We start from the raw sequence: 72,089 nt of genomic DNA, 5'->3' as shown, positions 1-72,089 counted from the left end.
TGATGTTCACTCTTCCTATGGCTGCAGCAACTTTCCATAAGTAAGTCTGTTGGAAGCCCTCATCAGACTACCATAAGTCCAGCAGAGTCCACCAGTCCATTTTTCCATTGTTCCAGGGTTTCCTGACCAGTCCTTAATATTCGTTTTAGTTCCAGAGATGTTACACATGATGTAAGCAGTCCCTCATACCAAAACTATAGTTTCTCTATCTTCCCAAGTTGCTGGATGTAAGATGGGTGGGTCAGGAACATAAGCCCAGTACAGCTCACTGTGGATCATCGGGAGTTGAATCCACATCATCAGGAGCAGAGGCATCATTCTTCTGATGTTCAGTCCCTGCGAACCAGACCAACATCTCTATTAGCCGGCTGGCATTGTCAGCATCCTGTGGGAAAACACAAACATACCCTCTTCCCCATATTAATACTGGTCCATCAATAGGGTCCTTCTATCTAATCTGAGCATAAGTGTCCAATGTCCTAAGGATGCCATAATCTGCAGCAGAATGACCAGATGCATCCACATTTTAAAAATTCAAAATAAAGAGTACATGATTTAAAGCATTCTGTGGTGACCAAGGATATAACTCCCCCTTTTTTATTTTTATTTTTTAATTTTTTTAAAAAAGTTTTTATTTATTTGAGAGTGACAGACACAGAGAGAAAGACAGATAGAGGGAGAGAGAGAATGGGTGCACCAGGGCTTCCAGCCTCTGCAAACGAACTCCAGACGCGTGTGCCCCCTTGTGCATCTGGCTAACGTGGGACCTGGGGAACCGAGCCTCGAACCGGGGTCCTTAGGCTTCACAGGCAAGCACTTAACCACTAAGCCATCTCTACAGCCCCCCCCCCATTTTTTTTTGTAATTGTAATTTTTATATTTTTTGTAATTGTAATTTTAAATTTTTGTAATTGTAATTTTAAAGCTTGATGAGCACGTTCAACAATTCCTTGTCCCTGAGGGTTATAAGGTATGCCTGTTTTATGAACGATTGATAACTGAGCACAAAAGCGCTGAAAAGATTGACTAGTGTAACCTGTAGTGTAATCTGTCTTTATAATTAATGGCATAACTGCTACAGCAAAACATTTGATGCAGTGTGCTATGACATGTTTAGTAGCTTCCCCAGTCTGTGCTGTAGCTATCAGAAATCCTAAGTCAAGTCTCAATGGATACATGAACATATTTTAATTTTCCAAATTCAGGAAAATGAGTTACATCGATCTGCCACAGTTGATTTGGTTATAATCCTCTAGGATTTATTCCACACTGAAGAATTGAGTGATATTCAGGACAGGTATTACATTGTTGCACAATTTGCCTAGGTAATTTGAAACTGTTTTCTTAAATTTTGACTAGTTTGATGATGTAAATTATGAGATCTTTGAGCTAATTCCAATTGAGATATACCCATGATCTGTGTGGCTTTATCTGCCATAACATTTCCCAATGCTAAAGGACCTGGAAGGTTCGTATGTGACTAACTAAACAAGGATGAGAGCGAGCCTGTATGCACCATTTGAGCTGATGCTGGGGGAGTAAAAAATGAATAAGACTGTTCTTGAATAACATATGCTGCTTTGCCATTAGAGGATCCATCTGTAAACACAACTAAAGCATCTTCAATAAGCTCTGCCCTGACTGTGCGGGGGAAGATAAAGGAATGAGAATTTGCAAATTGCAACAACTTGTCTTTAGGGAAATGATTATCTCTAATACCAGGATAATTTGCAAAAGCAATAGCCCAAGAGTCCACATTTTGAAATAGCCAATCTACTTGTTGCTTTGTAAAAGGAACCCCGATAATAGTTGGTTCCTTCCCAAAATATTTTCTAGAGCTTACTCGAGCCATTTGAATTAAACAATCCACTGTTTCATAATAAGGAGTCAACACTTTAGCTGGGAAAACAGGTAAATGTAGCCACAATAGATGTCCTTCTTGCATAAAACTGCAGTTGGAGTATGTTCAGTGGCCAGAACCATATATGCAGCCCATCCCCGAGAATAATCTATATATTGAATTTGTTATTTTTCAATAGCTTGTTCTACTAAGGTTAATGCCTTACATCCCTCATCTGTTAACTGACGTACAGACATTGGATTTTAATATGTCAAAGAGAGGCTTTAATTCTCCAGTACTAATTTTTAAATGAGGTCTAAACCAATTAATATCTCCCAAAAGCTTTTGAAATTCATTAAAGGTTTGTAACCCATTCTTCCTGGGTTGAATTTTTTGTGGGAATATGGTTTTTGGATATACTCTGTGTCCTAAATATGAATAAGGCTCAGTTTGAACCTTATTTGGAGCTATAATTAATCCTTAATCTTTTAAGGCTCCCCATAAATGCGAGTAAACTGTTAATAATAATCTGTCTTGTTTGAATGCCAAGAGAATATCATCCATATACTGAGTAATATATACCTGAGGAAAGGCCTGTCTAGTCTTTGTTACAGCTTGAGCCACAAACTTTTGAAACAAGGTGGGGCTGTTAGCCATACCCTGAGGCAATACTTTCCAATGATATTTTTTCATAGGCCCCTTAAAATTGATAGCACACAAAAGGCAAATCTTTTACAATCTTGAGGTGCAAGAAGCATACATAGTATAAAAACAATCTTTTAAATCCAATATAATTTTATACGTATCTTTAGGACTCTCAGAAGGCACAGACAATCCCAGTTGCAAAGATCCCATCAATTCCATTTTTTCATTTATCTAAGATCCTGTAATAACTTAGGTTTGCAAGACTTATTTTTTTATAACAAAAATTGGAGAATTTCAAGGTGAATTTGAAGAAGAACCTCCTTGATTGACATCCCTCAAAGGCAACAACCAACGTATACAACAGCCTTGTGTATAGGATGGTCCTATGTCAAAACATTGACTAGTATAATCAGTTATGTTCCCCTTTCTCCTAAATGGCTTCAAGGCCGCTTGACAAGCAGAGTTAGGATTCTCATAGGCTAATAATTTTACAAGTGCAAGAATCTCCAACCAGTCTGTTAGCAGATTTTTAATAATCTATCCACAAAGTTTTGATATAATTCATCAGGTCCTTGCCTAATTTTTGACAAATCTTCAGCCCCCCCCCCCATAGTCAAAGTTTAAGCCAAGCCTTTTAACTTGTGCATTAACCTGAGCATAAACTTCAAACTTCAATTGATTCTCAAGTTCCTGATATGGTCCCTCTCCTGCCAGCATATCAAAAGTAATAAGTACACTTTGAGCCTTATTCACCTCAGCAATAGCCTGACAATTCTCCGTATATTCTGTTTTCCACAATAGTCTTCTCCTGACAAACGTGCCTTTCCACTGGTACTTTACTTGGCCCGTGGGTATTATAATAATGTTGAAGCTCAGTTCCTACCCTTTCCCAAATTTTCAAATCGATTGTTCTTCCTTCTGGGAACCACGGAGAGACTTTTTCTATAAATTCCAAAAAGTAACTAAGTTTTTATAGACTTTTTCCCCCGGGTAGGCAACATATTTTTCAGCATATGAACAAAAAGCATACGATTACTACCTTGTCCCATTTTGACTTATATTGCCGCTTCCTTTTTTCTTTTTCCGAGCGCTCTCCTTTTCAATCCAGCGGTGTCCTTCACTGTGTCCCTGTCTCAGGCTACACGTTTGAGCACCACTTGCTGGAGCCTGCCTGCTGAAATGGTTCGAGCCTGATGGGAAGTGAGGATTAACGACAGAAGAAAGACTGAAAGCATGGACCACAGACCGGGGCTGAAGCAAGGCTTCAAGCCAGGACTGAAGATATGGTTTATTTCACAGCATTCCATTTTATATCTTTTTATAAACAGTTTTACCATGGACAAAGATTCTATGAGCTTTACAAGTTACAAGTTCCTAACAAAAAAAACCTTCCTGTTATAGAGTCTGCATTTCTATCACTTCTCAGTAAAAAAGACCAGCCAAATGGCTGAATATACATAATCTTGCTTACAGGTAGGCTGCAATAGTTTTGCTAATGTCTTGCTGCCAGAAGCCCAGAGCTATGGACAAGTCCAGCCAAAATGGCTCACAACAGGAAGAGATTGTATAAGAAGGATGGGGGAGGTTCAATCAAAATTCAAGACATTATGAATAAGACATATGAAAATCTTTCCTGTATAATGGCCTATCCAGAAGCCATAGATTGTTACCAGAAAATTTTCAGTGCCAGGAATAAGATGTCTTCTAGTGAGTTGTTGGGCGGGGAGGTCCTTGTTGCCTCCAAAATATTATAGGCAATTACTAAGGTCCTTGGTTTCCTGTGAGAAAGAAATGGTAAGATCCTCTTCCTGAAGACTTCATAGGCCTGAGCAGCAAAGTCACTGAGAAACCAAGCTGGTGCTGAGTAGAAAACCTTCTCCCTATAGCCCAACAAACTGAAAGCTGGAAAAAGCTGCACTGCATGCAGCCTTATGGGAGACAGAAATCATCAGCAGTGAAAACAGTGGGTCCTGGAAGCCTCAAATTTGGCGAGACAGGCCAAATGACTGAATGAGTTCAATAGTGGCATGTCTGCTCTGGAGGAAACCAACAACTCTTTGGTTGTACTGAAGGCCCACTCTATGGGAGGGAATACATTCCTGGTACTGAAAAACCTAATCAAGGCTGGCGAGCTGGCTTAGCAGCCTGTGAAACCTAAGGACCCCTGTTTGAGGCTCGATTCCCCAGGACCCACATTAGCCAGATGCACAAGGGGTTGTTAATTTGCAGTGGCTGGAAGCCTTGGCCCACCAATTCTTTCTCTCTTTGTCACTCTCAGATAAATAAATAAATATCAGCAAAAAAATTTTGAAAAACATCTATTCAAGAGCCTATGACAAGGTAGCTAATAAGCCTTAGGAGTATAAAGCCTGCTCCTAGCTCAATAAATGCATATTTTGCTCTCACCAAATTGCCCTGAATGCACTGTACTTTATGTTCATATTGATATATTAATGCTACACTCATTTCTGATTAGAGAAGCTTCTCTTTTCAGATGGCAATGATCACTGGGATGTTCCAAATGGCAACATAGTGCTGAGAAGAAGGGATGGAGGAGTGTCCAGCACTGAAATATCTCACACACTCCAAAGCTCAGGGTCCCTTGCAGAAGAGGTGACCGATACAATGTCAGAACCAAAGAATTGGCACCAGAGAGAAATTGGCCCCGATATCCAAGACCTCGCAGTGCCTAATACCTACACAAGACCCTCATAAAAGGAGAAAAAGATGATGACATCAAATTAAAAGAAAGACTAAGGGAAAGAAGGAGGGGATATGATGGAGGGCAGAGTTTATTTATCTGGGATAAATAAAATAATATATATTATTTTAGTATTTGGAATCCCTTGGCTCACTCTTGTTATATTTTCTCAAATGAGCATTTCTAAGTAAAACGGTAAAAAGCATTCTTTGTTGCACAATGTAATACAGACTTTGTTTCACAATATAAGATGAACCTTACCATTACCTTACATGATGAACTGAAATTTTTATGTTTACAGCCTGAAAGAACTGACTGTGAAATGAAAGCTATTTTTTAACTAGCTCTTTTCTACACAATTACAATGTCTTCAAGGCAAACTCAGACATGTAAGTCCATTGTATATTTCCTTCTTCAAATTCCTCAAATCTTTGTAAAGGCTTTCTAAACAAATCAAAATACATTGCTTGTGTCATAGAATATGAGGTACTCCATAAGTTATGTAGCTGAACAAATGAAAACAGCCAGGAAATGAATTTCCTAAGTCCTGTTAAAGTAACTAAAGATGACTTTTAGTCTTGTTCTTAGTCATTACTTTGAAAGAAATGCATACCTTTGGAACATGTTTTTCCAGTTCATTTTAAAGAAGCATTTCAAAAACCACAGTTCATAATCATAGTCCCATACTATAAGAGTTAGTGCAATTCTTGTGTTTTCTAAGGATCTAACTCCTAATTCAGTACCTAACTTGAATATGTGTTCTCAAGGAAACTTAAAGATACTCATAAGAGACACACAATAGTACCCTTTCTCTCTGAATTGCTTAATTTATAAGGAAATCTTTCTAAACAAATCGACTTGATTTCCAAGTGTTAAATATGTATGTACTTAGGAAACTAAACCAGTTGCATCTTTTCATTTTTTTTGCCAGGATGACCTGTCAATTGATGAGATTGGGGTGTTGAAGTCACCCACTGCAACTGTGGCCTCAGTTCTAATAGCGTTTTCTAAAATAAAATTGTACCTGTCCGGTACTTATATGTTTAGGATCTTAATCAGTTTAACATGACCATCCTTGTCTTTCTTAACTAATGTTGGTCTGAAGTCTATCTTGTGAGATATTCGAATAATGACCCCCTACTTTTTTTAGGCCAATTTTTTGACAAAAAAACCTTTCAACCTAAGATAATGTCTATTTTTTTAAATTATTTATTTATTTGAGAGAGAAAGACAGAGGGAGAGAGAATGGGCGCGCCAGGGTTTCCAGCTCCTGCAAACGAACTCCAGACGCGTGCACCCCCTTGTGCATCTGGCTAACGTGGGACCTGGGGAACTGAGCCTCGCTTCACAGGCAAGCACTTAACTGCTAAGCCATCTCTCCAGCCCGATAATGTCTATTTTTGAGGAAAGATGAGTTTCTTGGAGGCAACAAATGAAAGTATGATCGTGCTTTGTAACCCAGTCTGTATACCTGTGTGGTACAGGCATTGAGACCATTAATTTTAACAGTTATTATTGAAAGGTGTATTTATTTCTGCCATTTTCTTTTTTTTGTAAGTCCTTCCAGTTTAACTTTGCTGTCTAATATTAATTAATATTTGAATATGGCATATTTTTTCCAGGTTCCTTATGTGTGTGCTTTCCTTTCTCTCAGCATGAAAGATAACGTCAAGTATATCCTGTGGAGCTGATTTGGTCTTCATATATTCTTTTATCCTGTTTTTGTTGTGGAATGTCCTTATTTCTTCTTGGTCGACAGTTGTTATCGTTCCAAAGTTTGTGTTGATTAATCTATTGGTATCCTGATGGGCTTGCCTTTGAATGTGACTTGATTTTTTTTTTTCCTCAATCTGCTTTCAACATATTTTCTTTGGTTTGTGTGTTTTGTGGTTTAATTATAATATGATAGTAAGAGGCTCTTTCCTGATTTTTGTCAGTTTGACATACTACATTTTTGCTTTCTTTATTTGTATTGGCAACACTTTCCGTACTTGGGGCAAGTTTTCTTCCATGATTTTGTTAAGAATGCCTGTTATGCCATTAGAAAGAATTTCTTCTCCTTCTACTATGCCTTGAATTCTTATGTTTGATCTCTTTATAGTGTCCCAAATGTCTTGAAATTCCCATTCATGCAATCCTATTAGTTTATTTTTCTCTTTGTTGGATGTATTAGATTAATTAGTACCTGGTCTAGTTTCAATATTCTGTCCTCTCCTTGATCCATTCTACTGTTTTTTTGTTTTTTGTTTTTTGTTTTTTTTTTTGAAGTAGGATCTCACTCTAGCACAAGTTGAATTATATTGTGCCTATATTAAGAAATTATGAAGGTTGGCTGGGCTTTGTGGTGCACGTCTTTAATCCCAGCACTTGGGAAGTTGGGAGGTAGAGGTAAGAGAATAACTATGAGCTTGAGGCCACCCTGAGACTACGTAGGGAATTTCAGGTCAGCCTGAACTATAGAGAAACTCCCACTTCAGGAAAAAAAATAAATTAGAAAGGTTGCAAGTAAACAACTTAATACTTCCCCTTAGGATCTCAGAAAAAGAAGAGCATTGCAAACCAAAAATCAGCAGACAGAAAGAAGATTATGGCAGAAATGAATAAAATAGAAACCAAAAAAAAATAATAATAATAACCCAAAGGATTAATTAAACAAAGTTGGTTCTTTGAAAAGATAAACAAGTTTGCTTAAAAAAGTAACAAATATGACCCAAAGAGAGAGAAGAGACCCAAATTAATAAAATGAGAGGCAAATAAACACCATCACAACAGATACAAGAGAAATTTCCTTAATAATCAAAGGGACATACTATAAGAACATATAGTCCATTCATTTTTAAAATTTGAAAGAAATGGATGATTTCCTTGATTTCCATGATATACCAAAATTAGGTCAATATGAAATTAACCACTTAAATAGAACTATAACAAGTATAGAGCTCCAAGCAGTTATTAAAAAAAAATCCCAACTTAAAAAAAGCCCAGGCCCAGATGATTCAATGGTGAATTTTACTAGACCTTCAATGCAAAACTTAACACCAATGCTTCTCAAACTTTTCCATAAAATAGAAAAAGATATCCAACCAAACTCCTTCTACAAAGACAACATTAACCCGATACCAAAACCAGAGAAAGATAGAACAATAAAAAAAGACAATTACTGACCAATCTCCCTCATGAACATAGATGCAAAAATTCTCAACAAAATATTGGCAAACAGAATACAAGAATATATTGACCAAGTCCACTTTATCCTTGAGATGCAAGAATGGTTCAACATATGCAAATCAATAAATGTAATACAGTATATAAATGGACTGAAAGACCAAAATCATATATCATTGAATGCAGAAAAAGCATTTGACAAAATTCAATATCCATTCATGATAAAAGTCCTACAGAAACTGTAAAACGAAGGAACATATTTCAACATAATAAAGGCTATTTATGACAAACTACAGCCAATATAATGCTAAATAGAAACTTGAAGTTTTTTCCACTAAAATCTCAGGAAAAAGACAAGGGTGTGTACTGTCCCTACATTTATTTAGTATAGTAGTGGATGCCTTGCTTAGGCAAGAAACAAACATAAAAGTATATAAATTGAAAAAAAGAGATCAAGTTATCATTAAAATTCCAATGGCGTTCTTCACAGAAATAGAAAAAAAATGAATCTTAAAATTCATTTTGAAGCACAAAATCCTTGAATATTTAAAACTTTTTTTTTTAAGGTAAGGTTTCATTTTAGCCCAGGCTGACATGAAATTCACTATGGAGTCTCAGGGTGGCTTTGAACTCATGGCAATCCTCCTATCTCAGCCTCCCGAGTGCTGGGATTAAAGGCATGCGCCACCATGCCGGGCTCTAAAGTTTGAGTAACAAAAAAAATAAAGTTGGTAGCATCAGCATACCTGTTTTTAACCTATATTACAGAGTCATACTAACAAAAACAGTATGGCACTGGCAAAAAAGAGACATGCTATGGAACTAGAGTTCTTAAAGGGAGAAATAGAGATGGCATATCGAATCTAAAAAATGTTCTACATTCCTAGCCATCCATCTCACTCCTGTCAGAATGGCTACTATCATGAAAACAAATGAGAATAAATCATGGTGAGGATGTGGAAAAAGAGGAACCTTTCTATAATGTTGGTAAAAAAGCAATCTGGATATTTCTGAGACAGATAAAAATAGATTTACCATACAACCCAGCTATACCACTCCCAGCTGTATATCTTAAGGACTCAACTCACTACCTTAGAGATACATACTTGTTTAAACATGTTTATTGCCACTCTATTCACAATAGCTAGAAAATGGAACCAGCATAGATGTCCCTCAACTAATGAGTGGATAATGAAGATGTGGTACATTTATACAATGGAGTTTTACTCAGTGGTAAAGAATAATGAAATTAACAGGAAAATGGATAGACCTGGAAGGTGAGGTGACCTAGGCCCAGAAATCCAAACATCACATGTTCTCTCTCATATGTGGAATCTAGCTACAAATGATTGGACTACTATGTTTGTTGCAACAATACTCAGTAGCAGAGGCCTGTAAGCTAAGAAGGGGATATAATGGAAAGGGATGGAAGAGGCTACTTAATAGAATGGTATTGTAAAGAACAGGCCTGTGGAAAGGCCTGAGGTCCGGTGGAGAAATTAAGTAATGGAAAGGTGGGGGGGAAGGCTAATAAAAATGTTAGAGGGATGAATAAGTCATATGGAAACCTACTTTTTTGGACAATGGAACAACAGAAACCATAGATTGTTAGTAGAAAATTTTCAGTGTCAGTGATGGGATAACTTCCAGTGGGCCAGTGAGGTCCCTGATACCTCCAAAACATTACAGTCCATTGCTGAGGCTCTTGGTCTACCAAAAGGAATACATGGTAAGACCCTATTATAAACACTCCACAGACTTGGGTTACAAAGTCATGGAGAAATCCTGCTGGAGCTCAGCTGAAAGCCTCCTCCATGTAGACCAGCTGACAGAAAGCTGGAAACATCTACACTGCATGCAGTTCAGTGGGGGAGAGAGAGAAATCACCAATAGGATACACAACAGTAGTCACTGCAAGCCAGGGCAAATGAGCCAACAGCTGCAATAGTTGCGTATCTGTTATGGGGGAAACCAACTTCTCTCTAATTGGACTTGTGGCCCATTTCATGGGGGGAATATATTCCTGATACTAAAACCTAAGACAGATGTAGTCATGAGCCCTAGGGGTACAATGCCTGCTAGTGCATGGCTAAATATGCTTACCAAACTGCTCAATAAGCACTTCTCAATGCTCACATCCATATATTAATGCTACTCCTTCTCACATTTGGTTAGAGAAGCTTCTTCTTTCAGATCGTGGGGACCTTGGGATGATATAGAAAGTAACATGGTGCTGAGAAGAAGTGACAGAGGAGTTCTTGGCACTGAAATATCTCTATTACACTTTCCCGGGCACAAGGTCAATTGTTGAAGGCAGAAAGAGTGTAAGAGCTAAAGGCAGGGTTGGACAACATACCTCTCTAGACACAAAATGGCATGGATATCTTTGACCTTGTAGTGACTGACACAACCTGTACCATCTTGATAGGATGATGACATACTGATTGAGAGGAGAAAAATGTATGACGTAGCGTGGAATATCAAAGAGGAAGGTGGGGGGGAGGGAATTACCACGGGTTATTGTCTATAATTATGGATATTGTGAATAAAAAAGTTTTTTAAAATTGGCAAAAACAGATGAACTGCAATTTGTGTGTTATTGAACTTAGAGAATGAGCACTGAAATGAACATTAAATAGTATACGTAACTTGAATATGCGGTCTCATGGATGGTTAATGAAACTCATAGGAGAAACATGATAGTACCCTTTTTCTCTGAACCTCTTAGAAAGCTTTCTAACAACTATTTCTAACACTATTCTGCTTGGCAATCATTATGTTCCCTTACTTAGCAACCTAGCCAAAAAATGAAAAGTAAGAACTTTAAAAGAAACTACTACCTTTTTAAAACATGTTTGATCACTTTTGTTAAATGAGATTACTAACCAACATGGCTAAAAAAATCTTACTATCATCAGAAGAAATAGCAAGTATTATGTTACTGATTATGGAGAACACATTCTGAATTCAATGTTACTAACTTGTATCATACAGGGATGGTAATGCAAACTCACAGGAAAAACAAATTGAACTAAACTAAAACAGAAATGAAATGCACTTACAAACTAACTTCTAGTGTGAGAATGAAGTAAAGAATGACTTTTTTGGCTGGAGAGATGGTTTAGTGGTTAATGCACATGTTTCCATAGCCAAAGGATAGAGGATCAGTTCCCCAAAACTCACATCAGATGTCTAAGGTTCAGCATATATTCTTGGTATGGTTACTGGTGTATTTCTTTTTTTTTTTTTTAATGTTTTATTTATTTATTTGAGAGCAACAGACAGAGAGAAAGACAGATAGAGGGAGAGAGAGAGTGGGTGCACCAGGGCTTCCAGCCTCTGCAAACGAACTCCAGACGCATGCTCCCCCTTGTGCATCTGGCTAACGTGGGTCCTGGAGAATTGAGAATCGAACTGGGGTCGTTAGGCTTCATAGGCAAGCACTTAACCGCTAAGCCATCTCTCCAGGCCTACTGGTGTATTTCTAATAAATAAGGTTTACAATCTTTGTTTCATACTATAAAAGCGCAATTTGTACATTACCAAATTTAGGGAACTAATTCTGAAATGTAAGTTGCTTATAAACTAGCTCTACACGTAACTAGAATATGTATTCTAGAGGTGGTAATTTAAACTCATATGAGAAACACAAACACTTCTTTCTCTGAATCTCAGTTGGTAAAGAAGGTATTGTAAAAAAAAAAAAAATACAGACATTCCTGTGTCATGCAATATGGTGTTGTATTGTTTCTTTTATGTGTTTATAAATTGTATAAGACTTATTCTTCTATAGAACACACATTCATAAATAACTTTCATTTCAATCTTAGTTCTCTGCATTAAGTAACATACAAATTGCAGTTTCCCTACTTGGAGACCGAACATGGAAATGAAAATTATTTATGAATTACTCCCAGGTTTATTCTATTTTATATTTATTTATTTATTTATTAGAGAAAGGGAGAGAGAAGGAGCATGAGAATGGGCGCACCAGGACCTTTAGCCACTGGAAACAAACGCCAGACACAAGTGCTACTAGAGCATCTGGGTTATGTGGGTCCAGGAGAATCGAGCCAAGGATCCTTAGGCTTTGCAGGCATGTGGCTTAACAACTAAGCCATCTCTCCAGCCTTACTTCCTGGTTTTATAATGAAACTGAATATTTATTCTACGGAAGATACATAAGAGAATCTCAATAGTACACTTCATTCTTTAAATCTCTTATTTAGTCAAAACGAGTTTCTAAACAAACTGACTTACATTTCTTGTGTCATACAATGTGATTTTTCTGCAATCATTGTTACCTAACGTAGCAAACTAAAACTGAAATGACATTAACTTACAAACTAACTACCAGTGTTAGAAAGAAGGAAAGAATGGTTAGCAGACTTGTACATTTAATATCAAAACTTTGAAAGAAATTCATACATTTGGTACAAGTTTGCAAGGTTTGTTTAAGTGGAGATTTCTAACCAAAATTGGTTATAATATGTGTTGTATACTAAAGTTGAATTACAATTTATATAATACCTAATTTGGAGAACACGGTAATGAAAGTTACATATGAATTACCTCCAAGTTCTACACCAACCATGAATATATCTAACCCTAACATAGCAAGGTATATGTTTGCTTGATTAGCTCAAATAAGAATGTGTGATAACAATGGATTGCCATAATTGTTTCATACTAAAGATGAATTCAATTTGTATGTGACTTAATTTGGAGAAATAACACTGAATTTAAAATGACTTATGAATAACTTTCTAGTTTATGAAATGTATCTAATGTTTCTAAGCCTTACCCCTGTACCTATCTCTAACCATATCCTAAACCCTACTCTAACCATAACTCTAACCCTAACATTACTATTAACTTGGTAAACTAACAATGAAATGAGTTACTTACAATACTTTTCGTAGTTCTACACTGTGGGGGTTTGATTCAGGTGTCTCCCATAAACTTGTATGTCTAGCTCATGGCAATTTGGGAATTAAACCATTTTGTAGGCAATGTATTGTTGGGAGTAGGATTATGGGTGTTATAGCCAGTTTCCTCTCTTGCTGCTGTTGTCCATCTGCTGGCAGGGGAAAATGGTGGCATGAGCAGAATATGGACATCACCTCCTGGCCAACATCAAATGGACAACAGCAACAGGACACACAAACTTCTCTTGGTTGAGTGTTTTCTGCCAGCACTATGAACCTGACTGCAACATATACTAAGCCTGAATATGTCTTCCACAGATATTAATATAAACACATAGGAGAAACTAAATAGTAAAGCTGATTATGTGAATGTTTTCATTTGTCAAGAAGAGTTTCTTAACAAACCCACTTACCTTCCCTATGTCATACAATTTGATGTTCTGCAGTCATTATTTTAACTTAACTGGTTAAAAAAATAAAATTAAATTAAATTAAATTACAAATTAATTTCTAGTGTTAGACAGTAACAAAGAATGATTTAGACCTGTTACACACAAAATCAAAAGCTTGAAAGAAATTCATATATTTGGTACACTTTTGCACAGTTAATTTAACTCTTCTATATAGAACTAAAATATGTCTTCCAGGAGGAACAATAGTAAACATTCTTCAAATCCCTTGGTTCATGAGTGTCTAAACAAACCTACTTAAATGCATTGGGTCATACAATATGGTGTTCTGCAATTATTGTGAGAACTAAATTAGTGAACTAAAAGTGCAATGAAGTTAACTTACAATCTGCTAATGTATAAAGTACAAAAGGATTTTTAGTTGCTATACTTAAAGTCAAAACTTTGAAAAAAAAGTACATATTTGGTATATGTTTCCTCAGTTTGATTGAAAGAAGATTTCTGTGTTTCATGCGAAAGATAAACTACAATTTATATGATCACTTGGAGAACTAACACCGAAAAAAAAAAGTCACTTACAAACTAGCTCCAATTTCAATACAGTACCAGAACTTTTCTTCCAGAAATGTTAATTAAAACTTATAAGAGAAACTTAACAGTTAACTCCATTCTCTAAATAGTTTAGTTTGTTACGAACTTCTAAACAAAACAACATATATTCCTCTGGTTATAATCAGTTTCATATTAAACATGAACTGCAATTTGTATGTTACCTAAATTGGAATACTAAAATTGATATGCATGTTATTTGTGGACTAGCTCCTAGTTCCACACTGAATATTTCGACCAGAGATGTTAGTACAAATTCATAGGGAAATCTATATAGTAAACTTTATTCTCTGGATCTCTTAGTTCGTCAAAAAGTTTTGAAACAAATGGACTTACATTCTTTGTGTTATACAATATGGTGTTTTTCAAATAATGATAACTAACAGTGAACTAAAACAGAAATGAAATTAACTTACTAACTAACTCCCAGTATGAGAAAGTACAAAAGAATGGTTTTAAATGATTTTTATACTGGTTTTACTCAAAGTCAAAACTTTGACAGAAACTTGTGCAATTGGTACACATTTGTACTGTTTAAATGAAGATCTCTAACAAATCTGCTTATAATTTTTTTTAAATAGCATTCATTTATTTATTATTTTAGAGATAGTGACAGAGAGGAGGAGAGAGAATTGGAGTGCCAGGGCTTCATCCACTGTAATTGAACTCCAGACGCTTGTGCCACCTAGTGGACATATGTGACCTGTTTTTCCTTCACATTTGTGCATCTGGCTAACATGGTTTCTGGAGAGTAGAACATGGTTCATTAGGTTTTGCAGGCAAGCATCTTAACTGCTCAGCCATATATTCAGCCTTTTAAAAGTTTAATTTATTTATTTGAGAGAGAATGTGTGCACCAGGGACACCAGCCACTGAAAATAAACCAGATCCATGCCCACCTGAGGCATCTGGCTTATGAGGGTCCTGGGGAATTGAACCTGGGTCCTTTGGCTTTGTAGTCAAGTGCCTTAACCACAAAGTCATCCCTTTATCCCCAGTCTCAATTTTATATGAAAGATAAACTGCTATTTGTATATTATCCAACTTGGAGAAATAACACTGACTGAAAATTATTTATGACCTAGTTCCTAGATCTTTACAAAACCAGTATATGTCTTCTAAATATGGTAAACAAGACTCATAGAAACACAATAGTTCACTCTGTCTGAATCTCTTAGTTTAATTAGATTTTCTAAATAGTTACATTCCAAGTGTCATACAATATGGTGTTTTGCTATAATTATGTTTCCTAATTTGGCGAACTAAACTGAAATAAACTTACAAATGAAACCCTAGAGTTAGAATGTATGAAGGATTTTTTTTTTTTTACTCTTGTTATAGTAAAAATATGATAAAAACTTGTACCAAATTTGGCATTCATTTCCTTTATTTGGCTAAATGAGTTCTAACAAAAAAAAAATGCCTCTAATCTTTATTTTATGCTAAAGAAGAACTGAAAATTGTATGTTAATGAACTTGGAAAGCTAACATTAGAGTGAAAGTTATTTATGAACTAGCTCCTAATAATTTACTGAGCCATAATATGTGTTCTAGAAATGATAATTCAAACTCATAGGAGAAATTCTATTGTAGACTTATTTATGTAAATGTCTTAGTTTTTTTTTTGATTTTTTTTTGTCCCTTTTTATTTATTTATTAGAGAGAGAGAGTAAGAGGCAGAGAAAGAGAGAGAAGGGCGCGCCAGGGCTTCCAGCCACTGCAAACGAACTCCAGACGTGTGCGCCCCCTTGTGCATCTGGCTAACGTGAGACCTGGGGAACCAAGCCTTGAACCGGGGTCCTTAGGCTTCACAGCCTAGCACTTAACCGCTTAGCCCAATCTCTTAGTTTTTTTAAGAAGAATTTCTAAACACACCGACTTATTTTTTTGTGTCATACAGTATGGTGTTCTGAAAACATTGTTACTTAGTGAACTAAAACAGACATGAACTCACAAAGTAACTCCAAGTGTTAGAAAAGTTATACTTTTATATAAATAACTTTCACTCTAATGTTAGCTTTCCAAGTTCATTAACATACATAAAGGAATGTAAAAACACTTGTTTACAATCAGTCAAAATTTTGAAAGAAACTTGTAAAATGGTTACATGTTAGCTCTGCTTCTCTAAAGTGAGGGTTTCTAACAAGAACTACTTGTAAACTTGTTTCATGCTAAAGATGTACTGCAATTTGCATATTACTTGAGTTGGACAATTAACACTGAAGAGAGGGTTATTATGAATGATCTCCTAGCCTTTACTGAACCAAAAATGTCTTTTAGAGATTGCATTTCATTCTCTTAAGAGAAACACAATAGTACACATCTTTACCCAAATCTCTTAGATTATAAAATTTTCTAAACAAACTGAGTTGCACTATATGTGTCATAGAACATGGTGTCCTGCAATCCTTATGGTACCTGTTGTCGTCAGGTTCGTACTGCTGGCAGAAATCACCCAATCAAGAGCAACTTTTGGGGGGGAAAAAAGGGGTTATTTTGGCTTACAGACTCAAGGGGTAGGCCCATGGTGACAGGGGAAAATGAGGCATGACATCACCCCCTGGGCAACATGAAGTGGACAGTAGCAGCAAGACAGTGGATATACAGAAAAATGTTCTCATAAACTATCTCTTCATTAACTGGGATAAAGCTATATGTCTTCAGAGATGGTAATTCAAACTCATAGGACAAACATGGTACTTTCTTACAAAAAATGTTGCTTACAAACTAATTCTAAAGTGAACTAACATATGGCTAACTATAATACTAATTCTAACTCTTAATGCCCAAGCCATAACTCTAATGCTAACCCCAATTCTGAACTCTTTCTCTAAGCCTAACACTAACCCTAATACTATGAGTGTGAATTATTATTTTCAGAAGACATGTATTGTAGAAGACATTCCAGCGTAGATGTAAGACCAAATTTGTAAGTAACTTTCTTTTCAGGGTTTCCACGTTCAGTAAGTTTGCTAATTTAGGTAACATAATGATTGCAGAACACCATATTCTATGACACAAGGAATGGAATTTGGATTCTTCAGAACAACTTAGAGATTCTGAGAAAGAAGTGTGTTATTGAATTTATCCTATGAGTTTGAATTACCATATATTCGAGTTCAGTCTAGAACAAGCAGGTAGCTTGTTAGTAACTTTCATCTGATGGTTAGTTCTCCAAATTCTGTAATATACCAATTCATCTAACAGTAAGTTAAATTATATAATGATTACAGAAAGCCATATTGAATGTCATAAAGAATGTAAATCAGTTTGCTTAGAAAACTAGTTCTCCATGTTTGGAAACATAGGCATTACAGTTCATTTTACAGTATTCCATTTTTTTTTATTTATTAAATATGGACATATTAGTATGGATATGTCATGAATTGGTACCATCCTTTGCCTTGGCCCTGCCCCCATTCTCATTGAGGCCCTCCTAGTGGGAATGCAGGTATTATTCCCCATGAGGTTGTAAGTTATGTGTTATGGGAGCCGCAATCAGTTGTTGGGGAAAGACAATGCTACTGGGCATGATGTCAAAAATCTATGACTATTACCATCTTTCTATTTCCTCAAACTTCAATGAGACGTGTTGGGGGTGTGTTTTAAGTCTACTTCAGTGATGAGCTCTTAGGAGCATCTGGATGTAGAGCGTTGGAATGTGTTGAGACGCCTCAGCATCTGTTTTCTTCACCTTGGCACTGATTGTCAGGCTCACCATGGAAGCTGTATTTTTGCTCATTTCCCCAATTCTGTTGCTGGAACTTGGCTAACGTGCAAGGGGTAGTTTTTCTTTTGGGGCCTCACTGCCTTTTAAAAGAGTGCAGTACAGGTTAAATGGAATAACCTTAGTTTTTTTAGAAAGAATTTTGTGGATGTACCCCTCTTTTAGCCAAAGACTAGTGAGAACTTGACATTGGAAAATATAATCTTTGCCTCCTGAGGATTCTGACTTGGCTTCTTCTTTCAGATATTTCTTTTCCACTGAGTGGATCTCTTAGCCAATCCAAAGTCTATTGGTTACCCACCAAAGCTGTGTGAAACTATTGTACTTGTGTGTACACTTGTCAGGGTGTTTGCTTCTGAGTATCTTAGATCCCTGGTTGCTCTGAGAGTTGTTGGCAAATTTCACCAAGTAGCTTATGTAGTACTTTCTAGCACCAGGCCAGCTGTCTGGGGACTGGATCTAGACAGGTCACACTATGTTCTGGTAATGAAATGCTTTGACAGAAGCCTGTCATGTTTTGGTGACGATGTAGGTCTCCAGTGTTTTGATCTTGAAGTGCTATTGTGTTTTGTCAAAGGCCTTCTCTGCATGAGCTGAGATAATCATGTGGTTCTTATGATTAAATTTATTTGTGTGGTATATTAAATTGACCAATTTTCTCATATTGAGCCATCCCTGATTCCCTGAGATAAAGCTAACTTGAGCAAGGTGGATAATGGTTTTGATATGTTCTTGAATTCGGATATTGGAGGATTTTTAATCAGGATCTAAATTCATCAGGAATATAGGCCTATACTTTTCTTTTCTTGCTGTATCTCTGCCTGGTTTTGGTATTAGGGTGATGGAGTAAATGGAGTAAAGCAGGATTTTCTGCACTCTGATTATGCAAAACAGTTTGAATAAAATTGGCTTTAGTTGTTCAATTAAGGTTTGATAGAATTCAGCTGAGAAGCCAACCTGTCCTGGACTTTTCTTTTGGGGGAGATTTTTTTATTTCCTTTTCAATCTCCATGGATATGATTTTGTTTGTTTAGGAGATTAATCTGCGCTGAGTTTAGTTTGGTAGGTAGTATATGTCTAGAAATTCATCCATTTCTTCCAGATTACCCAATTTTGTGGAGTGCATTTTTTGGAAGTATGTCTTGATGATTCTTCCAATTTCATTGATGTCTATTGTGACCTCTCTTTTTTCTTGTCCAAGTTTGTTAATTTGAGACTTGTCTTTTTTTGGCTTGATCAAATTATCCAGGGGGTTTATCAATATTGCTAATTTTTCATACAACCAGCTCTCCATTTCATTGATTTTTAAACTGTTTTATTAGTTTCTAATTCATTAATTTCTTCTGTGGTCGTTATTGTTTCTATCCTTATGGAGCTCTTATGGTTGGATTCTTCGTTTTTCCAATGCCTTTAAGTGGACAGTTAGTTTATTAATTTGTGATCTCTGGCTCTGTTATGAAGGCAGTTAGTACTATGAATTTTCCCCTTAGCACTGCCTTCCTTTTGTCCCATAAGTTTTGGTATGTTGCATTTTTTAATGATAATTCAATTCTAGGAATTTTACAATTTCGTTTTTGATTTCTTCCACAACTCATTTAAAAGTGTGTTGTTCAGTCTCCAGGAGTTGGTGGGGTTCCTGATGAGTCTCATTTTATTTCAAGCTTTAAAGCATTATGATCTGATATGACACAGAGTTATTTCAAGTTTTCTAACTTTATGAAGGCATGCTTTATGGCCTATTATATGGTCTGTTTTGGAGAAGGTTCCATGGGCTGCTGAGAAGAATGCATAGTCTTAGAGTTGGGGTGGAAAGTTCTGTAGATGTCTGTTAGGTCTAGTTGATCTGTGATGTTGTTAAGCCGGGCGTGGTGGTACACACCTTTAATCCCAGCACTCAGGAGGCAGAGGTATGAGGATCACCATGAGTTCAAGGCCACCCTGAGACTACTTAGTGAATTCCAAGTCAGCCTGAACCAGAGTAAGACCCTACTTTGAAAAGCAAAACAAAACAAAAAAAATCTGAGGTAATTCCGTTGGGAGTTATCATTGTACGCAGTGAGCTGTTTCGGTCTTACTCCTTCTCTCACTCTCTCCTTGTTTTAATTGTTAAGAGGTTTAACAATGATGTGCCTTTGAGAGGTTGTTCTTCAGTCCTGTTTGGTGTTCTGTATGCTTTTTCTATCTGTATGGAACTCTCTTTTGAGACTTTTTTTCAATAATGTTTTTGAATATGTTCTATGTGCCTCTGGCCTGGATTTCCTCTCCACAATCCAGATGTTTGGTCATTTTAGAGTATTCTACACTTCCCTCATACTCTGTTTTTATGAGTTTTTGAACATAGCAAAGCTTTTGACCTCTTCATCAATTGCTTCTGTCTTGTCTTCTTGCCCTACTTTTTCCTCTAGAAGTTTTAGAGTTTCAGGTCTGATGTTAAGATCTTTGATCCATTTGGACTTAACTTTTGTTCATGGAGTAAGATAAGAACTTATTTTAATCCTTCTATGTACAGATATCCAGTTTTCCAACCATCATTTGTTGAAGAGGCTGTCTTTTCTCCAATGAGTATTTTTTGGCATGATTGTTGAAGATAAGTTGGCTATAGCTGTCCAGACTTACATCTGAGTTTTCTTTTCTGTTCTATTGATCTACGTTTTTGTTTTTCTGCTAGTTTTTGTTATTGCTTTGTTTTTTGCTGGATTTGTTACTGAGGTTCTGTAATATAGGTTAAAATCAGGTATGGTGATACCACCAGCCTTGTTTTTGTTGCTCAAAATTGTTTTGTCTATTACAGATTTTTTTTGTGCTCCAAATGAATTTTAGGATTTTTTTTTCCTATTTCCATGAAGAAGGCCATTGAAATTTTGGGTAAGATTAATATTTTCACAATATAATGATTATTTCAAACCACACGTGTGATGCCTTTCCATTTCCTAGTTTCTTCTGCAATTTCTGTCTTAAAAGTTTTTATTGTAGAAATCTTAAACTTTCTTAGTTCGCTTTATTCCAATGGACTTTCTTTTTGGTGGCAATTGTGAATGTAGTGATTCCCTGATTTCATCCTCTGTGTGTTTGTTGTTAGCATATATGAAGGCTACTGATTTCTATGTGTTAATTTTGTGTCCTGCTACATTGCTAAAAGTGTTTATCAGCTCTAACAGTTTGCTGCTAGAGTCTTTAGGGTCCTTTATGTATAGAATCATATCTACCAATAATAATTTGCTCTCCTTTCCAATTTGTATTCCTTTTGTATGTGTCTTTTGCCTTATTGGTATGTCTAAGACTTTCAGTACTAAAATAAATCAATAAAATCAATAAAAATGGGTGCATTGGACAGCCTTGTCTTGTTCCTAGATTTAGTGGAAAATTTTCAAGTTTTTCTCTATTTAGTAATTTTGACTGTAGGTTTATCATAAATAGCCTTCATTATATTGAGCTATGTTCCTTCTATTCACAGTTTCTGTAGGACTTTTATCATGAAGGGATGTTGGATTTTTGTCAAATGACTTTTCTGCATCTATTGAGATGATCATGTGGTTTTTAATCCTTTAGTCCATTTACATAGTGTATTACATTTATCTGTTTGCATCCCTACATCCCTGGTTTAATTATCTTTTGAGATATAAGAATATATTCTGCTGGTATACTGTTGGTCAATATCTTTTTGAGGACGAATGTTACTTTTTTTACGGTCAGGGTAAAGTTTGGGGATAGGCTTATATTTAGAGCTAGAGCTTAGTTTAGGATTAGTGTTAGGCTAGGTCTAAGGTTACAACTAAGGGTAGGACTAGGGATGGGTGAGGGTTAGCATTGGGGTTGTCCTAGGACTAGCACTAGGGCAAAGTATAAAGTTAGGGTCAGGATTAGGGTTAGAGTCTTGTTTAGGGCTAGGGTTGGGTTAGGGTTAGGATTACAGTTAGGTTTAAAGTTAGGGTTATGGTTAGAGTTAGAATTAGGCATATACCTGGGCTAGGGCTATGATTAGGGTTATGATTATGGCCACATCTTGAACCAGATCTAGGACTAGTATTCAGACTAGGTTAAGGTTATGACTAGGGTTAGTTTTAGGGTGAGGGTTAGGGTTAGGGCTATGCTAGGACAAGGGCTTGTGTTAATAACAGCTTGGGTTTGAGACAGGGCATTAGGAGTAGGGTTTATGTTAGGATTAGGTTTTGATTTATGGTTAAGGCTAGCATTAGACCCAGAGCTAAAGCTCATTGTTGGCATATGGCTAAGGTTTGGATTAGTCCTAGGTTTATGGTAAGGGATAGCAATAGGCTTAAAACGGGTAAATTTTAGGATCAAGATTAGGGTTAGTGCTAGAATATGTGTTATTAGTCCAGTTAGGCTTAGTGCTATGGGGTAGGATTGGGACTAGGCCTACTTCTCATATTAGGGAAAGGGTTAGGACTAATGTTAGCGTTAGGTTTTGGATAGGTTTTAGATCTAGGAAAGCCTTGGACTAAGACTAGGGTTAGCCTTAAGAAAAAGTTGAAGTTAGGTTTAATGTTAGGGTGCTTTCTTGTGTTATAATCAGGGTTTGGAATAAAGTTATATTCAGGACTGAGGAATGGGCTAAAGTAAGTATGGTTATTAGGGTTCTAAGCAATAACCTTAATAAGGTTACTGGTATTGGAGTACAGAGTAACAGGGTGATTGTTTTTAGAATGCAGAGTAACAGTGTGAGTCTGGTTGGGGGCTGCTGTATGGGTGCTTGGTTCTGCCAGTCAATAAGCATGGTTTGAGGCTAGAAAACTCCAGAAGTTTTCCAAGATTTTTATGTGTGGATGTGAATTATTCTTCACAGGTGAACACACAACATTGCTCACCTTTTCTATTTGTTAGAAGCATGCTATTTAAAAACTTATTCTTTTTCAAAATGGGAGCAAAGACTACCTGGTGTCTGAGTGTAAGTGCCACTTTAAAATGTGCCAGAGGAGTAAAGGTAGAGAGGCACAGGTGTAGTGACATCGTTCTCTGTTCTTGGAAAGCAGATGGTGTTCACATTGCTAATAAGGACAGTGGGCTCTGAAGTGCCAGAGAATGGCCATCTGCTGACCATTGGTGGGGCTGAAAAACCATGTGAAGTGTCTGTAGATATTAGTATGAAGATGAAAACGCAGATATATATATATATATATATATATATATATATATATATATATATAATTGTAGCTTGTCACTCAGAATACAATGAAACAGACAGCTAAGAGTTTTTGAATTTAAATTTTATAGAATTTTGATTTGAAATTCATGAAAAGGTGGGGTTTTTTTTCGATTTATTTCAGATTGGAAGGAAAAATCATGGGAATTGTCAGCTCCATTCCAGGATAAGCTCACCATATGACACAACAGAGCCTACATTCATAATCTTAATGTTAGAGGACAGAGGAGTGTCTCCCTCCTTTATAGGAATGCTAGTTCCTCCCTGGCATAACTGTGACCAGACACTCTACCCATGCTTCCCTTTGTTGTAGGAATCCCTGCACCTTCCTGCGCTGACTAGGTCTAGAGAAGACACTACCAGATGCCTAAGCTCTACTTGTTCAGGTCTTTCCTTGTGAGTGGCTTTTGTCTATTATATCACCTGTGGCCATGTCTCTCAAAGGGTGCAGTACAATTTTCCTCAGTGAACTCAGAACTGTTAGGCAAAATGAAACTCCAAACTAAACGAGAAAATGAAAACACAAAATCAATTCTAAATAAATCCTAAAGGGTAAATACAGGCTCTGTGTCACAATGACATTAAACACATCCATAGCACTTCCCAAAAGCTCTGGATGATATGAAGATCTAATATTACAGCTCTTGGTCTTTTCTTGGGAATATGACAAAAATAACAAAATCCCACTAAAAAGTTTTTCCACTCTACTTTCCCTGAAGCTTTATTTAAAGGGAAAGGACATCTACAAGCTGAACAATGAATTTTCCTCATCAAAGTCATAATTTTCATCATCATTCTACCCAACATAGGATGCAAGAGGCAGTCTCCACCCTGGATTCAATGTACTGGGACCACAAATTAATGTGTTTTTTTTTTTTTTAACAAAGGTTATGTCCTTATATCCCTGTTCTCCTCCCAATTACCCTGAGAGTCCTCCTTAGTCTGTGAATTTCAAAATCTTTCCACTCCCAGTCTTTTGTAATGGTCCCTGTGCTTTTCTGTAATGGTCTCTCTAGCTTCTGGGTTTCTGCTTCCATCAGTTTTCATATACCACAGTGTCCATCTATTTCCCTGGAGCTGCTTGTCAGGGTAGCAGTGAGATGAGTTCTCTCCCACTGAGCAACAGGCTTCATGTCCAATCAGAGGGCAGTTAATTATCTGCAAAGGCTGTGTGCCACTATTTCACATGTGTGTACTTTTGTACTTTTGGCCTTGCTGTTGTAGTGCATAGCTTGCAGAGTCCACTGCTTATTCACAGTACAGATGACAATTATGTCCCAGAAGATTCCATAGTATTTCCCAATATTGTAAGTGCTTGCCAGGAGAAAACTAGCTTCTCTTTTAGTTCCAGGGAGGTTTCTCAGTGTCCTGTGTTGGCACCTTGTGGTGTGTTCAGCCAAAAGAGTCTTACCTTTTAGATCTGGTGTGTAACAAGTGCTTTGGAAATGATCTGTGTTATCTTGGGGACAGCATGGGTCTCCCTGACCAATAGCTCACTGTAGATGATAAACCCAATTCTGGTCCTGGGATTTAGCCTGAGTCCATGGATTTGGGGTTAAGCTTTCTCCACCTTTTACAGGGCATTTTTGTCCATACGGCCCCGTACCCCAATATTGTGTTGTATCTTTTAGAATGGTATCCATTAGTAGAGTTTCTATGGTAATGATACACCTAGTTTTGTGTAATTCCTTTTCCCTTCCCTTACTTCAAGACCCTCCAATCCCATATATCCTTTCCCTCCAAAGTCTATCAGGTATGTATGTCCTTTCTTCCTTCATTTCCGCCTTCTCCTGGTCTCATTCTAGTTATATGTCCATATTCCTGATGTTTACACCAATTTACAACTCAACTCTAGCTGATTCAAGTTAAGAATGGCATATGAGTGAAAACAGGGGACATTGCAAGTTTTCATTCCCAACAGAAGTGAATAAAGACTGTACTTTCGCAACATTTGTCATTTAATTTTTGTTGATGGTTGCCATCCTGACTGGAGTATATTAGACTCTCATTTTATTTCTACTTCCTCCATGAATAAAGATGTTTAAATATTTCTTTGAGGTGAGTATTAGCCATTTCTTCCTTTGAGCGTCTCTTTTCAATTCTCTGCCCCAATTTTTACTGCTGTCTGCCCCAATTTATACTGGATTCCTTTATTTATTTACTTTTCGTGATTAGCTTTTTCACTTCTTTGTAAATTCTAAATATTAGACCTCTGCTAAAGGTATTGCTGGTGAATATTCTCTCATTCTGTAGATTATTGGCTCTGTTGATGGTTTGTCTGTACAATAGGTTTTTAGTTTCATGGGATCCCACTGGTTGAGTGACTCATTTCTTGGGATATTAGAATCTTATTTAGAAAGTCTTTCCTCACACTTGTATCTTGTGTTCTATTTTTTCTTCTTATTGTTTTAGAGTTTCGGGTCTTATAGTGAGGTCCTTAATCCATTTGAACTTGATTTTGTGCAGGGTGAGAAATGTGGGTTAACATTGATTCCTCTACATGTGATTATCCAATTTTTCCAGCGCTATTTGTTGAAAATTCTGTCTTTTCTCCAGTGCATGTTTTTGGCCCATTTGTCAAAGATCATATTCCTGTAGTTGTTTGAACTTAGACCTGGTTCTTCTATTCTATTCTATGTCTGCTTTTGTGCCAGGGTTTATCAATCTTACTGTATTTTATATTTGAAGAACTAGCTCTTTGTTTCATCAGTTTCTATTTTTGTAATATAGGCATTAGTGCTATAAACTTTTATAATTGCCTTCATTGTGTTCCATAAATTTTGGCAAGTTGTGTTTTCATTGTCAGTCAGTTCTATAAATTAATTTTTATTTCTTCAACAGTCTGTTAATGGCTTAATAGTGAGTTGTTCAATTTTTAGAAGTTTGCATGTTTTCTGTTGTTACTGTTGATGTCTAGCTTTATTGAATTATGGTGAGATTAAATGCAGGAGTTATGTCCATTTTCCTGAATTTGTAGAGACATGTTTTATGCCCTAATATATGATCTATTTTAGATAAGATTCCATTAGCTGCTAAAAATGTGTATTCTGTACAGCTAAGGTGGTGGAATGTTACAGAGATTTCTGTAAAGTTCAATTTATCTATGGTGTTGTTTGGTTTCCTTAGTTCTCCATTTATTTTCTGTTTAGATGATGTGTATATTGATGATAGTGAGATATTAAAGTCTCTCACTATTATTGTATTGTGGTTTATATCTGGTTTATTGTCTAGTAGATTTTACTTTATAAACTTAGGTGCCCCAGTGTTTGGTGTATATAAGTTTATGATGGTAGTATCCTTTTATTGAATTTTTCCTTTAATGAATAAGAAGTTCTTTGTTTGGCCTTGTTCTTTTGGTTTAAAGTCTATTTTGTCAGATAATAGTACAGCCACACCTGTTTATTTCTTTTTACCATTAACTTCAAATATCTTTTTCCATCCTTATATCCCAAAGTATTGTCTATTTTTAATGGTAAGAGAGGTTTTTTATGGATGAATGGATCCAATTTTCTGGTCAAGGCTGTTATCCTGTGTCTTTTGATTGGGGAGTCTATTAAAGTTCAGTTATAATTGTGAAGTATGAGTTAATACCTGTTGAGTTGAAAGCTTTGTGGAATTTCGTGTTTTCTTTATCTTTATATGCTTTTATGCCTGTTTTGGTTATTTCTTTTTTTTTTAATTTTTTTTGCTTTTTCGAGGTGGGGTCTCACTCTAGCTCAGGCTGACCTGGAATTCACTATGTCGTCCGCAGGGTGGCCTTGAACTCACGGCGATCCTCCTACCTCTGCCTCCCGAGTGCTGGGATTAAAGGCGTGCGCCACCACGCCCGGCGTTTTGGTTATTTCTTTTACACTCCTGTAGCCTTGTGTGTTTGTCCATTCCTTTAGTGTGGAGTATTCTATGCAATGTTCTCTGACATATTGTGGAAAGTTTTTCTTTTGCCTATTATGAGAGAAAATTTGGAGCGTATACTAGCATTGGTTAGCAACCATGGTCTTTTAGCTTTTGGAATACTCTAGTTTAAGTTCTTCTGCCTTTTAGATTTTCCATTAAAAAATCTGGGTTAACTCTGGTGGACTCACCATTGTATGTAATGAGCTGTCTCTATCTTGCAGGGGTTTTTTTTGTTTGTTTGTTTGTTTGTTTTGTTTTTGTTTTTTTTAATTATTTAAGACCTTTATTAACAGGTGCTTGCAGTTTGTTGCCTTTTTAAAAAAAAAATCAAGTCGTAAACTTTTTATTACAAATTAAAACTGAAATTCTCAAAAATCTCAACTTGACCAGGTATGAAACAATTTAAAAACCTTTAAAGGTATGTTGAGGCAAACCAGGCTTTTTAAAAAACACGTTTGTCATTACCAAAAAGTGACAACTTTAGGTAAAAATAATAAAAACCCCATGCTGCATAGTCAATGCAGATAGTTCTAGTTTATCTGGTCAATGGGCAAAAAGCAAGCACTTAAGGTCTTCAGCCCCAATCTTTTGTTCATTTCTTATTGCTGGAATTTCATATTCAGTTCTTCTTGTTGGATAACTAAACCGGATGATGGTATATATGGTAAGCCGGCATTTACTCAGCCCCACCCTGCTCATCTTCCTGAGGGGAAGAATTTTCAGCTGGTGGATCGGCTGCTTTTGTCTCTTTGCCATCTTGTTGTTTAGGGTTCTCTGGGCGTCTGTGTTGGTAATTGAAGTTGCCGAGGTACCGACGTTGAGGTGGCTGCTGACCTTGGGTGTCATCTCCTTGATTTTCCTTGCCCTCTTCATTGCCATCCTCTCTGGGCTGTCTTTGGGGAGGAGGACCCCTGCGGAATCGTGGTCTATAACCCCGATACTATTCTGTCTCACTGGTCTACCTTGCTCTCCTGCACCCTGGTTGTCAGCACCCTCCATCACTTCTCCCTGTACAGGAGGGTTGGAATACTGTGGTCGACGCCCATAGGGCCTCCTCATGTTACTACATGGGAACGTTAAATTAACGAAGGCCTGCGGTAGGGTCTGCGTTGTGGGGCCTGTCCTTCAGGAGTGCTCTCCGATCCTTCATTCTTTTCCCCACTCTCACTATTCTGGTAATTCTGCTGGTAATTGCGTGGAGGACCCTACGACGTGGATAGCATCTATAATGATTAAGGTCTGCTGCATATTTACTGCCTTGAACTGGACCTCCACCAGGGCCTGTAACATTTGCTGTTTCTGCACCCTTTTCTCCTTCAACAACATCAAACTCCACAGTCTCTCCATTTCCTGCACTGCGAAGGTACTTCCTGGGGTTATTCTTTTTTATGGCAGTCTGGTGTACAAACACATCTTTCTGTTGATGAAACCATATCCATACCTTACATTGAACCATTTTACTGGTCCCCAAACCTTCGTTGCAATGACCTTCTTGTCCCCGCCTGCAGGCGCCGCCGATGTGAGGCCGCCCGGGCCGCCGCTCCCTGCGCCGCTGCCCGTAGTGCGGGGCTGGGTGTCGGCGGCGCTGAGGGCCGGGGCGGCGGGGCGGGGGCGGCGGCGGGCGGCTGCTGGGTCTCGCCTCGCTGCTCATGGTTGCGGTGAGGTGACTGGGGCCGGCTGCGGCAGCTGCTGCTCCTCCCAGGGTGTGATGGTTACTAGGCCGGCAGCGGCCGTGGGGCTGCTCAGGGCTCTCTGGGGTCCGCTCTCCGCTCCCGCTACCTATCGAACTCTATCTTGCAATTTTTAGTGCACCCATTCTTATCCTTTTTTTAAATTTAATTTTAATTTAATTTAACTTAATTTATTTATTTCAGAGAGGGAGAGAAATAGACAGGGAGGGGGAAAGAGAGAGAGAGAGAGAATGGGTGTGTTAGAGCCTCCAGCCACTGCAAATGAGCTGCAGATGAGTGTACCTCCTTGTGAATCTGGGTTATGTGGGTCCTGGGGAATCAAATGTGGTCCTTTGGCTTTGCAGGCAAGCCCCTTAACCACTAAGCCATCTCTCCAACCATGGTGTTCTAATTATATGATATGGGAACCCTCCCCTGGTCCTGTCTATTTGGTGTTCTATGCAAAATATTTTTATGGGAGAGAGAGAGAGAGCGCGAACCCACACCAGGTCCTGAAAATGAACTCCATATGCGTGCACGCCTTGTGGTGCATGTGTAACATTGCTACTTGGCTACATGTACATGGATCGGGAGATTTGAACATAAATAAGTTCTTAGGCTTAACAGGCAAGTGCCTTAACAACTAAGCCTTCTCTCCAGCCTTACTGCTAAATTTTAAGCAAAATAAAATTATTACCTTGTGATAGGCAAACCCCAATCCTAAGAAAGCAAGACACCAAACAAAGAAATCTTAACCAATAATTCATAGTTCCATAATTGAAGCAGCTATTGCAAACCTGGAGGAAACTTCAACCGTAGAATTAAAAAAATGAAGCCCTGATATGCATATTAAACAAACTTAATGAAGCCATGAAAAAACTGGCTGGATGAAAAAATAGAAGAAAATCAATAAAAACAGCCTACAATAGGATTTAAAGCATGGGTGAATGAAGAAAATCAACAACAGGAATTTAAGAGATGTGTTCAAACGTGGCTGAAGGAAATGGAAGCAAATCATAAAAATTCAATACACATTAAGAAAATTGAGGAAAATCAAAAAAGAACTTTCTTGTAGATAAGGGAAATTGAAAAGAATCAACAAAAATGAAGTGGAACAAACTCAACAATGATATAACCAAATACAGGCAAAAATTCCAAGAAACAACAAGCAAGTCAAATCAAGCAAATGAAATGACTCTTTTCAAAGCCTCTTAAGAAACACTCACTGATAAAGAAGACCATGTGGAGAATGGACTGTCAGACCTTCCATGTGGAGGATGGAAATTCTGGCCAGGCATGGCGGCGCTTGCCTTTAATCCCAGCACTTGGGAGGCAGAAGTAGGAGGATTGCCATGAGTTTGAGGCCACTCTTAGACTACATAGTGAATTACAGATCAGTCTGGGCCAGAGTGAGATTCTGCCTAAAAAAAAGAAAAAGGACGGATGGACATTCTCAACTCCCAATAGAAGATGGATTATCAGAACTCCCATGTACAAGATGCACTATCACAACTTCTGTGTGGAGAATGGATTACAAGATCTCCTCTCATGTTGAGGATGGACTATCAGAAATTCTCCATTGTAGAACATGGACTACCAGAACTCCCATGTGGAGAATCATCTATCAGAAACCCTACGTGCAGCATGAACTATGTGGACTCCCATGTGGAGGCTGTACTATAAGAACTTCCATAAGGAGGATGGACTATCAGAACTTCTGTGGGGAGGACTGAGAATCATAGTTCCTGCCATGTGGATGATGAATTATCAGAATTCCCATGTGGAGAGCAGCGGCTTCTTATCAGAACAGTAACTCTTCTTCTCACCAGAAAGTTCTGCTTCTCCATAGGTGCCTTCTGTGTGCTTCTCATGGAGCTGATTACCAGCTTCCTTGGAAGAAGAGTAGACAATATTTATAATGTGGATAATAAGATATAATTTATTTAACTTCAAAAACTAGGTTTTAATGCTACACTTTTACTTGAATCTGGTATATGAATTTACACAACAGAATTTGAATGGCCCAAGAACATGATGCCATCTTGCCTTACCATGAAGTGATGAAAGCTCTGGAAGAGTCAAAGATTAGTCAGTTCAAAACATCTTGCTTTTGATACAATTATAGATTTCTAGTTTGGCAGTGATGAAGTGATTAACACAGTCATTGAGCTCTATGATAGTGTAAGTTAAATTTGAAATATGTGATAAAGAAATAGAGTCATATAGTCTTTTTATTTTGTCTTATATTCAGTGTTATGATTAAGGAGTTCATATATAACATATATTTGACAGAATACTATTTTCACTGATGTGTGAAAAGTTTCCTTTGTCTCACATTTTCGCCAACATGCATCTTTTATTTTATCTAGAACTCTTTAGCTGAGTATTATAAGATGATATATATATATATATGTGTGTGTGTGTGTGTGTGTGTGTGTGTACATATATGTATGTATGTATGTATGTATGTATACATGGCTGGAGAGATGGCTTAGTGGTTAAGCACTTGCCTGTGAAGCCTAAGGACCCCAGATTGAGGTCTCCAGAACCCATGTAAACCAGATGCGCAAGGTGGCACATGCATCTGGAGTTTGTTTGCAGTGGCTAGAGACCCTGGTGTGCCCATTCTCTCTCCCTCTTTTTCTGTCTGTCGCTCTCAAGTAAATAAATAAAAATAAACAAAACAATTATATATATATATATATATATATATATATATATATATATATATGAATGATATGTAACTCTCATATAATGTGATCATATGGCATGTAAAAATTCTTAACATAGTGTAAATTTCTATACTATGTATTATATTGAATTCTAAGCAACAATTTTATTTATAAATATTAGATTTGAAAAGACAATTTTGCTGGGAATATTAGTTTGGATTGGCAGCCATGGTCTTTTAGACTCTGAAATACTTCATTCCAAGCCTTTCTGAAAAAGATAGCACAGAAAGTTTCTATATACTCTTATGTAGTTTCTGTTAATGTAAGCATATTTGTCAAAATGAATTCACTGTTAACTGAATTGTAGACTATTCTGGTTTCACCAGTGTCTACATCCACACCTTTTCTGTTCCAATATACCCCTTGGACCATAGGGATTTGAAGGATCTGAGCAGTAGATATGCATTATTTCTAGATTTTAGAAGTCCAATTAGTAAAACAACAGAAAAGTCACCAACAACTGGAGACTGAGAAATTCACTATTAAACAATGAATGGATGGTCAAAGAAAGTCCAAAAGGAAGTCCATAACTAGAGCAGAATAATTCCACCAAAAAGCTCCTGAAAGTGAAAAATTCTTTCAGCAAAGTGGTAGGATGTAAAAATCAACACACAAAATCAGTAACCTTTACAAATGCCAATGACAAATATATGGAGAAATAAATCAAATAACAGCTGGGCATGGGGGAGGCAGAGGTAGGGAATCACATGCGCTTAAGGCCAGCCTGAGACTATATAGTGAATTCCAGGTCAACCTAGACTAGGACTAGACATTACTTTGAAAAAAAAAAAATCAAATATCTAGGAATATCCTTAGCCAAGGAAACGAAAGACCTCTACAATAAAAACATAAAAACAGAGTGTGCCCAACTCCCAGATCCCCAGCTCTGGAGAGTACATGTGCAGGGTCAGAGCACCCTGGTCCCTTTACCACCTCCCATTTCCCTGGTCCCAGTACCCTTGCTGCTGGCTTGGGGCTGCCTGGACTGTGTGGGCATGCTGCTGAAGCAGGCACTTTGCTATGCCTTACTGATTGACTTGCTCCTGGGTCCCCCATGCGTGGATTGCCCGCCATGGAGGGGGCATGCACAGAGCTCCTGTTTCTTTCCACACTTCCCAGTTCCCTGGTCTCAGCACTACTGCTGCTGGCTTGGGGTGGCCTGGTCCCTGTGTGTGTGCTGTGGAAGCAGGCTTTTTGGTCTGGATTAGTGATTGTCCTTTCCTTGGGTCCCCAAATCCTTGCTCCCCTGAGCACAGACCACTGTAGAATCTAGCTTTTGCCTCTGGCTCCCCAGTTTCCTGGTTTCTGGTTCCTCAACTCCCGGTTCCCTTGTGCTTTGCACGTGGAGTGAGTAGGCCAGTTTCCCACTTCCCAGTTCCCTGGGGACCTTTGATGTACTTGCAATCTCCACAATCTGCACATTCATGGTTATGGGCCCATCCTGTTCACATTTAAAATAGACCACTTGGGGACTTCCAGGTAAGATGGCAACGTAGGAACCACGACAAAGCAGCCTGGGGCAGGGGGGGGGGTAGACCAAAGAAACCTCAGCAAAATACACACTTTTACTAAAAAGTGAGGTGTATAGGAAATTGAAGCAACAGTGGAGAAGTAGAAGAGATCCAGAGCATGCAGAGCCCGCACATGCTGGCAAAAGCAGCACTGGCAGCTCTGCCAACCACAGCAGTGGCACACCAGAAAGCCGCCAGACTGGGATCGAGCTGCAGGAAAAGCCAGGTACGGGGGGTTTTCCACTCATACTGGTGCTCTCTGCAACTCAGGAAACGTGAAGGGTGAGCAGCAGAGAGCAGCGGAGGAGCAGACCACGAGGTAGAAGAACACGTGGAACAGCAGAAATCCAGAGCAGCTGCAGCTCCCTCCCCTCCCCCACCACCTGAGCCCAGCTCCAGCAAACAGAGCAGGGGTCCGAGGACCCAACCATGCCAACTTGGGCCGACAGCGGGACCCAAGCAGGAGCAAAGTTCAGCAGCAACATCAGCGGCTCAGGCACCGGTAACAGCGGCCCCAGCAGCAGTAGACCCACTAGCGGCAGCAGCAGCAGACCCAGCAGCAGCAGCTTCAGTGGCAGCAGTGGCAGTAGACCCAGCTTCAGCAGCAGCAGTGGTTCCAGAAGTGGAAGCTACAGCAGCAGCAGCACAAGCAGCAATAGCGGTGGACCCAGCAGCAGCAACTTCAGCTGCTGACAGACCCAGCAGAGGCAGCTTTAGCAGGAGCAGTTCCAACCAGCAGTGGTGCTGATCTGCAGGGCCACAGTTACCAGGCTCGGTTTGCCCCACAGGAAAAGCCAGTGCTCAGCTCCAGAAATCAGAACAGCAGCCCGACGACCCAGGCAGCAACTTTACTGAGACCAAAATCATCCAAGGTAACGAACAAGGAAGGGTCTCACTTGGTCACAAGCTGACTTGGATCCCTCAACAGACCAGAAATTTTAAACTCTATGTTGATAGAGGATGTGGTTGTTATAATAACTACTCTGACATACATTATTTGGCCTGTTTTGATTTGAATGGGTACAGTGTTTAGAATCTACCTGTATTTTATTCCACTCAGCCTACTCGAATACTCCCATAGCAGGGAAACTCAACCCCTAGGAGCACCTTTGTAGATACTCTGAGAGTCTTAAGAGCCACACCTAACACCTTAAGCTCCTACCCTGAAAATATATAACATCAAATCAATTGATACAGCTAAGAATACCCAGCTAGCTAGAAAATCCATGCATTAACTTAATCCAAGATGCAAAAATATATATATTTTCACACAAGAAACATTAAAAAGCAAGATGATATAAATCCACCTAAAAGTATTAATGCATCAGAAATTACCTCCAGTGAGAACAAGTTAGAGGAAATGCCTGAGAAAGATTTCAAAAGAATCATTGTAAATATGTTCAAAGAAGTCAGAGAACAACTCAAAGGAGTCAAAGAGGAACTTAAAGAGGAAACCAAAGGAATCAAAGAAGATGCAGGACACCAATTTCATGAAATAAAGAAGACAATACAACACATAAATAAGGAAATAGAAATAATAAAGAAAAACCAGTCAGAATTGCTAGCAATGAAGAACACAGTTAATGAAATAAAAAACTCTGTAGAAAATCTCACCAGTAGGATGGATGAAGGAGAGGACAGAATATCTAAGCAAGAAGACCAGGTGGCAGGTCTAATGCAGTCCAACAAACAGAAAGACAAACTTATAGAAAAGTATGAGTGGGAATTTCAAGATATTCGGAACACTATGAAAAGATCCAATATAAGAATTCTGGGCATAGTAGAAGGAGAAAAATTCCCCTCCAAAGACATAGTAGGCGTCTTTTACAAAATGAAAGAAAATTTCTCCCAAATTGGGAAACAGGTGCCAATGCAGATACAGGAAGCCTTTAGAACCCCAGAAAGACAAAACCTGGAAAGAAGCTCTCCTTGCCATATTATAATCAAACTTCCAAACACACACACCAAAGAAAAAATATTGAAAGCAGTTAGAGAGAAAAATCAATTACCTACAAAGGCAAGCCCATCAGGATTATTCAACACAAACTTTTAAAGCCAGAAGGGCTTGGAGTGATAATATTCCAAGTTCTGAAAGATAACAATTGTCAACCAAGGTTACTTTATCCTGCCAAGCTATCTATTCAAATAAATGGAGAAATAAGGAAATTCCAAGACAAAAGCAGGCTAAAGGAGTATTTGAAGACAAAACCAGCTCTACAGAAAATACCTGATAGGATCCTCCATGTTGAAAAAAAAGGGAATCACACATATAAGGAACCTGGAAAAAACAAGCAATACTCATATAATGGTTAACACAAGAATGCAAAGGTAGAACCGGAACAACAACAACAACAAAAAATGGCAAATATAAATACATACCTTTTAGCAATATCTCAATATCAATACCTCAATGCCCCAACCAAAAGATATAGGTTTGCAGACTGGGTTAAAAAGCAGGATTCTACAATTTGTTGTCTCCAAGAACATCCTTTCTATAAAGGATGGACATTATCTTAGGGTGAAAGTTTGGAAAGAGGTGTTTCAAGCAAATGGGCCTAGAAAACAAGCAGGGGTTGCTATCCTAACATATGACAAGGCAGACTTCAATCCAACATTAGTCAAAAAAGATAAGGAAGGTCACCTTTATATTGATTAAGGGCACACTCCAACAGGAGGACATTACAATCCTAAACATATATGCACCTACCATGAAGGCTCCCAAATTCACCAAAAAACCCTATTAGAACTAATGTCACAGATAACACCAAGCAGAGTGGTGGGTGACTTTAACACCCCACTCTCATCAATTGACTGGTCATCCCGGGAAAAAAATAAACAGAGAGGCATCTGGACTAAATGAGGTCATAGAAGGAATGGACTTAGATATATACAGGACATTTCATCCAAAGGCTGCAGAATATATATTCTTTTCAGCAGCACATGGAACATTCTCTAAAATAGACCATATATTAGGACACAAAGCAAATCTTAACAAATTCAGGAAAATTGAAATAATTCCTTGCTTTCTGTCTGACCACAATGGAATTAAACTAAAATCAGTAGTAAGAAAGACTATAGAGCATGCACAAAATCATGGAAACTAAAAAATACACTACTAAAGGAGGAATGGGTAAATGAAGAAATCAAGAAGGACATCAAAAAATTTATAGAGTCAAATGATAATGAGAACACAGCATACCAAAATCCCTGGGCACAATGAAGGCAGTTCTAAGGGGTAAATTTATAGCTTTTAGTGCCTATATTAAGAAATTAGAAAGGTCGCAAGTAAAGAACTAATGCTTCACCTTAAAGCCTTGGAAAAAGAAGAGCAAGGCAAACCAAAAGTCAGTAGATGGGAAGAAATAATAAAGATTAGGGCAGAAATCAATGAAATAGAAACTAAAATAGCAATCCAAAGAATCAATGAAACAAAGAGTTGGTTCTTTGAAAGGATAAAAAAGATTGATAAACCCTTAGCAAATCTGACCAAAAGAAAGAGAGAAAAGACACAAATTAATAAAATCAGAGATGAAAAAGGGAACTTCACAACAGATTCCAGAGAAATTTTAAAAAATCATATGAACATACTATAAAAGCATATACTCCACAAAGTATGAAAATCTGAAAGGAATGGATGATTTCCTTGATTTATATGACCTACCTAAATTAAATCAAGATGAGATTAACCAGTTAAATACACCTATAACAAGCATGGAGCTACAAACAGTTATCAATAATCTACCAACTAAAAAAAGCCCAGGCCCAGATGGATGCACTGCTGAATTTTACCAGACCTTTAAGGAAGAGCTAACACCATTGCTTCTTAAGCTTTTCCAAGAAATAGAAAAAGAAGGAATTCTACCAAACTCCTTCTATGAGGCCACCATCACCCTGATACCAAAACCAGTCAAAGAAAGACAATTACAGTCCAATCCCCTCATGGACATAGATGCAAAAATTCCCAACAAAATATTGGCAAACAGAATACAAGAGTATATCAAAAAGATCATTCACCCTGACCAAGTAGGCTTTATCCCAGAGATGCAGGGATGGTTCAACATATGCAAATCTATAAATGTTATACAATATATAAAAGGGTTGATGGACAAAAATCACGTGATAATCTCATTGGATGCAGAGAAAGCATTTGACAAAATCCAACATCCCTTCATGATAAAAGTCCTATAGAGACTGGGAATAGAAGGAATATATCTCAATATAATAGCTATTTATGACAAGCCTACAGCCAACATATTACTAAATGGGGAAAAACTGGAAGCTTTTCCACTAAAATCAGGAACAAGACAAGTGTGTCCACTGTCCCCACTTTTATTTAATATAGTTCTGGAAGTCTTAGCCATAGCAATAAGGCAAGAGACACACATCAAAGGGGTACAAATTGGAAAGGAAGAGATCAAGTTATCATTATTTGCAGATGACATGATTCAATACATAAAGGACCCTAAAGACTACTAGCAAACTGTTAGAGCTGATAAAAACCTACAGCCACATAGCAGGATACAAAATAAATACACAGAAATCAGTAGCCTTCATATATGCTAACAACAAACACACAGAGGATGGAATCAGAGAATCACTCCTGTTCACAATTGCATCAAAAAAAATAAAGTATCTTGGAATAAACCTAACCAAGGAAGTAAAGAATCTCTACAATGAGAACTTTAAAACACTCAAGCGAGAAATTGCAGAAGACACTAGAAAGTGGAGAATCATCCCCTGTTCCTGGATTGGAAGAATCAATATTGTGAAAATGGCAATCTTACCAAAATCAATCTACACATTTAATGCAATCCCTACCAAAATTCCAAAAGCATTCTTCATGGAAATAGAAAATGCAATCCAAAAATTCATTTGGAATCACAAAAAACCTCAAATATATAAAATAATACTGAGAAGCAAAAATAAGGCTGTTGGTATCACCATACCTGATTTTAACCTATACTACAGAGCCATAGTAACAAAAAACAGCATGGTACTGGCACAAAACAGACATAAAGATCAGTGGAACAAAATAGAGGACCCAGATGTAAGTCCAGATAGCTATAGCCACCTGATATTCAATAAAAATGCCAAAAATACTCATTGGAGAAAAGACAGCCTCTTCAGTAAATGGTGTTGGGAAAACTGGATACATATCTGCAGAAGGATGAAAATAGATTCTTCTCTCTCACCATGCCCAAGAATTAAGTCCAAATGGATTAAAGACCTTAACATCAGACCTGAAACTCTGAAACTGCTAGAGGAAAAAGTAGGGGAAACCCTTCAACATATTGGTCTTGGCAAAGACTTTCTGAGTACAACCCCAATTGTTCAGGCAATGAAACCACAGATTAATCACTGGGACCTCATGAAATTGCAAAGATTTTGCACTGCAAAGGATACAGTGAAAAAAGTAAAGAGGCAACCAACAGAATGGGAAAAAAATCTTTGCCAGCTTCATATCTTATAGAGGATTAATATCTAGGATATACAAAGAACTCAAAAAGTTAAATAATAAGGAATCAAATAAGCCAATCAAAAAAATGGGCTTTGGAGCTAAGTAGAGCATTCTCAAAGGAAGAAATACAAATGGCATATAATCATCTAAAAAAATGTTCTACTTCACTAGCCATCAGGGAAATGCAGATTAAAACTACATTGAGATTCCATCTCACCCCTGTCAGATTGGCCACCATCATGAAAACAAATGATCATAAATGTTGACGGGAATGTGGAAAAAGAGGAACCCTTCTACACTGCTGGTGGGAATGTAATCTGGTCCAGCCGTTGTGGAAATCAGTGTATAGGTTCCTAAAACATCTAAAGGTTGATTTACCATATGACCCAGCTATAGCACTCCTAGGCACATATCCTAAGGACACATCTCATTTCCTTAGAAGTACGTGCTCAACCATGTTTATTGCTGCTCAATTTATAATAGCTGGGAAATGGAACCAGCCTAGATGTCCCTCAACTGATATGTGGATAATGAAGTGTGGCACATTTATACAATGAAGTTCTACTCAGTGGGAATGAAAATTGAAGCTATGAAATTTGCAGAAAAATGGATGGACCTGGAAAGGATTACTAAGTGAGGTAACCCAGGCCCAGAAAGCCAAGCGCCACATGTTCTCTCTCATATGTGGATACTAGCTACAGATGATTAGGCTTCTGCATGAGGGGATTGGTCTGTAATTTTCTTCCTTTGCCTGGTTTTGAGATCAGGGTGATGATGGCCTCATAGAAGGAGTTTGGGCTTCTGCATTAGTAGCAAAGGCCAGTAAATTAAAAAGGAGACATAAAGGGAAGAGAAAGAAAGGGAAGCAGGTACTTAATCGGTTGATATTGTATATATGTAAGTATAATGATGGAGATGGGGAGGTAATATGATGGAAAATGGAATTTCAATGGGGAAAGTGGGAGGGGGGGTGGAGGGAATTACCATGGGACTTTTTTTAATAATCATGGAAAATGCTAATAAAAATTTAAAATAAAAAAAATAGACCACTCACTGAAGATCCTACAGGGACAAATAGTTCCTCCTCTCTATCTGGAGAGCTTAAGGTTGAATTCTTCATGTTCTTTCCAATGATTTTAGATGGACAGTTAGACCACAACACACACATCAAAAAAAAAAAAAAACAAGACACCAAAAGTCAGAAAACTGTGAGATATCCACTAAGGATCCCTAGTCCCACAATGGAAGCCTCCAAAGAAATCAGAAAATGAATCTGAAAATGAAAATACAAAAAGATATGTGAACATGATCAAAAGAATTGCTGAACTGGAAGCAACTGATCAAAACAACAAAAATTACATAAATGAAATTGAACAGAATCATCTCTTAAAACACTCAGCTTTTGTCACTAGACTTAACTTAATTGGAGAAAGCCAGAGAAGACATGATCAAATGTGAGAATGACTTCCAGGAAGCATCAAGAATAGACCTTGAACTGAAATTATACCTCAAAAGAGATACTGACATAATGTAAAATAACATAACAGAAAATAAAAATCAAATAGAGCCTTTAAAAACCTCTTTAGAACCCCTCACTTACAGAGTCATTCATGTGGAAGGTAGAACTTCTAACCTGGAAGACAAGGCAGAACAAATTGTTCAGGAGTCCAAAAACTGCTATGTTCAAATAAAAAACAAAACAAAACATGCAAACATAACATGAGTGAACTGTTGGATATCTTTATGTATGTAACCAAATATCTGGATCATCGGTATACCAGAAGGGGAAGAAATCCAGGCCAGAGGCATAGAGAACATATTTAACAAAACTATTGAAGAAAAATTTTCCCAATCTTGTAAAAGAGGTCCATCCAGATACAATAATTCCAGAGAACCCCAAACAGACAGGACCAAAGAAGAATCTCTCCAAGACACATCATAGATAAAACTCTTAACAATGAAAACAAAGAGTACTTTTAAGCAGCAAGAGAGAAACAAACTCACTACATACAAAGGCAGTTCCATCAGAATTACTCCAGATTTCTCAATTGCAACCCTGAAAGCCAGAAGGAACTGGAATAGAACACTTTAGAGTCTAAAAATCAATAGCTTCTAACCCAAGCTACTGTATCCAGCAAATGTATCCCTCATAATAGAAATGAAAACTTTCCATGAAAAAAAGCCAGCTTTATGAGTATATGAACACAAAACCAATCCTATAGAGAAAACTTCAGGAATAATCCACACAGAAGAGTCATACAACCAATCTGAAGAGGTTACAAGAAGATTACAGTAAACAAAACTAAACCAGACTCAAAAAAGTACAAAACCCACAAAAACATCAAACTCCATAAAGCACTCCATAATGAAAGGGATTAAATTGATCCTCCCAGTTACAACCTTAAACATTAATGATCTTAACTCACCCATCAAAAGACACAAGATAACAGGGTGGATCAGAAAAATGGGATCCTCCTACTGTCTTCAAGAAAACCATCTCACACTAAAGACAGACATTGCCTCAGGGTGAAAGTGTAGAAAATGATATTCCAAGCAAATGGAAGTAAGAAACAAGTGTTGCCATATTAATACTTGATAACATAAACTTCAAACCAAAAGTAAACTAAAAGGACAAAGAAGTCCACTTCTTACTCATCAAAGGAACAATCCAACATGAGGACATCACAATCACAAGTCTATATGCACAAAATACAGGTGCACCACAGTTTATAAAACAATATCTACTTGATAACAAAACACCAACATCATCATAGTTGGGGACTTCAATACCATCAACAGATAAATAATAGAGCTGAAAAAACTATAGATCAACTAGACTTAACAGACATCTACAGAACTTTCCATCCCAATTGATAAAATACACAATCTTCCTAGAAGCCATGTAACCTTCTCCAAAATAGATCATACTGTATGCCATAAAGCTTTCCTCCATAAATTCAGGAAAATTGATGTACCTTCATGCATCATATCACATCACCATGCTTTAAAGCTAGAAATTAACAGGAATTCCACCAGCCCCTTGAGACTGAATAACATACTTTTAAACAATGAATGGGTTATAGAAGAAATTAAAAAATAAATTTCTAGAATGGAATGATGATGGAAACACAACTTACCCAAACTTATGGGACACAATGAAGGCAGTCCTTTGGGGAAAATTCATAGCACTAAGTGCCTTCATAACAAAGACAGAGAGATCCCAAATTAATAACCTAATTTTCCACCTAAAGACACTGTAAAAACACGAGGAACCCAACCCTAAGATCTCCAGGTGGAAAGAAACAATCAAGATCAGAGCACAAATTACTTAATTGGAAACTAAGAAAACAATTAAGAAAAAAAAAATCAATGAAAGAAAGAGCTGGTTCTTTAAAAAAATAAACAATATTGATAATCCCTTGGCAAATTTGATCAAATGAAAAAAAGAGAAGTCTCAATTAATTTGAGAAAATCAGAAATGAAAAAGGAGAGGTCACAAACAGACATCATGAAATTGGAAGAATCATTAGGACATACTTCCAACCTCTACTCCATAAAATTGGATAACCTGGAAAAAAATGAATGAATTTCTAGACATACCACCTATGAAAACTAAACTCAGAGCAAACTAATCTCCTAAACAAACATGACTTTCATCAAGATTGAAAAGACAATCAAAACTTCCCCCAAAAGAAAAGTCCAGGACTGGATGACTTCTCAGCTGAACTCTACCAAACCTTTATTGAAGAAATGAAAATAATTTTTTTCAAACAGTTTCACATAATCAGAAAGCAGGGAATCCTTCCCAACTCCTTTTGTGAGTCACCCTAATACCAAAACTAGACAGAGATACAAGAAAAGAAAACTATAGGTCTATATCCATGATGACCTTAGATGCAAAGATCCTGAATAAAATCCTCATAAACCTATTTCAACAACACATCAAATCCATCCACCTTGATCAAGCATGATTCATCCTAGGGATGCAGAGGTTGTTGAACATATGGAAATCGGTCAACATAATATACCCTATAAATAATTTTAGTCACAGGAACCACACAATCACTTCAATAAATGCAGAGAGAACCTTTGACAACATACAACATCAGCCAGGCATGGTGGTGTACACCTTTAATCCCAGCACTTGGGAGGCAGAGATAGGAGGATCACCATGAGTTCAAGGCCACCCTGAGACTACATAGTGAATTCCAAGATCAGCCTGGTAAAACTCTACCTTGAAAAAGCAAAACAACAAAACAAAAAATACATCACTTCATAATAAAACACTGGGGAGAATGGACGTGGATGGGTTATATCTCAACACAATAAAAGCTATATGTATAGCACCTAAAACCCAAATAATACTTAATGGGGGAAAGACTCAAGGAGTTCCCACTGAGATCAGGAATAAGACAGTGGTGCCCACTATCACCACTTCTCTTCAACATAATGCTCAGTGTCCTAGCCCAATTAATAAAACAATAGAAAGAAATAAAAGATATACAAATTAGAAAGGAAGAAGTCAAATTAGCCTTATTTGCAGACAACATGATCCTATATGTAAGTGACCTGAAAGTCTCCATCTCAAACTTCTGAAGGATGGGCTGGAGAGATGGCTTAGCAGTTAAGGCACTTGCCTGCAAAGCCAAAGGACCCAGGTTTCAATTCCCTAGGACCCACATAAGCCATCTGGTGGTACAAGGTGGTGCATGCATCTGGAATTTGTTTGCAGTGAATGAAGGCTCTGGTGCATTCATTCTCTCTATCTGCTTTTTTCCTTCTCTCTTAAATAAATAGAATAAACTTAAAAGTGATTAATTCTTCTAGCAAAGAGGAAGGATACAAAATCAACACACAAAAATTAGTAGCCTTTCTATATGCAAAGGACAAATACCCAGAAAAAGTAATCAGCAAGGCTGTTCCATTTTCAATACACACACACACACACACACTTTGGAATAAAACTAACCAAGGATATTAAATACCTATATAATGAAAGCATAAAAGCACTCAAGAAATAAATTGAGGAGGACTTGAGACCTCCTATATTCTTGAATAGGCAGAATTAATATTGTGAAAATGGCAATTCTACCAAAAGCAATATACAGATTTGATGCAATATCAATAAAGATTACAGCATCATTCTTCACAGAGATATAAAAAGTGATCTCAAAATCCATATGGAATGGCAGCAGGCCTCAGATAGATAAAAATATCCTCAGTAAATGAAATGCCCCTGGAGGGGCATTTCACCATACCTGATCTGAAGCCATACTACAAAATCATAGTAACAAAACATCATGGTACTGGCATAAAAACAGAAACATAGGGCTGGAGAGATGGCTTAGCAGTTAAACGCTTGCTTGTGAAGCCTAAGGACCCTGGTTTGAGGCTTGATTCCCCAGGACCAACTTTAGCCAGATGCACAAGCGTCTGGAGTTCATTTGCAGTGGCTGGAGGCCCTGGTGTGCCCATTCTCTCTCTCTGCCTGTTTCTCTCTGTCTGCCACTTTCAAATAAATAAATGAAAATAAACCAAAAAATTAAATAAATAAAACCGAAACATAGATAAATGGAATAGAATTGAAGACCCAAACATTAGCTCAAGTAGCTACAGCTCAATATAAAACAGGAAACTCTTCAAAATAGGAGGAACTGTCTATGATATCAGAGTGGGAAAGACCTTCCTGAACAACACTCCAGTAGCCCAGGAAATTAAACAATATCTCAACCAATGGGATCTCATGAAGCTAAAAGCTTTTGCATAAGCATGCCATAAGCAGAGCCAATAGATTACCTATAGAATGGGAGGATGTTGCCATACCACTGGCAGAGGCCTTATATCTAGAATCTACAAAGAACTCAATAAACAATAAAAAAAATCAATCAATCCACTGAAGAAATGGGGTAGAGAACTGAATAGGGAGTTCTCAGACAGAGAAATACAAATGGATAACCCACACTGTTCAATATACCTAACCATCTGAGGAATACAAATTAAAGCAACTGTGAGGGCCAGAGAAATTGCTCAGCAGTTAAGGCATGTAGCCAAAGGACCCAGGTTTGATTCCCCAAGACCCACATAAGCCAGATGCACAAGGGACACATGCATCTGGAGTTCATTTGAAGTGGCTAGAAAAAGATATAACAGGGTTATAAGGGGAATGCTTGAAAAGAAGGGCTGTGGAGAGTATGAGATGAAGCTTAACCTTAAAAATCTTTGGCTCTGACCTGTATCTCTCAATACCAGAAATGGCTGCTATCCACATGGAGCTGATGATTGGAGAGATCTAAGAGGTCCCCCAAATAAGACAGGCTTCTGTCAAAATACTTGATTACCTGCCTGAGGTAAAAGATAAGACCCTATTGCTAAAAATATCATATGTTGCTGGCACAGAACACTGGGAGACCTGGCTGTAATCTGGAAGAAAGCCAGTTTCCAGACAGCCTGTCCAATTCTGGAAAGTGCTGCATGAGACTCTGTGAGCAAGCAGGGGATCTAAGCTAATCAGAAGCAACCAGCCTGACAAGAAGTACAGACAAATGCAACAGTGGCACACAGCCTTAGTGGGTAACCAATGGCTTTCTGAATGGCTAAGAGGTCCACTCAGTGGAAAGGAGCCCACATCTGGAACTAGGAACCAGGATTGAATCCTACGGAGACAAAGACTATGCCCTCAAATGTCAAGCTCTTCATAGTCTTTGGCTAAAAAAGGATATATCCATCAAATTCTCCCTAAATCAATAATGTTCATGCAATTTAACCAATGATGACATTACACCCTGTTGGCTTTTCGGAAAGTAGCAAGATCCAGGAGATAAACCACCCTTGTATCTCAGTCAAGGCCCAGGCAAAACCACATAGGAAGTGGGGAGATGAGCAAGAGTGTTTTTTCCATGGTAAGCCTGACAAGCAGCACCAGGATGAAGGAGATAGATGCTGAGGATACTCAACACATCCCAAAGCAGAGATCTAGAGACTCCTAAGAGCTCATCATTGAAGTAGTCTTAAAACACACCCACCAAGGCTCAGAGTATTTGCAGAAGATGGGGTGGAAGGATTGTAAGAGTCAACTGTTGGAATATCATGCTCAGAGGCACTGTCTCCCCTTAATAACTGACTGATGCTCCCACAGTGCACAGCCTACAACCCCATGGGGAATACCAGCAACCTCAGAGGAGGACCCCCTTCGGAATAGGGGCAGGAAGGAGGGAAAGAGTGGAACCAACACATGATGTATCCACACAAAATATGTTCTTAATATAAGAATTTTAAAAAAAATCATAAGACTAAAGAAATAACTGGAGGAAGACACGAAAACCTGGAATGACCTCCCATACTCATGAATCAGATGAATTAATATCATTAAAATGGCCATCATATCAAAAGCAATATGCAATTACAATCAAAATCCCAGCAACATTCTTCATTTAGAATTAGAAAAAAACAATTTCAAAATTCACATAGAAGGCCTTGAATAGCCAAAAATGTCCTCAGCAAAAGGAATGTCCCTAGTGGTGTCATGATACCACTAGAGAAGCTGGATTGGAAAAACCGGAAGGAGTAGCTGCCTTGATCAGTGGCGAGGAGTGGCAGGCAGTAAACCACAGTTACCATGTTGTGCTGGGACTAGGGCTTAAGTGACTTGAATTTCGGGAGAGTGCCAAGAGTTTTATGAGCTTTCTCTAATAGAAAAGAGAAGGGGAAGGGACCGAGGTGGTGCTTGAGGTGCTGCTTAAAACCTGTCAGCCAAGCTAGGTGTGGAGGTACATGCCTGTACTCCCAGTTCTTGGGAGGATGAAGGAGGAGGATGCTCATTGTGAAGCCAGCATGGGCTCCATACACAATGAGATCCTATCTCAGAAAAGGAGAAGGGGAAGAGAAAAGAATTAAAATCCTGTCAAGGCCATGAGATCAAAACTGGGATGAAGGCTAGGAGTGATACAGAATGGTGGAGCACTTGCCTAGAATTTCTCTTTAAATTTTTTTTTTTTTTTTTTACTTTTTATTTTGAGAGAGAGAGAGAATGGGTACATCTGGATGCCTTGCCTCTGCAAATGAATTCCATGCATATGTGCCACTCTCTGCATCTGGTTTTACATGGGTATGAGGGAATCAAACCTAGGCAGTCACTTTGCAATGAATGTGTTTAACTACTAAGCAATCTTCCCAGTCCTTGCCTAGCATTTATGAGAACCTGGATTTGATCTCTATTAACCTCTGTTTGAATAGTCATGTTTGCTTTTTGTGGTGCTGGGATTCAGTCTCTCCTCCTTGTTTGTATGTACTAGGCCAGTGCCCTATTACTGAGCTTTCTGTTCATTTGACAACTGCAGTTGGTGGGTACATCAGTTAAGCATTGTACCCCTCCTTCAGAGAAGGACACAGCTATTTCAGAAGATGATGGTACTTCCCACTGTCACATCCTTTCTGTTCCAGGCAGCCTGTGCTGAAGGGGACCTCTATTCACTGATGGTGCCTCAGCTGCAGGTGGTCTCCAAAGTGACTGCATTTCCTCACACTTCTGTGAGTCTCGACTGCTCTCCAGACCAACAGTGGGTGTGCGCAGCTGCACAAGGTTCAGACTTGGGCCCAAAGGTAAGTGCTAGGAGCCTGAACCTAGCTCTGTGGGAGGAGGCTAGAGGGTCTGGAGACTATGAAGCAGGTTCTCAAGTCCTTCTTACTTAGAATCAAATCTGGGAGGAGGGAAGGAGAAGGCCCTAGTTGCTGGCTCCTTAGAGTGTTTCTCCCTCCTGCAAAAAAGCTCTGTCTCACACCAACTCAGCTCTTTATCGGCTGCTGTGCTGCCTGTGAGTTAGAAAGGGCCAATCCACTGCTGGAAAACAATTGGTCAGTTTTGAACAGTTTTGGGGTTTTACAAACATCCCAGTGGAAGTGCTCAAGAGCCATTTGGTAGACTGAGGACCCAGTGAGGACGAAGGTGAGCAGAGAGGCCAAGTGGAGATGCTAACAGAGTATCTGGTACCTGGCAGGGGACATGGCACAGCTGTGCAGTGTGTCATATAGCATGGTCAGAAGGGACACCTTCTGACAACTTACAGGCACAGAGATATCCCGTCAATTGCCAGAGATGAAGCGCCTGCTCAGTGTCTGAACTGGAAGTCAGACCGCAGTAAAAAGCAGCGGTCTTGTGGAGTGGAAGAGCAGGGAAAGAATAAGAGCTGTCAGTGTGGGTAGAGACCTCGAGCGTGGGGTCTGGTAGCTAGGGTTGCCAGTGGTCAGATAAGAGTAACTGTGCTGAGATGCCATGAGATGGGGCCACTGCAAAGGCAGGGAGGGGCTTAGGAGAAGCATAAACGGACAGGAAAGGAATATTCAGAGGGACTTGTGAAACATCAGCACAACCCTGACGATACCTGATCAAAAATAGATACACTAGCCTTACAGGGAATGGCACACCAGAATGTTTCCAGCTAGGCCACACATGGCTAGCATTTAGCCTTAAAAATGCCTCTGAGCAACCCAGAGGCCAGAAGAGGGACTTCCAGATATCCTGGGCTGCCCTGAAAGACCCAGTACATGGGAGTGGATGTGTGAGCAGAGCCAACTTGGCTGGTCAGGCCCTGCCAGAGAAAGGAGTCAGCTTGGGGGTGAAGGGTTTTCTGAGCTCTCAGAGTTGGAGATGTCCCTCCCTCACGTGCACTGTGACCATGCAGGTATGTTTCCTCAGGTGTACTACACTCGGTCTTTGCTGTATCCATCAGAAGACAAACCTCCTGTCTTCCTTCACGACCCTCCCCATCAGGCTGAGCTGCAGAGCCACTGGGCCCCCTGCTGAGGCAGCCAGGCTGATGGTGATGCACAGAAGTGACCTCAGCACACAGCTCGTTGTTACCACCTTTGAATTATAGGCAGAGAAGTCCAGGGATACAGTGAAGTTCCCCATACTGACCAGTGTGTGGGTCACCACCACTGCAGAAGATGCTTCAAGGATTTTTTTTTTGGGGGGGGTTGGGGTTTTTTGAGGAAGGGTCTCACTCTGGCCCAGGCTTACCTGGAATTCATTATATATTCTCAGGGTGGTCTCGAACTCACAGTGATCCTCCTACCTCTGCCTCCCAAGTGCTGGGATTAAAGGTATGCACCACCACGCCTAAGGATTTTTTAAACAGTTCTTTTGGGACACTTTCTTGTCTTGAAGTTCCCTTGAAGTGTCCCACAAATAAGGCACTTGTTGAGTGATACAGTTTTTCCATGGCAGGTCCTTTGTGTGGCTCTGGGATTCAGACGGTAAATTAATTTTTTTTAAAAAAAAATTCATTTTGATTTATTTATCTGTGTGTGAAAGAGAGAAAGAAGCAGAGGGAGAGAGAGAAAATTGGCACTCCAGGGCCCCTAGATACCGCAAACAAACTCCAGATATCTGAGTCACCTTGTGCATCTGGCTTATGAGGGTCCTGGGGAATGGAACCTGGGTTCTTTGGCTTTGCAGAGAGGCACCTTAACCACTAAGTCATCTCTCCAGCCCCCAGACAGTAAATTCTGTTCCATACCCTAACATCCACCTTCTCTCCAATCTCCCAGCTTCCACTCTGTTCTTCATTTTTTCTGACTATATCAAGGTTCTGTTGTCTGCACTAAATGCAAATGTGAGTAAGAATTGCAAATATGGGCCAGGTGTGGTGATGCATGCTTTTCATCCCAGCACTCAGGAGGCAGAGGTAGGAGGATTGCCGTGAGACTGAGGCCACCCTGAGACAACATAATGAATTCCAGGTCAGCCTGAGGTAGGGTGAGACCCTATCTCGAAAAAAAAAAAAGAAAAGAAAAGAAGGAAAAAAATTGCAAGTATGTCTTCCCCATGGAGTATGAAGCCTAGTAGGAAAGTAAGATCCACAATATACCCACCTCCCAACAGTCTCCTCCAAAAGCCCACATTATCCTTACAGGCAGAAGCTTTTTTTCTCTCTCTCTCTCTCTCTCTCTCTGTGTGTGTGTGTGTGTGTGTGTTTCAAATAAGTTTGCTATATTGCCAGGGCTGGTATTAAATTTATGCTTTCAAGTAATCCTCTTGCCTCATCTCCTGGATAGCTGAGATTGTGGATATGTGTTACCACATCTCACTCAAAGGCATGTTTTTAAAAGAAAAATTGTAAAGAGTATTAATAAGACTTAAGAATCACAAGCCCAGGGCCGGGTGTGGTGGCGCATGCCTTTAATCCCAGCACTTGGGAGGCAGAGGTAGGAGGATTGCCATGAGTTCAAGGCCACCCTGAGATGACAGAGTTAATTCCAGGTCAGCCTGGACCAGAGTGAGACCCTACCTCAAAAAACAAAAAAAAAAAAAAAAAAAGAATCACAAGCCCAGCCTTATTAAATGAGTCCCAACGTGAGCCACTTTTTACATTGTTTCCTCTTTTGTTAAAAATTCAGATTGTTTAAGGGTGTTATCAACAGCTTTCAGATTGAATTTTATGTCCCTTTTCCGTGGAAGGAAAACATACCAGATACTGAAAACCTAGTCAAAAGCTTATGGCTGTGGAGGCCACAAACACTTAAGGGGGAGTTATTACTTTTGTTTGCCTACATGGATATATTATGTCCACAAAACTTATTTCTAAATCATTATGTATATATCATATATTAATGCTACTCTCTTGCTTAGGGAAGTTCTTTTTTAAAAATATTTTTTGTTCTTTGTTTATTTATTTACTTGAGAGTGACAGAGAGAGAGAGAGAGCAAGAGACAGATAGAGAGAATGGGCGGGCGTGTCAGGGCTTCCAGCCACTGCTAACAAACTCCAGACGTGTGCGCCCCCTTGTGCATCTGGCTAACGTGGGTCCTGGAGAATCGAGCCTCGAACCGGGGTCCTTAGGCTTCACAGGCAAGTGCTTAACCGCTAAGCCATCTCTCCAGCCCTGCTTAGGGAAGTTCTTTTTACAGATGATGGTGCCTGTTGGAGAGACTCAACTCTCATCAGAGTGCTGAGATAAAATGACTGTTGAGTGATCAGGATTAAATGAGACATCTCTATCACATCCTCCAATAACTCAGGGACTATGGTGGAAGAGGTGGGTAGAAACCATGCTCTTGCAAAAAGGTTGGGGAGGAGTGCTTTGGAATGCTATTTTTTAGACACAAAGAGGCTGGTACTTTCATGACCTCACAGCTGCTTTCATTACCATTATCTGTGAAAGACCTTCATGTTATTGTGCCCATCAATATGTGTTGGTGGATGATGAATGAAATTTAAAAAAAAAACACAAAACACTATTAAAATATAAGAGGGAAGCCAGGCGTGGTGGTGCACGCCTTTAATCCCAGCACTCGGGAGGCAGAGGTAGGAGGATCGCTGTGAGTTCGAGGCCACCCTGAGACTCCAGAGTGAATTCCAGGTCAGCCTGAGCTAGAGTGAGACCCTGCCTTGAAAAACAAAAAACAAACAAACAACAAAATATAAGTGGTAAAAATAAGAAGAAGAGAGGAGTTCAGTGACAGGTGTGGAGGAGGAGTGCCAAAAGAGTGTGGTGGAAATCCCCTTCTTTGATGTGTGGACCTAAATGAATTTGTTACAATTGGAAAACATCAATCCCATGCTTCCCCCCCCCTCTTTTTATTTTTTTTGTTTTTTGAGGTAGGGTTTCACTGTAGTCCAGGCTGACCCAGAATTCACTCTGGAGTCTCAGGGTGGCCTCACACTCACAGTAATCCTCCTACCTTTGCCTCCAGAGTGCTGGGATTAAAGGCATGTGCCACCATGCCTGGCTCAGATAATGTAAAATTTTTAATCAAGCTTTTTATTTCAAAGATACATATATATGCATGTATATTTAATATTTTATTTATTTGAGAGAGAAAAATAGGTACAGAAAGGAAAAAAGAGAGGGGGACAGAATGGGCACTCCAGGGCCTCGAGCCACTGCAAACAAACCCAGAGGCACACACCACCCTTTGAATCTGGCTTTATATGGTCTCTGGGGAATCTAAATCAGGTCCTTAGGCTTTGCAGGCAAGCATGGTAACCACTGAGCAATCTCTCCAACCCATATGGATGGATGGATAAGTAGATAGATAGATAGATAGATAGATAGATAGATACATAGATAGATAGATAGAGATATAGATATATATGAAAGGACTGCTTTTTCTAGCTATGCATTATATATGCTATATCATGTAATATACAAACCCACATGTAGTTAGCATCACTGACGCAATGAGCTGAGAGATGTGAAAGTTTGTCCAAAATCTCACAGAGAACACGCGGTGTTGACTGACCTTATGGAAAAATGACTGCACCTGGGTGCTCGTATATCCTCTTCATCAATGGAGAAGTGAGACTGACCATGAGAGGACAGTTAATTCTAAGTTCTGGGGAGATGACACAGATTTTCCTGGTTTAAGTTAAGCATTCCTCTATCAGAAGCTTCTAAAAACAGCTAGAATTGTGATTCAGGCAGCTACTGCTGGGGCTCTAAATGATCTTCCACTTAAGAATTCCATGAGGTTTTGGGACTGGAGAGATGGCTCTGCTATTAAAGGAGCTTTCTCACAGGAAGCTCGAGTTCAGTTCCCTAGGACCTCCATAAAGCCAGATGCATAAAGTGGTGCATATGTCTGCAGTTCATTTGCAGAGGCAGGAGGCCTTGGCATGCCCTTTCTCTCTTTCTCTCTGTGTGTCTCTTTCTAAAATAAGTAAGTAAAATTTAAAAAAAAGAAGCATGGGATTGACTTTTTCCAATTGTAACAAATTCATTTAGGTCCACACATCAAAGACTAAAAACGAGGGATGGAAGAGGTTGGCTGGGGTTGGTTGGATAGGACAAGGCAGAGAAGGCTGAGCTCTGTGTTCATGTAAAACCTTTTATTTAGATCTTTGTCCTTATCTGATATTAATCCCTGGCATTTCCCTTCTCTTTACAGTGGATTTACCCATGTGAAAAGTGACAGCATGAGCATTGTGGGTTTGGAAACCAGAACAAGTATTCTGAGGTTATATTTCTATCGAGTTGAGTTTTGCTAAAAGAAATTCTACCAGCCAAAGATGGTTCTCACATTGGTAGAGTTTGCATGCATATGACAGCTGAGTGATGTTAATGTTGGAAGAGGAATTGGAAATTCTCTGATGCCTACTGTGTACCAAGCATACTGTGCTGTGAGACTTTACCTTTAAATCCTCACAGCAAGCCAATGAAGTAGTTTCTATTGTCTATTTTTGATATGCATGAAATATGGCTGGGCATGGTAGTACATGCCCTTAATCCTAGCACCCAGGAGACAGAGGTAGGAGGATTGCCATGAAATTGGGGCCACACTGAGACTACATAGTGCATTCCAGGTCAGCCTGCACTAGAGAAAGACCCTACCTTAAAAAAAAAAAAAAGAAAGAAAGAAAGAAAGAAATACAAAGGCAGGTGATTCATTATCATCAGTCCATTTTCCAGCTGCTGAGTCACTTTCCCAAGAAGATTATTGGTGGCACATAGGAGTTGAGCAGGTCTGGTGGTGCTAGAAATCAAAGTGTCAGGATCACAACATTATTTTTTTAATTTTTATTTTTTATTTATTTATTTGAGAGCAACAGACACAGAGAGAAAGACAGAGGGAGAGAGAGAGAGAATGGGCGCACCAGGGCTTCCAGCCTCTGCAAACGAACTCCAGATGCATGCGCCCCCTTGTGCATCTGGCTAATGTGGGACCTGGGGAACCGAGCCTCGAACCGGGATCCTTAGGCTTCCCAGGCAAGCGCTTAACCACTAAGCCATCTCTCCAGCCCTTTTTTTTTTTTTTAACCCAAGCATGTAATAAACTACTTTCATCTTCCTTGGCTGTGTTATGTGCTGTAGACCCGTACCGCTACATAGTTGTTGCTATCGTAATGATGAATTCTGTGGGACCATCTTGCAAACTCTACAGGTGCCTTTTTATTCTTAGTTATTAATGTTTTCTTAGTATATTTAGTTAGTTAGTTAGTTACTTGAGAGCAAAAGGGAGAGAGGGGGAGAAGGAGGGAGGGAAAGGGAGAATGTATGTGCCAGGGCCTCCAGTCACTGAAAACAAACTCCAGATGCATGTTCCACCTTGTGCTTGTGCATCTGGCTTACATGGGTCCTGGGGAATCAAACCTGGGACCTTTGGCTTTGCAGGCAAACACATTAACCACTAAGACATCGTTCCAGACCCCAATTATTGATGTTTGAATTGGTCAACAGAGAAACCCTGGCTGGGTTAGTAGGCATGTCACTCATAATTCTTTTCTAAAAATCTTTATTTATTTGCAAGAAGAGAGAGAAAAGAGAGACAGACAGAGATAATGGATGTACCAGGGCCCCCATCTGCTGCAGAGGAACTCCAGACACATGTGCCTCTTTGTGCAGCTGGCTTTACCATGAACACTGGGTAATCAAACTTGGGTTGTTAGACTTTGGAGGCAAGTGCCTTAACTTCTGAGCCATCTCTCCAGTCCCACTCAGCATTCCTAATCAGATGCAGGAGATGTTGATTCTACCTAACTGAAACTGAAAAGGAGACTTACTACACTTAACAGCAGTGGGACAGCCCACATTTGATGGGAAGGCTAGAAACAAAGATGGAGCCAGGGCCTTAGCCAAGCAGTAGGAGACAAGGAAGACCCACCATTTCCCTCAGGCTCCATCTTCACCAAACAGACACCACAGCCACCATAGAAAACCCTTCCAGTTAATTTGGAGAGAGATGCAGAATGCTATTTGTGTGTGTGTGTGTGTGTGTGTGTGGGTGATAGAATTTTCTGGCATGTGTGGGTCAGACACCCTAGTAAACATAGGAGTTAGCAATAAGAAGGACCCCACCTCAAACAAGATAGATGGTAAGAAAAGACTATGTGTTTTCCTCTGAATTCTACATGTGTGCTGTGACATACATGCACTCACATACATGAGAATAGACACATGCACACACACACACACACCAGAAAATTAAAAATAAAAGTAAAAAATGAAAGAGAAAATACTGGCCAAACTCAGTAATGAATGCAGTTACTAAAATCCAAAATGGAATGTCAACCAAGGGCTGGAGAGGTGGCTTAGTGATTAAGGAACTTACCTTCAAAGCCTACGGACCCAGGTTTGATTCTCCAGGTTCCAGGTAAGCCCAATGCATATGGTGGCACATGAGTCTGGAGTCCATTTGCAGTGGCTAGAAGCCCTGTCAAGCCCATTCTCTCTCTCTCTGTCTCTCTCTTCCTCCATCTCAAATAAATAAATAAGGCATTGGTAGACTTTAAAACAATGTCAACCAATACTGCACTTTAAAAATAAGTAACACATAATAGTCAAGATAGGTGTATAATAAAAATGTAAGGTTATTTTAAAAAAATGTAGTTCAGCATAGTAAAGGATTAAAAATTATGATCATCTCAAAAGATACAGAAAAATAATATGGTAACAAATTATGTTTATTGATAAAAATCTTAGGAGGGGGGGCTGGAGAGATGGCTTAGTGGTTAAGTGCTTGCCTGTGAAGGCTAAGGACCCCAGTTTGAGGCTCAATTCCCCAGGAACCACGTTAGCCAGATGCACAAGGGGGACATGTGTCTGGGTTTCATTTGCAGTGGCTGGAGGCCCTGGTGCGCCCATTCTTTCTCTCTGCCTCCTTCTCTCTGTCTCTCCCTCTGAAATAAATAAATAAAAATGAACAAAAGAAAAATTAAAGATATGTACCAAATGCCCAGCTTAAAAAATTATCTTAGGAGGGTAGTTGAAGACTGAAGATATAAAGGTACATGCATGTATAGCCTGATAGCCCAAGTTTGATTCCTCCAATCTCTACCTAAAGCCAGATGCACAAAGTGCCATATGCATCTGGGGTTTGTTTGCAGTGGCACTCTGTCTTTTTGTCTGTCTCTTTCTGTCTCTCAAATAAATAAAAAATATTTTAAAAATAATTGTTGACTTGATAACTATTGCTATTTTAAAAATCCACAACTAATATAATCCTCACTGGCACAAGATTGAGGGCCTTGCATATGCTAGGCAAATGTTCCAAACCTAAGCCACATCCTAGCCCTGGTAGTTGGACTTTGCCTATTTTCCCTTTTTGTTTTTCTTTTGAGGTAGGGTCTCGCTCTGGATCAGGCTGAATTCCAATTCACTATGTAGTCTCAGGGTAGCCTCAAACTCATTGAGATCCTCCTACCTCTGCCTCCCAAGTACTGGGATTAAAGGCATGCGCCAGCATGCCCAGCCCAAATGATTTTCTATATTGCGGTGATCCTGAGGTTATTGTTCTCCAATACAATAATATTGCATATAATATTAATTTTCATTTTAACTAGTCTTGCATGTCCTTAATAAGTCACTCATGGATCATGTGTAAACACTCATTTATTATTTATTGATTGATTGATTTGAAAGAGAGGTAGAGACAGAGAGAGAATGAATATGTCAGGGCCCCCAGCCAGTACAAATGAACTTCAGATGCATTTGGCACCTCGTGCATCTGGCTTACGTGGGTCTTGGGGAATAGAACCTGGGTCCTTAGGCTTCACAGGCAAGTAACTAAGCCATCTCCCTAGCCCTGAACATCTGTTTTGAAATGTTGGTGAGGTTACTGCTGCTCCTCCAGAGGTTCGGACGCGCCTAGAGCCCCGGCCCGCGGGCGAAGGGGCGGCGGAGGGATGGGGTCGGCCGGGAGGGCGCACGGGGCGGGCGCGGCGGCTCGGGTCGCCCCGTGCCCGCTGGTGGGTGGACGTGCGAGCCGACCGCCAGGCCGAGCCCCGCGCCGCTTTCGCTGAGCCACGTTGGGCTTGCCTGGTCCCTGGCGGTCGTGTGGGTCGGCTTCCTCGCGGGGCCGGGCTACCCGGACGGGCTTTTTGTCTCGCTGCTCCGGCCCCTCGCCCGCCGCCGCCTCCAGATGCCGGTTTTCTGCCCCTCTTCGCCCGCCACAGACTTTGCCAGCGCCGGCGAGCGCGCGGGGCCCCTCGGAGCGCAGCCCGGGGAGGCGGCTGGCCACCCCATGGGCTCTCTCGGCCGGGAGGGCTCGCCCCCGCCCCTCCTTGCGATTGTCCTCTCCTGCCGACATGGGCTTTGGCTGACTGCTTCTCGCTTCTACATTAGTTTATACTCTAGGATATATATATATATATATATATATACCCTATATATTTTTGTGGTAGTTCCTCTTTATTCCCTCCCCTTCCAAATACACAGTCTGTAAAATGGAGAACGAGATTTTCACTCCCCTTCTGGAGCAGTTTATGACTAGCCCCTTGGTCACTTGGGTTAAAACGTTTGGTCCTCTGGCTGCAGGAAATGGGACCAACCTGGATGAATATGTGGCTTTGGTGGATGGGGTATTCTTGAACCAGGTCATGCACCAAATTAATCCTAAATCGGAGAGTCAGAGAGTAAATAAAAAAGTCAACAACGATGCTTCACTTAGAATTCACAATCTGTCCATTTTGGTGAAACAGATAAAATTTTATTACCAGGAAACATTGCAGCAGTTGATTATGATGTCATTGCCAAATGTCTTAATCATTGGCAAAAATCCCTTTTCTGAACAAGGCACGGAAGAAATTAAAAAGTTGCTGTTACTTTTACTGGGTTGTGCAGTACAGTGTCAGAAAAAGGAAGAATTTATTGAAAGAATTCAAGGCTTAGATTTTGATACAAAAGCATCAGTTGCTGCACATATTCAAGAGATAACCCATAATCAGGAAAATGTGTTTGATCTGCAATGAATGGAGGTGACAGAGATGTCTCAGGAAGATATGGAGCCACTCTTGAAAAATATGGCATTGCTTCTAAAAAGACTTATAGATGAGAGAGATGAACATTCAGAGCACTCATGTCTCAGAATATTTTCAGTTCTGATAAGAATTTTCAATTTTTCTCCAGAACTTTAAAGAGAAGAAGATATATGAATAAACAAAGAAAACTTTTAAAGCAGCACTTAATTTCTTTTTTAAAAAAATAAGGCTGAAGAGACCAAAGGAAGGCAAAGATCAATCAAAAAGCATCCCTGCTATGTATTTCATTTCTATTCTGGTTTTAGTTTCCTTACTATTTGTTCCATTGTTCTAGAGCCTGTCTAATTGTATTACACGTGTTTATAGGTATTGTATAATGTGTACCAGTTTCTGAGGAGTTAGAAGTATAATCTGTAGTTTGCTTTCAGATGAATAGTGGGCATACATAAAATTACTTTGTGTCATTTATACATAATGCTTGATACAAGGTTAGACGCAAATACTTCATTTTGTGACTATGTAGCAAATTTAAAAAGAATATAAAATAATACATAAATTTAAAAAGCCTTTTAGAATATATCCTGCTCTACTGAACGTTTTTATTGAATTATATTTTTCTCACTAGGAAAATAAAAAGCAGTCGTATACTTATGTATTTGAGAAACAATTTGTAAGCTGGTTTAAATCTCTGGACCCTTTTAAAATTTTGAGACATGGATTAGAAAAAGTCATTAAAAATAATTGTGGGAAAAATACTAGAGAAATTTAAAGTTGGTTTATAAATAAGTAATTTTTATCAATCAGATTAAAATTAATTACTAAGATTTTTCCTTTCGGAATTTGTTTTTAGATTAATATTTGTTATAATTAATGGAGTTTAGCCCAAGAAGCATATGTAGAGCCTCCTTGTTTTTAAGTTCTTTAGCTTTTTATTCATAATATTATAGAGTAAACATGTATAACAAATAGAACAATGTAATGAATTTAAAATTTATTAAAATTAAAGTTTTAAATTAAAAAAAAAGAAATGTTGGTGATATTTTGTTTAATGTTTTGCATCTGCATTCATAGGATATGCTAGTGTAGCTTTTTTTTTTTTAATCTGTTAGTTTTTGCCTTCCCTGTGTTTTATAGTAGCTCTTTAAAATGTGCCCAACCATTTAAATTTGAAGTACTCCATTAATTCTGGTGACCCACGTGGTTTATAAGATAGTGTACATTTCTTTATAATTTCAAGTGGCTCTGAACCTTTCAAGATGAATGTTCTTTTTGCCTTGAAATTCATTCCTTTTATGCCAAAGACAGCAACGTTTACTGGTTTAAATGGCTTCAATTTGTTGCTTCTTCTCTTACTCTCCCTCCCTTCCTCCCTCCCTTCTTTCGTCCCTTGTCTATCTTGCTTTCTGTCTCTCTCACCAACATAATTCAATCTTTTCCACAGGATTTTAGACAAACTACAAAGAAACATCTACAGCATAAGTCCCACATTAGGCAGATACCTGAGGGGCACAAATGCTACTTTGGTGACACTATGGCTGCTCAGAAACCTACTTTCCTCCCAGCCCTGCTCCCTGTGGCATGCTCTTGTTTGCTTAGCTCCTCAAGGAGTCAGCACATCTAAAATCCGGTTTTTCTTCTGATACCTTTCTCTGTTTTGGTCAGGATTATACAGGCTTCATGGAATGAGCTGGAAAATGGTCCATCCTCTTTTGTTCTATTTCAATAATAATTCTGTGGAAGTTAGATGTGCTTTTCTTTGTGTGTTTCACCATATTATATAACAAGATATACAAAACAAAATTTATCATTTAACTACTTTTTGGGGTATGTAGTATGTGTTCCTATGTGCATGGGGTATGTGCATGTACATGTAAAGGTTCAAAGACAACCTCCAGTGTCATCTTCAGGAACCCCATTTGCCTTTGTTGAGACAGTTTTTCATTGAACCACAGCTCACAATTAGGTAGACTGTGGTCAGCATGCCCCAGGGAGCCTCCTGTCTTTATCTCCCCAGCACTGGTGGCTGTCACTATGCTTGTACTTGGCATGGGTTCCAGGGATTGAACTCAAGTCCCCATGCTTGTAAACAAGCACTTTACTCACTTTACTGACTGAGTCATTTTAACCATTTTTAAGTGTATAGATCAACAGAATTGAATGCACACACATTATTGTGCAAGCCATTACCTTAATATGTTTCCAGAAATTTTAAAGAATTCCAAACCACAGCTATACTCAAATAATGACTCTTGGTTCTGGGCTCAGTTGTTAAATGTGCTTGCTTGTTTGTAAAGCCTGACACCCCAGGTTCAATTCCTCAGTACCCTTCTAAAGCCAGGTGCACAGCTGGAGTTTGTCTGCAGTGGCATGAGGCCCTGGTGTGCTCAATCTCTCTCTCTCTCTCTCCTCACAAATTAATTAACTAATTAACTAAAATATTAAAAAATGACAACACCTATTTCCCTTCCCCCAGTCTCCTGGTAATCATTAGCCTATCTCTTAACTATGAATTTGACTATTATAGGAAACTTAAATACACATTTATAATTTTGGCTAGATTGTTCTGTTTAGGAAAAAAATTCGAGGATCACTATATCAGTTACTTTCTTATTTCTGTGACAAAATAACCCACTAGCAGCAGCTTAATGAGACAACAGGTTTATTTTCAGCTTACAGTTTTGAGAGAAAGTGCAATTATTGCAGTGAAAGCATGGCAGGAGCAGGAAGCTGATGCCACATCATCACATCAGCAGTGAAGAAGTAGTACCAGAGTATGGCAAGCAGGGCTGGGCTGTTACACCTTAAGTCCTGACCCAGTAACATACTTCCTCCAGCAAGGCCCCACATCCTAAAAGTTCTACAATCTTTCTGAACAGCACTAGCAACAGGAGATTAAATATTCAAACATATGAGTCTATGAGGAGAGATATTTTTGCATTCAAACTACCACATTTTCTTCTAGACTTATGCGCATCTCGTGATGTAAAATACAATCAGTCCAACTTTAAAGGTCCTCATAGTTTTTACTAGTCCAAACATGGTTGAAAAGTCCAAAGTCTTAGGACTGGGGTGATGGCTCAGCAGTTATAGGCACTTGCTGGCAATTCTTGCCCACCAGTGTTCAGTTCCAAAGCTCCCCACACAGGCCAGTTGTAGAAAGTGACACAACAGTCTAATGGTTGTTGGCAGGGAAGGAGGCATGTGCAAATAAGTAAATATATTTTAATTTTTAAGTAATTTTTAATTAATTATTTTGATGTTTTCTTAGGTAGGGTGTTGCTGTAGCCCAGGTTGACCTGGAGTTCACTATGTAGTTTTAGGCTGTCCTTGGACTCACAGTCATTCTCCTACCTTGGCCTCCCAAGTGCTGGGATTAAAGGTGTGCATCACCACACCTTGGTCCTTAGGCTTCACAGGCAAGCGCCTTAACTTCTAAGCCATCTCTCCAGCCCAATAAATACATATTTTTAAAGTTCAAAGTCTCTTAACTGTGATAGAGTCAAAACACAAGTTATATGCTTCTAACACATAATAGTACAGAACAAATATTCCCATTACAAAAAAGGAGAGGAAAAGGGGGCATAGCAGGAAAAAATTGGATCAATGCAATATATAAAAATCAGCAGAGCAAACATCAAACCCTATAGCTCTACATCTGGTATCTGAGATTTGTGATGAAGACCTCTATGTTCCAAAAGGCTTGGGCAGCTCTTGTCCCTCCAGCTGTGCTGTATATATCCTTTTCCTGAGCACAGTTTCCTCTCTATTCGGAGCACAGCTCACGGAAGACAGAATCACACTGAGGGAGCAAGTAAAAGAGTAAAGGAAGTCACAGTGTAAAAGAAGAGGCAAGAAAGTGAACTTAAAAGATTATTACAATTTGTTCTCATGGTAACCAACACAGTCCTATTACAGCAGACTAATATAGAGCTTGGCTTCTAAGTATAGCATTTGCAATGGCTTTCATTCCATGCCTTACATGGAAGCTGGACATTACACTTTAGAATTAACAGTGGGTCACTGAGGGAGTCAGAAAATGTTATGGTTTGGATATGAAGTTGTGGTAGTTTGAATAGATGGCCCCCAATATATTTAGTTGTTTATTTGTTTGTAGTTTGCATTCTGCAGCCACCTGGCTAGAGGCAATGTCACTGGGTGGATTTTAAGGTATGGTGGTGGGTTTCAGATTTCAATATAAAGATATGCAATGTGTGCCTAGCTGGAGTTCCTGAAATGTGCTGTGGTTTTTGACTTTTAGACTTGTACTTCTCTGTGTCTGCTTGGGCCCGTGAAGGCAGGCCAGCTTCTTCTGCCATTATGGAACTTCCTCTGGATCTGTAGGCTTCAATAAATCTTCCTTCCTCTATAACTGTGTCTGGTCTGGAAGTTATCTCAGTGAACCTGAATCTGTCTGATACAGAAGTATTCTATAAATCTTCAGGAGAATGTCCTGAAGACTTGGTGCCTGGTATAAGAGGTGCTCAGCATTGGAAAATAAAAGGTTATAATATTTAGAGGAAAAGATGTAGGAAAAAAATGTAACATTAGTTTCCATTTTGCCTTCCCATGGAATATCAGAACTCACCTCATACCAGACAAGATATGAAGAGGCACATTCACCCCAAAGTAGACACACTGACACACATCAACAGCAGGTAAGCCTGACAGAGGAGCCACTCTACCCCTTTACCAGGGGCTATATATGAGGAGAAGCCAGGGAATTGGGGTATAATGAGTTGAAAAATAGATTATTCACAAAATAGTTGTCCCCCAAACAGGCATTTAAACAAAGTCTTTATGGACTTTATCAGATCCTGAAAACTAGAGATTGGGTCCATTGCTTGTAAGACTGTCACAGAAGGGAAATGTCAGAACTGTACAAACAGCTTCATCAAGCTACTCCCTGAAGAGACAACATGTTACATGGTGGTACCTACACAAGCCTTCTATTTTCTTGTAATCTAAACTGGGTAGTGTATTATGAAGAGGCTTACTTGACTTATGATGTTGGAACTCTGAATAGCATGGCTCCAGTATCTGGCAAGGGCCCCTTGGCTATGTGACAATATGGCAGAGAAGCAAAAGGGCACAAAATGTGCAGAGGAGCAGAAATAAGGTGAACTCATTTTATAACCCCCTGATCTCTTGGGAACTAATCCAGTCCCATGGGATCTAAACCATTTTCTCAAGACAGCATTAAATCATTTATTGTTTTTAAAAATTTTATTTTGAGAGAGAGAGAGAGAGAATCAATTGGTGTGCCAGGACTACAACCGCTGAAATAGAACTCCAGACTCTTGTGCCACCTAGTGGGCAGGTGCTATCTTGTGCTTGCCTCACTTTTGTGTATCTAGCTTACTTGAGATCTTGAGAGTCAAACATGGGCCTTTAGGCTTTGCAGGCAAGCACCTTAAACCACCTCTCCAGCTCTTAAATCATTTACAAGGGTTGAGCTTCTATACCCTGACCTTCTTCCTCTAGGTACCATATCTTAAAGACACTGTCACACCAGAGATTAAAATGCAAGCACATGATACACTCAAACAATATCAAAACTTTTGGGGATGCTCTGACTTATCATAGATCACAGCTCCCATTTATCCACAAAGCACATTTAACAATAGACATTACAAAACAGTATAAAATAATGTCAGTGGATATCAGAGAAAGACAAAGGAGGGTTTCAAATAATGGCTATAGAGAGGACAATAGTGTTCCAAGTTTTTAAAAATACTGGCTGGCTGTGGTTCTGAATACACACCACCGCCACTATGACATGTCTATTCTATTTAAATTCACAATGAGACCATAGATGATATTACTCTGTATACAACATAGCTATAATTTTCATGGACAGAGGAGCCCTGACATTTCTACCCACAGTCAATGAACCACAGACAATTTTGCCTTTCCTTTTTTCCTTACAGAAAAATCAGCACCTTAACACCCTTGATACTCATGAGACCCTGATATAGATTTAAGACTCTGGGAATAACCTTAGACTATGTTTGCCACTTGTCTAGTATCAGCTGGAGAGACATCCTCACCACCTACGTACTGTGCCCCATGAGATGCTGTGGAACAACTGACTTTCAGACTGGATAAGATCATTATCCTGTAAGGGGATAGTGACAGTCAGGTTATAAGGGGAAAGTAACCCTCCAGTGGTCACAAACGACCTTCAACTAAGCTAAGATAATTATGAGATTACTAAGATAAATATGTACTCTTACTAACCCTGCATATGAGGATAAATGAAAAATGCAAACACTGCACACCCTTATAGCTATTAGCTTATGTTCCTGATAGTGCTACTGACCTATCTCCCCTAACTTAGGCTCTGTTCATTGAGGAGAAAAATCATACTAACCAAGTAGCCAGGATAACTTTGATGTGGACCTTCTCTGTGGCTGTCCATCAATACACACAGGAAAGGCTATGCATACTAAATAATTTTACCTGGGCTCAGGCACATTCAAGAAACAAGGAACTATGGCTAGCTTAGGACTCATTCTTCATCAGCACTCTCACAATGCCTTCTATAAGTTTTACCCAACATCTCAAGGGAAGTAGGCTCAATAACTACAATGCTATTTATAGAAAATAATCACAGCACTGGGAATTACAGCAAAGGTTATTTGTATGAAATAAATTCCACTGTTCTTTGTAGGGGAGTTTCTTCACCCAACTACTTGTTTATAACCATTACAAAATTTGCTGCCTTTACCAATACCACCATTAAAAACAGGAATTAAGCCAGGCATGGTGGCACATACCTTTAATCCCAGTACTTGGGAGGCAGAGGCAGGAGGATTGCTGTGAGTTCAAGACCACCCTGAGATTACATGGTGAATTCCAGGTTAGTCTGGGCTAGGGCAAGACCCTACATCAAAAGAGAAAAAAGAAAAAAAAAACTTGGGAAATACTTGAGGGAAATAGCCACTCTTATGGGAGCTTCTTAAAACAGCATACACATCTTACCTTAGAGAGTATAGAAGCAATAATGAAAAGGCCAGCAGTAAAGTTAACGTGGGAGGAAATTTATTGATGTAGTCTTAACTTCCTAAGGGGCCACCTCCTGACTATTAAAACTATATACTACTTTGAGATGAATTCCCTAGAGTGGATCAATGCAGCATGAAGTCCCATAAAGTAACAAAGCCACATTTTACTGTGAGACAGATGGAAAAGGTCTCTTGTGTAATATAAAGTGTATTTTTGCAATAACTTGTGCCACCTATGAGGACCCCATTGATTCAGTCTAGTGCACAAATAAATTAACTTTTCTGTAAATTTCCACCTTCAATACCCATCCCATGCCCACAAAAGTTCACTTATACTTCTAACCAATGGCAATCAGTAGGAACTCAACCATCAATGCATCCCAACATGAACAAGAACCATACAAATACTCACCATACCAATCATGTATATAACAGCCATAGCAATACATATCCATACAAATCTAATTGAATGGAAAACTTGATTTTGACAAGCCCATCTTACTACTTGCAACATAATCTCTCTCCTTGGCCATCCTTTCCTATAAACTTGCCCTACCAACTGAAGCCTAGTCACCTAGTAATACTGAAATCAACAAATGTATGTGAGACTCACACAAATATGTGGAGAAGAGTAAAAGCCTATAAGCAATGGAGTTGTCTCAGGTACTGGATTAAAAAATATACATAAACCATGAGGTTGTGTGACTACATCATAGGCTCTTGTTCATATCACTGCACCAAGTCATATGAATTTACCTTTACATGACACAGAAAAAATACAGGTAGCAAAGACAGCATAAGAGAGAGAATCACTTAGTCTCCCTTAGCACATGTTTCTTCCCACCCAACCTTAGTAAGTATTTCCTGCACTTGATTTTGGTATGAAATTCCAGTAGAGTTTTATTCAGTATCAGATCCTCATATCAATAACATGACCCAGAAAACTGCACTAGCCACAACCTTCCAATGCCACAGACAGGTTCCCCATAGATCTTTTGTACCCCTAGGCCTACTGTGACAACAGTAGGAGCAATATATATGTGGCACACCACACAATGATGAAAGGAAACACAGATAACAACGTCTAAGGAATTATCTGCACAAACTATGCAAAGACTGGAATTTCAAAGTACTTCAAGGACCATGGTGTCAGAAAATAATGGCACCGGTTAGCTAATAATCTCTTGACATATCTTGATGCATTTGGCATTAAGTTTTACCAATAGCCAGGGACATGTATCAAAGGGGCAATAGAGCCATTAATACTGACTTAACATATGAAACAAATCAACATCTCATTTTATCATTTTTTCTTAGAACTTTGCCCTATACTCAGTGGGCCAATTGGCTAAGAACAGGTTTTGAAATCATGGTTTGTATTACGCATGGTGGTTGTAATCTCAGCATTCAGAAAGCTGAGAAAGGAGGACTGTCTTAAGTCTAAGGCCAGCTTGGGTAACATAGTGAGTTCCAGGCCAACTTGGGCTAGAGGCCCTATCACAAATAAAAAGACCCAAATCTGGCATTACATGCCCATAATCCTAGCACTTGGTAGGTAGAAGCAAGAGAATCAGAAGTTCAAGCCAGCCTTGGCTACATAGTAACTTCAAGGTCAGCATGGGCTATATAAGAGTCTGCTTCAAAAAAAAAAAAAAATAGATAGTGGGCTGGAAGGATGGCTTAGCAGTTAAGGCGTTTGTCTGCAAAGCCAAAAGACCCAGGTTCAATTCCCCAGGACCCATGTTAGCCAAATGCACAAGGTGGCACATGCGTCTAGAGTTTGTTTGCAGTGGCTGGAGGCCCTGGCATGCCCATTCTCTCTCTCTCTCTTTCTCTGTCAAATAAATAAATAAAAATAAAATATCTTTTAAAAATAGATGCTGGTCTGTGCTCCTATAAAATTACAGGTCTTCAGAATAGTTTTTCATTGACTTTAAGATTAGATATTACAAAGTCATAGGGATGACTTACTATATAATTAAGCTATCATGTCCCTTGAATATTAGACCTGATGATAATATATTTTCAAGGTAGGGTCTCACTGTAGCCCAGGTTGACTTGAAATTCATTACGTAGTCTCAGAGAGGCCTTGTACTCATACAGTCTTCCTAAATCTGCCTCCCAAGTGCTGGGATTAAAGGTGTGTGCCATCACACACTGCATATACTCCTTTTTAATAGGCTGAGGCTCTTAGCTCAAGGCCTGTTGGTAATAAACTGAAATGTTTGTCTATCTAAAATGTATTAACAATAGATCAAATAAATATATTTCTTAGCTACTTAGAGTATGTTTGCTTTTTATAACCCATAAACTGTTTCTAACACCTGCTAAGCAACAGGTAAGACAAAACTAGGCTAGACAAACCCCAAGAAGCCACTACTACTCTTCAGGGATTATGTGTGCTGGCTTAACTGTGTCCTAACTCTCAGCACCTCAGAATATGTTTGTACTTGTAAATGGGGTCTTTATAGAGGTAACTTAGTTAAAATGCAGTTGTTACATGTGGGCTCCAATCCAACATGAACAGTTAGGGCACGGACACATGGGTTAACAACTATGTGAGGCAGTGGAAAAGAAAGGAAAGAGTCCTCAGAGAAACCTACTTCACATACACCCTAACCTTGGACTCCATTCTGCATAATTGTGAGGAAGCATACCACTATTGTTTTAAGTCCCCTGATATGTGGGTTTTGTGATAGCAGCCTGTGATAACATATTCCAATCTCACTGCTGAACAGAATCACCTGGGTACATAACCCTCTCTTTGATGGCTCTTTCCTTCATCTGAGGAGTGGTTTCCTACTATGAGGTACTGTCTCTTCCTGGCAATCCATATTAGTACCACCATATAATTGTTGCTGTGTTCTATAACATCAGTCACATCTTTCTCTTGATCAACCTCAAAATCACACACACACACACACACACACACACACACACATATTACATCTATATTGCTTTTGACTAGTTTTTGGATAATAGATATATTGTTGTTGCTGTTGGTTGAAGTTTAAGGCAACTGGTATCAAGTCCAAGACCCAAAATAATAGTGCATTATGTTGACAGATTAATGAGATTAAGCCAGAAATTCTGCTTGTCTGTCCCTAAAAATAACCATAGCAACTGCACACAATGAGTGTGTACACAGTGGATGCTTACAGTGTGTTATAGGCTGTACTGGCAGACTTATACAAAAAGACACGGAAACAATCTTCTGATTTAAAAACTATGCTTCCAGGGCTGGAGAGATGGCTTAGTGGTTAAGGCGCTTGCCTGCAAAGCCAAGGTTCTATTCCCCAGGACTCACATAAGCGAGATACACAAAGTAGTGTACGTGTCTGGTGTTAATTTGCAATGGTTGGAGGCCCTGGCATACCCATTCTCTCTCTCTCTTTCTCTCTCTCAAATAAATAAAATTTAAAAATGAAAAACTATTATTAGAATTTTACAGTTTGAAAATCCAAGCAACTGTTATATAAACATAATTGTTACATAAACATTAGATAGCTTTCATTTTATCAAACAGCAATATTTTGCAGAATTTGACTCTAGATATATTTGACAACAGTGGTTAAACAAGCAATAATGAAGGTAATATGATGGAGAATGGAATTTCAAATGGGAAAGTGTGGGGGTGGGGAGGGAGGGAATTACCATGGGATATATTTTATAATCATGGAAAATGTTAATAAATTTTTTTTTAAAAAAGCAATAATGACATGAAATTCCAAAGGCTTTCAAGAGTTGGGTTATGTTTACCTGGCAAGTCATGTCATGGGAAGCTGTTAAGAATATGCCATACTTAAATATCAAGTATCATTAAACAAGAATCAAGGTTGCATACAAATATAAATGTAAGCTGCTGAAAAAAATAACCTTGTTGAAAATTTGGTGCTATGTTTTTTCTCTATAGTGTTTAAAACATTTCAAAGTAGAACCATGGAATTTTAGTATCAAAAAATTTAAAGTTGGGAGAATTCTTGGAGATTATTTCATACAGTTCTTACATTATAGCCTTGGGGGAAAATGCCTGTGATTAGAAAATGACTCTCCTACACATCATAGGGTGTTAGCAAAAGAGCTAAGAACAGACTCTGAGCTCTGTTACACAGTGAAAAAAATGATGGTAAAGACAGCAATAATTAGAGAAAGAGCTGTATCCATTAAGGAAGGGAGTATTTGTATTAAGACCTGCATATGTATTCTTACTTAATAATTAAAAACAATTTTAATATAGGCATTATTATCTCCATCTTGAATAAAAGTTTTTAAGTCAGAATCACATAGGTAATATGTAGCAAAACCTAGATTTGAATTTATTCCTCTTAGGATTCAAAAGTTTATGTTTTTATCCCTAATATATTACTTTCACCCTTAATTTTAGCACCAACTTTTATTTATTCACACTACTCAACCTATAGAAAATAACTGAGGGCTGGAGAGATGGCTTAGTGGTTAAGGCACTTGCCTGCAAAGCCAAAGGGCCTTGGTTCAATTCCCCGGTACCCGCGTAAGTCAGATACACAATGTGGCACATGCATCTGGAGTTGGTTTGCAGTGGCCAGAAGCCCTGGCACACCCATTCTCTTTCTCTTTCTCTCTCTCTCCCTCTTTCCCTCTCTCAAATAAATAAATAAAAATAAACAAAAAAGAAAAAACTGAAATGATGTCAATGGGAAGACAAGACAAATATGTATTTCATGATCAGTATCAGAAAGATCTTATAAATAGGTAAGAATTATTCTTGTCTTAAAGCTTGTAAGAAAATAATGTATACATTGCATAGTACCACTTCAAGTTGTAAAGAAATGGTATCAACTGAAAAAGTCAATGCTTGTCCTCTTGAAGGAAATTGTCATTGATCCTTCTGTAGACATTCCATATGTGTCTTCAATTATAGTCTTTTTTTTTTTCTTTTCTGACTTTTGCTTACTTATATTGCTTTCTTGGGTTATACAGAAACAATGGGACACTCAGGCATTTTCTGAATTTAACCTTTTAGATGAACTCCTTCCCAACAGGGGCACCAGTCACCAGAATTGCCTTTGAGGAAAATAACCAGTTGTCCTGTGAATCTTCATCATAAACTTCTTCAGTGCTGCTTTTTCTTTATCAATCTCTCTGAACCGGAGAGTTAAAGCTTTATGGAGTTTTTGAATGTGAAGTTTGGTCCTCTTTTCTTCTCCAATGTTGTTCACAAGGGCCCTCCGCATATACATGGTGTCTCCAGCTTTATAGGCTGACTTCCCCATTAAATACCCCATTCCAGGCATCTTCAAACTGTGGCTGAGGAGCTTCAAGACAGGACAATGAAACTGCCTGTAAATGTCTCTGTAAAATGATTCTTCTATGATTTGGAATAAAGAACCAGAGCACCATGGGAACAGCACCTCATAGAATCTTTGAGCTGAGTGACATCAGAGATGTATCTAGTTTAAAACTCCTAAATTTACTGTTTATGAGAAGTCTTTAATTTAGAGGATAAACTATTCTTAGTTTACCACTACAGATGTGTTTGTGTTGAAAAGCTAGGATGATCATCAGAGATCGATGACCTGGTGTTTCTGTTAAGTTTCTGTAAAGGCACCTGGTGCCTTTAAGTACTTATAATGAGGGACGGAATGTTTTACAAAGATAAAAAAAAAATTACAAGATTCATTGGATAATTTGGTTTGGTTTCTAAAGTGATGTAAGTTGCTTAATGAGATTGCTGTCATTTAGATTCTGGGTTAGACTTAAATAAGAACATTTTCATGAAGTATTTCATTTTTATATAAGAAAGAATATAAGAAATTTATATAATTTAAGAATTATAATTTAAGAAATCTTATATAAGAGATAAAACATGCATGTATCCATTCATGTCCACAAAAGAAATGAGAAACATAAACTAAAAAGTGAGATTGTAGAAATTGGATGAGGCAAGATAGAAAAATAGGAAAAAGAGTTAAAAAGAATGCCTCTTTTGATATATCTTTAATTCTTACATTTAAAATGTTAATTTAATATACTCAAAAATAATTAAACTCAATAAGTGTGTTAGTGATATGGTCCCCTAATCTAGTTCTTATGTATTCCAGGATTGAACAGAAAAGTAGATACATAATGGATTACAGGTATAGGTGAAGAAAGTAGCAAGTATATAATGTACTCTGTGGTGTTGTGAGAGCAGAGAGAGTTGTCGACATTAAGAAAAATGGTTGAAACTGGAACAGATCATTCTCATTGTACTTACACAATCACAGAAAAAGAAAAGTGCCACACACTCTCACTCATCTACAGCACCTAACCCTAATCTACTCAAGATACCTTACATACCCAGCAAGCATCTCGTAGACTAGACGCTAAGATGGGTGGGGAGGGCAGTGGAGGGGTGGGAAGCACAAATCTAGACCCAAACGGCAATGGTACCATAAAATTCTACTTCCTAAATGGCAGACCAAATGGCTGAACCTTCACCAGGCCCTTAGAGGGTACACCTGAACCACAAGACACTGGAGAGGGTATGATGAAGACTGACCTTAATCTTCTACAGCTTCCTGCCCTCTCTCTTTCTCTTTCTCTCTCTCTCCTCTCTAGCTCTTGTATATTAGTTATCTTTTTCCTCCTTTTCTTAGTGGGCACTGACCTTTAACTCCCAGTACCAGCATGTGCCTATCCTCCACAATGAGCTTTGATCAGAGGAACCTATAAGGTTTCCTAAAAGAAAGACAGATTTCTGTCAGAGTACTTGATGACCCACCAAAGGTTAGTGGTAAGACCCTACTGCTGAAGACACCTTATGTGGTCGACAGGTAAAATGGGATGACATGGCGGGAAGTTGGAAGAGAGTCAGTCCCCAGACAGTCAGCGCGTCTAGTGCCAGAAGGTGCTACATGGGTGACTGGGGGAAAATGACCAATATCTGTCCAAGCAACTCATGGTCTAACCAACTTAGCAGCAAATAACCTGTTGTGACGCCCACAAAAGTGCAATAGTGGCACACAACCATGGTGGGGAACCAACTGCTCTTGATTTGGCTAACTGATCTCCTCAGTGGTACGGGATCCATGGCTGGAGCTGAGAAACAAGTCAGAACCATATCCAAACATAAGCCCACTCTCCATTATCAAGCTACCATCAGTCATGGGCTATAAGAGGGCCTATACCTATTAAATTCTCTATATAAAAAAAGTAAGGATTATCTCATTTGTCCTGGTGCTAACTTACTCTCTATTGGAGAATCTGCTTCTCTTTTTCAGATAGATGTAGATCCTAAGGAGAGAGCCACTCCATCATACCTCAAAAGGGCCCAGGCTGAAAATAAGAAAAATGGGCAAAACAAGCAAGGGTGCTGTTTTCTTTATGAACCGGATACCAGCACAAGGGGGAAGGAGATCAACACAGACAAAAATCAACTCCTACCAAATCAGAGAGCCAGAGACCCAGAGGCCCCCAACACCTCATCACTGAAGCAGACCAAAAATGAACCCAACATGGCTCAGGGAAATTTTGTGGAAGAGGGGGCAGAAAGAATGTCAGAGCCATATGTTGGGTCATGATGTGCAGAGACATTTATCTTACCCATAACTGTGGGCTAACTCCACAATGCATGACCCATATACCTCAACAAGGAGGGGTCAAGGGGAGGGGGTAGGTCATGGATGAGCCTGATAATGGTACCAAACTGACTGTATTTGCTGAATACAAAATTAATTAATAAAAAAAAATTTTTAAAGAAAGAAATGGATGGCAGAGAGACTGGAAACTGCCCCCCCCCCAAGGACTACTTGTGAGGGACAGAGCATGTTTGAGAAAAGCGTGCAAATTTCAAATGCAGGAGAAGACAGGCACTATGTAAATAATCCATAAAGGTCCTTTGAGCTTCTAACCTATAATTCTCTCTGGTCTGCTTCCAATCTCAAAAGTTGTCTCAATAAATTGTATTTCTACCACTTTATAT

At 38.9% G+C, this 72,089-nt stretch overlaps 1 protein-coding gene and 1 pseudogene across 1 annotated transcript; one reads left to right on the top strand and one right to left on the bottom strand.

The window, feature by feature from the left end:
- Positions 1-27,756: 27,756 nt before the first annotated feature.
- LOC101595373 lies at positions 27,757-32,556 on the bottom strand (annotated as a pseudogene).
- A 23,976-nt stretch (positions 32,557-56,532) lies between these two features.
- On the top strand, positions 56,533-57,234 carry LOC123453651 (girdin-like). Its single transcript, XM_045130887.1, has one exon. It carries the CDS (start codon positions 56,610-56,612, stop codon positions 57,132-57,134), a length of 525 nt encoding a protein of 174 aa, XP_044986822.1. The 5' UTR covers positions 56,533-56,609; the 3' UTR covers positions 57,135-57,234.
- The last annotated feature ends 14,855 nt before the right edge of the window (positions 57,235-72,089 follow it).

This window comes from Jaculus jaculus, chromosome 12 (genome assembly GCF_020740685.1).
Source record: "Jaculus jaculus isolate mJacJac1 chromosome 12, mJacJac1.mat.Y.cur, whole genome shotgun sequence".
Classification (NCBI taxonomy): domain Eukaryota; kingdom Metazoa; phylum Chordata; class Mammalia; order Rodentia; family Dipodidae; genus Jaculus; species Jaculus jaculus.
This window is presented reverse-complemented; position numbering and strand designations above follow the sequence as displayed.

Coding starts and splice junctions, on each gene's coding strand:
- LOC123453651 (XM_045130887.1), top strand. CDS start 56,610: ATGGAGAACGAGATTTTCACTCCCCTTCTGGAGCAGTTTATGACTAGC.